This window comes from Dromiciops gliroides, chromosome 2, assembly GCF_019393635.1.
Source record: "Dromiciops gliroides isolate mDroGli1 chromosome 2, mDroGli1.pri, whole genome shotgun sequence".
Classification (NCBI taxonomy): Eukaryota; Metazoa; Chordata; class Mammalia; order Microbiotheria; family Microbiotheriidae; genus Dromiciops; species Dromiciops gliroides.
Window position 1 is genome coordinate 375,949,933 of NC_057862.1, and position 72,089 is coordinate 376,022,021.

General features: G+C 38.8%; 1 protein-coding gene across 2 annotated transcripts; it reads right to left on the reverse strand.

Moving 5' to 3' along the window:
- Positions 1–4,756: 4,756 nt before the first annotated feature.
- On the reverse strand, positions 4,757–45,392 carry TNFSF8 (TNF superfamily member 8). 2 transcript variants are annotated; one of them, XM_043987160.1, is made up of 4 exons: positions 44,902–45,392; positions 31,965–32,007; positions 11,187–11,258; positions 4,757–6,764 (listed from the first exon to the last, which is right to left on the reverse strand). In XM_043987160.1, the coding sequence occupies exons 1-4, from the start codon at positions 45,097–45,099 to the stop codon at positions 6,367–6,369; spliced, it is 711 nt and encodes a 236-aa protein (XP_043843095.1). In that variant the 5' UTR covers positions 45,100–45,392; the 3' UTR covers positions 4,757–6,366. The 2 variants fall into 2 exon arrangements, with proteins under 2 accessions (XP_043843095.1, XP_043843096.1); XM_043987161.1 differs by lacking the exon at positions 44,902–45,392 and adding an exon at positions 44,512–44,634.
- Between the last annotated feature and the right edge of the window lie 26,697 nt (positions 45,393–72,089).

Genomic DNA, 72,089 nt, shown 5'->3' on the forward strand with positions numbered 1-72,089 from the left:
ATAGCATGTTATAGTTCCTTATCCTCCTCAAATTCCACAGAATCCTCTGTCTCCTCAAATGTTGGATCATTTTTCTTTATTTTGCAGTATTTATTCTTAAATGCCTGATCTTGTTTATTAGATCTGGAGGCCATATTTACTTCTGTTGTTATTGTTTTTCCTGTTGACTCATCTGTTTATGCTCAAGGTCTTTGAAATGTTTTCTTTCTGAAATATTTGGTCTTTCTTCTCCTTTATTTTCCTTATCACTCACTTTCTGACTCCCTCCCCTCTAATTGTGGTTTCCATTGGGGGCTGGATCTCAATGCGTCTCAGCCTTCTCCTCACACTGGACAATTCATGGTTCACCAGCCTATATATCTGCCCCCAGTGACTTTTGGTTGGTCAGAACTGGCCCCAGTTGAATGCTATGCTCTTTCCTCAGGCCTTGTGGAAAAAGGACTCGCCCAAAGTCTCAAAGTTAATGACAGATCCAGGATTAATCCCAGATCTCCTAAATCTAAGCCTAGACTGTTTTCCACTGTACCATGCTACCAGGTATAATAATAGTTTCTCCTTTTGATCCTTGGGTTCCTAATTTGTAAAATGAGACATTGGCCTAGACATTTAATTCAGGCCAATTAAAACTGAGGAGGAGTGCTACATAAAGAGATAGCTAGAATGACAGCTAGATTGATGAATATCCATGAAAGCAGCCTCTGACTAAAAAAAGATTTTATACCAACCCTAGTATTTAGTCTCATTTGAACTGCTAATAGAAGCATTAGAAGGTACTTTGGGTTCACTTAGACTGAAGCGTCTAGCTCCCTTGGTCTAACTCGGTATGAAATTTTGTGCCCCCCCCCAATACTTATAGGCCATCCAGAACTTATTTTAAAGCTGTTTATTCCATTATATTCTTTTCTCACAAGATACATGTACTTAGTGACTGACTGGACATGACACAAATGGCTTGCTTATCTGAGGACCGAGGGACCAGCATACTCATATCTTCCCTTATCCCTAACCCTTTCCCCTGTTCCCTTCCTCCTCTGCATTGGGAGATCCAGAAGAATAGGCCAATGATTGGGAGGTAGGCTACCTCTCTTTTGTTTAAACTGACCAAGGAGGACTCTTTACCTTGTGGCCATTAAGGTGAAGGCTGCTTATATCCTCTGGATGTCTTAGAATTCTGAAATTTTCTATCTCTTCTATCGACTAGCTCTGAGCAGAAGCCTTCCTAGACCTTGCTCCCTCAGTGGTGTCCTCCGTAACAGAAACCTTAGAGTATCCCAGGGTCTCTTTCTTGCCATTACTGTGCTTTCTATCACTAGGCAATCTTTCCCCAAGGTCTTTCCCTAGAGTTCCCTCTTGCCATCTTTGCTTTAGTGCCAGAATTGCTAGGAATAAATATGCATATGTGTAGCTTCCCTTCCCCTTATCAGACCAAAGCAAGGACTCTGGATGGTGTTAGAGTGTCTGGAAGAACATGTCTTAAACCTTTCTCCTGTGTATGAATATGTCCCTGTGCTTTGCATATCCTTCAGGAAAAAACAACCCTGCTGTAGTTAAATTAAGATGGGATGGCTTCATCTCTGTTCTTTGAAATCTGGCTAATGTAGCCCTCTCTTAAATCCCTTTCAGTTCAGATGTTCTATTTGTTACACATTCTGTATTCTAAGGACATGATCAGGTTTCACATTCCATGTTCTCACATTCTTTGGTCCTTCCTGAATAGTTTCTATGTTCCAAGGTTTCTTCCACCTCTGATAGTCTACAGTCTGAGGTTCTTTCCAGCTGTAACATTCCATTTCCTCACATTCTCTGTGTGTTCTCACATTCTTTATTTTAGGATCCTTTCCAGCTCTGACATTCTCTTTGAAGGTTTCTTCAAGCTTTGATGTTCTGTATTCTCCCAGGCTTAACTATTTAAGTTCCTTCTTGCTCTAATGCTCTAAAAAAGTTTAGAGAGATGTAGCAATGTGGAATGTGTACAAGAGCCTAAAAATTCTAGTAGATTGCTGATACTTTATTTCCAGGCCATTGATATTTTAGAAACATGTACAAGGCAGGGCAAATATAATTTTCCTTAAAGAACAAAAACATTTTCCTTTTTCTTCTGAAGGAAAAAAAAAGCAATCTGTTCTCATTTTCTATTTCTTGTGTATCCAGGAGACATGCTTATAAATAGGATGCAAAAGGAACTCGAAACTTCTCTGGACTTTAGCTATTCAGAATGTGCTCTTGGTATATGTTAATCAGGAAACGGGACATTCTGAATGCAATATGGAAATAAATGAAGGGCTATGAAAGACTCCTTAAAATTTAGTGAACTAAAAGTACCTAGGGAAAACATTGTGATCCAGGGTGTTATGGGGAAGGAGGTATGAGGTTATTTTTCTTAGCCATGGGACCTTACCTAAGGTAGAAGGACTGGAGTTTTACCTGAAGACACTGAAATTTAAAGGAAACTGTTAACTCTTGTACTTCTTCAGTCCCTGAGCTCATCACCTAGTTAGCAAGAATTGCTAGTTAAAATAAAATAGCTTTTCTCTGACCCATCCTACTCCCCACTTCCCTAACTCTGGGCTTGCTCTATCCTCTGGTGTTGCAAGGTCTCTACTTTCTATCCACAGAACAGTATCCAGGTTCTTCCTACTCCTCCTCCCTTCCCCAGATGAACTTATCTTTAAAAGTTGATGGGGGGCAGCTAGATGGCACAGTGGATAGAGCACCGGCCCTGGAATCAGGAGTACCTGAGTTCAAATCCGGCCTCAGACACTTAACACTTAACTAGCTGTGTGACCCTGGGCAAGTCACTTAACCCCAATTGCCTCACTAAAAAAAAAAAAAAAAAAGTTGATGGAAGATTGTTTTATGTCACTTTTACTGTGGACCAAAATTGCCAGTTATGACTTTGCTTATTCAGGATGACCACTGTATGCAGTGGACCCCTGCCAATGACTGCTGGCCACTCATGATTATCTTATGATTATATAGAGTTGACTATATCATAGGTATCTGTGTATGTGTGAGGGATGAGAGGATTGGCTTTGGCTGACTGAGTCCTAGGTCCAATCTTCTGGTCATCCATGGGTCAAACTGTGTGTCCTGTATAAGGTTTTTTGTTTGTTTGTTTGTTTTTTGGTGAGGCAATTGGAGTTAAGTGACTTGTCCAGGGTCACACAGCTAGTAAGTGTTAAGTGTCTGAGGCCACATTTGAACTCAGGTCCTCCTGACTCCAGGGCCAGTGTTCTATCCACTGTGCCACCTAGCTGTCCTTCCTGTATAAGTTCTACACTTCAAAAATCTCATATAGTGATCCTACTTTCGAATGAGCATTCCTCTGTTGAGCCAGCAGCAGGGTCACAATGGGGTAGACATTGATGGCACATATAGTGAACTTTTAATTGTTCAGGCAGGTCAGGGTCAAGAATCATACTAGCAGGTAGGATGCACAGAGAAGCCTTAAATCTCATTTTAATCACTTTGTTCCATTGGCTGTCAATCTTACATCAAAGTAGTTAAAAACAAGGCACATTTTGCCCTCTCTCTTGGCTCATGGTCCAATACAAATACCAACAAATGGTGAAATGAATGAGATGATGGCAAGGACATTTGTGCATGGCCCTGAAGGCCATCACAAGGTTTACTGTTAATAGACAATATTATAATAGTGAATATAAACTATTAATTTAAATAGCAGGTGTGAACTGGGCACATATCAACCACATGAAGTTGTGACATTACAGCCTTATACTTTCTTCATACCAGGTCTCAGATTTTTATATATCTGGATATCTGAAGTTTGAGTTCCAGTATGTTATTCTTAGAGAAGAAATATATGTATTTGGACCACATTGGTTTCTGGCAACAATGGCTCCAGACTGCACTCTGGAGTACCTTCTTCCTCCCAGTCTCTCTTCTGTCTCTTTTGGTATGTTGTCTACTTCTCTTAGAACATAAGCTCATTGAAGGTAGGAACTGTCTTTCTAGTTGTATTTGCATTTCCACAACATAGCACAGTGCTTGGCACATGTTTGTTGTTCAGTCGATTCAGTTGTGTCCAAATCTTCATAATCCCATTTGGAGTTTTCTTGACACACTGAAGTAGTTTGCCATTGCCTTCTCCAGCTCATTTTGCAGATAAAGAAGTGGAGCAACAGAGTTAAGTGGCTTTCCCAGGCTCACACAGCTAATAAGTGTCTGAGGCCTGATTTGAACTCAGGGCTTCCTGACTCTAGGCTCAATGCTTTATGCACTGTACCACCTAACTTCCACCTAGCACATAGTAAGTACTTAATACATGTTTATTCATTGGTTGGTTCTGCCCTCTTGGCCAAATAGAACAAATATAATCCTTCTTGCACTGGACAACCCTTCAAATATTTGAAAAACAGTTATTGTAGCCTTATCTCCAAGTTAAACATACCAAGTTCTTTCAAACGATTCTCATATGGCATAAACTCAAGGTACTTAGTTATTCTGGCTGCCCTCCTTTGGACAACTTTACTCTTATCCATGTCCTTACTAAATGATGGTACTCCAAATTGAACACAAGTCTTTAGATGTGGTCTGACAATGACGGTGTACAACAAACCTCTCTCCTCCTTTTCCCTAGTAGCTATGCTTCCTAATGCAGCCCTATATCACCTAGTTTCTTTGCCTGCCCAAACACACTATTGACTCAAAATGAGTGTACAGAAATCCACTTAAACCTTTATTAGACAAACTTCCTGTAATCATGCCTCCTTCATATAATCCTTTTGAGGTTGATTTTTTGAAATCTCAAAGTATTTACTTGGTATTGACCATTCAGACAAGCATTCATCAATTCTATTAGTAAAAATTATTTACATTTATCCCAAGATTCCTGACAATCTTGGGAGTTTGAATCAGGTGACCCAAGTTTTCCTCCTGACTTTTATACTTAGTAGCCATGTGACTGTAGGCAAATTAATTTTACTTCTCTGGACCTTGGCTTTCCCTTCTGTTGTAAGGATCAAATGACATGAATGTGAAAGTGCTTGATAAGCATAAAGTAAGCTGAGGACAATGATTATGAAATAATGATTTTCCCAAATACATTTAAATGTTTACAGATTGTTGCTTAATAGAGAAGCTGGATTGGGGGTGAGGGAGAGGGTGGCAGAGATCAGGGGTGATGGGATGGGGAACACTGAAACTAAAAGCCCCAGGGAAGTAATGAGAGTCTCTGAAGTTCTGATGAAAAGCAACAGAAGAGAGATTTTGATTTACCCAACTTTAATTTGTGTACAAGACAGGAATACACCTACTGCATGAAGCCACTTCCCCTTGGGTTATCTATCCAAGCATATACTTTTGCCCAGATATCTGGGTGGCTACACATAGAGTTGTTGCACTGAGGCTTCTGTTTATGTCATCCTTTCTTGTCCTAAACCCTAACTAATGAAGTTCATTATAGTCATTTAGGATTTTCTTCTATTATCTCCAAGATCACAATGATGGACCATTAGTCTTGCTAAGAATTAAAGTTCCCCCTCTGCCCTTTCTATCATAGTTACATAGCCCTAAATCTAATTATTATCCTGGGAAGCACTTGCAGGAATTGGAATCAGTACAGATACTAAGGGAGTTGAATGTCCAAGCCATATACAGCTATTTTTCTTCCATTTAAAAGAGAAAGACTCCAGGCATCTGTAACAGCAGCCATTTGCTGCCTCTGTGAGTGTCATACGATATAGTCATTGTCACCAGCTAATGTTCATTGAACGTATGCCACTGCATGTTTTGAGGCAGCAGTAGGCAAATGCTTGCATGCGCTTGATATAGGTTGCTCTTAATTGGAATAAATATAGGTCTTAGTCAGTAGTTTGCTAAGCATCCCATCCAATTAGTCTTGCTTTGAATCATCTCTTGTTTTTAATTACATTTTCCCCCTAGTCCTATCTTAGAATTGGAGTGGCCTGCTGCAGGGAAGTCTCCATAATGTGTGTTTCAGACCTTGTGATTCCATGCCCAGTCCAGCTATTTACTGTAATATTCTGGGCATTATCATTGAGTCAGACTGTAAGTGGAGGAAGTCCAGTCTTTCTCGCTTGATCAATTTTTCACTGATTTGGAATTTTAGATGTGGGTGCTTGGAGAGTGTGGTTCTTTGTGACTAGAATTCCTTTCTGTCTCCCTTCTGAAACACAGTTCCACCAAGAATCTATTTTATCATCACAGAATGAGTGATGAATGAAAGTGGGATAGACATATGTTTCACACTGTTTGGGGTTTTAATCTAATGATAAAGGTCTCCAGTGAAAGGCTTCTTTTTTCCCCTTTAGTCAGTCTGTGGAAAGCTATAAATGATGTGTGGTATTGGTGATGGGTTTCTCTCCAAGGGCCAAAGGAGGTTGTTCAGTTAGAATTGCTATACTTGAAGGCTGCCAACACACTCTCAAGAGGAAAGGTATTTATATCCACATATTGGAATTTTTCAGCCTTGATGGACACAGTATTGTTGACCTCTAGATACTGCAGAATGAACTGGGAGAGGTTCCTGTAGATTTTCTTTGCTACTGTTTTTGATTCACACACAGTAACGATAGTTTGCTTCTTGATTATGTTATCAATGAGAAGTTCCAACTTCAGGTCAATAGTATTGTCTGGGCAATTAGGCACAGCAAATTGCAATTGACAATAGATGATGTACCAGCCTGGAGATTGGATGATCAGATTTCCATCATGATATCCAATGCCATTGAGGATGCCATTTTTGTTCCAGGTCAGTTTGGAACTGTTTATTGATTTTGAGACTGGAAAGAGAAGCATAAAAGAACAGAATTATTGTGTGCATTTGGGAAAATAGTTTAGAATGATCTGATAAGAGCATTTATTTAATTAGAATAGTCAAGGCATTGAGCATCTTTGAAAACACAGTGGGTACAGGATCTCTGTCAGTGACAGCTAGTTGGCACAGTGTATAGAACACTGGTATTAGGGCCAAGAAGACCTGAATTCAAATCCCAAGATACTTATTTGCTGTGTGACCCTGGGCAAGGTACATTCTGCTTCAATCTCCTCATTTGTGAAATGGGGATAAATAATTGCACCTGCCCCTTAGGGTTGTAGTGAGGATTAAATGAGATAATATATGTAAAGCACTTTATAAGCCTTAAATCACCATATCATATGCTAGCAGTTAATATTATTACTATTACTATCATGATGATTTTTTTTGTGGCGAGTCAGTTGGGGTTAAGTGACTTGCCCAGGGTCACACAGCTGGTGTCAAGTGTTTGAGGCTGGATTAGAACTCATGTCCTTCTGAATCCAGGGTCAGTGCTCTATCCACTGTGCCACCTAGCTGCCCCTATCATGGTGATTATTAATAAGATATTTCAGAGACTCACTGAACCATGAAATCTGAGTTGGAAGGTATCTCAATGGCCATCTTAAAAATGACTCACTTAAAAAGCAAACCCTCTATAATACATCTGTCAAGTGGCCATCTAGCCTTTGCTTGAAGCCCTACCTCCCTTTCCTATGAGGGAGAACCCACTTCCTTCTGAAGCAGTCTATTCCACATTTGGATAGTTCTAATTATTAGCTTCCTCCCCCCCTGATTTCAAGCCTACATTTACCTCCTTGCATCTTGCACTCATAGCTCTTTATTTTACCCTCTGGGATCCAACAGAACAAGGAAATAGTCCCTCGACTACCTTCTTCCCCTTCCCCAAGGCTTCTCTTCTTTAAGCTAAATACCCACAATTCTTTTGACTGATGCTCATGGGTCATGATGCTGAGGACCTTCACCATCCTGCTTGTCCTCCTTAAGACTGTCACATGTACAGTTCATTCTGTGTGTCCCCGAAGCAAGAACTCGTAATGATGAGTGGGCATTTCATCTAATGAATTACAATTCATTAATTCATTAATGAAACTACAGTTTCATTGGATCATAGATTTAGAACTGGAAGGTAGCTTAGAGTCCATCAAGTCCACTGCCTCCATTTTATAAATGAGGAAACAGATCTAAAGAAGCAACTTGCCCAATGTTTCACAGGTAGCAAGTAGCACACAGAGATTTCTTCTATATAATAAAGAATAAAGGAAAAAATAATAGTTTGGCAAAATAAAATATAAAAATGATCTGACATTCTATGCAGTGTTCTGTGATCCCCACCCCTGTGAAGAAGTGGGAGAGGTTCCTTCTCATAGCTCTTCTAAATTTAAAATTTTTTTTTAAGTGAGGCAATTGGGGTTAAGTGACTTTCACAGGGTCACACAGCTAGTAAGTGTTAAGTGTCTGAGGCTGGATTTGAACTCAGGTACTCCTGACTCCAGGGCTGGTGCTCTATCCACTGCGCCACCTAGCTGCCCCCCATAGCTCTTCTTTGGGGCCAAGTTTGGTTATTTTAATTTTACAACATTCAGTTATGTGTTTTATTATTGCTATTTCCATTTATGTTGCTGTATTCATTGCATCTATTATTTTCTTGTTTCTATTAACTATGCATCATTTCATGCTATCTTATATTTACTATAAAATAGAAATGTCCTGTGACATTAATATATCACAATTTGTTTAGCCATTCGCCAATTGATGAGCCACTATTGGTTTCAAGTTCTTTGCAGTGATACATACACATATGTATGTGTATGTATATATATATATATATATATATATATATGTATATATATATATATATATATGTATGCTTATACAGAGCCATTCTTTTTATCATTGCTGTATTCCTAGATGTGGAATTTCTGGATTAAAGGGCATGGCATTTTTTGTTATTTATACAAATTGTTTTCTGAGAATGCTTAGACCCATTGAAAACATGACTAAGAATGTGTTAATTTGTCTGTCTATCCATAACCTCTCATATTGACTCTTCTTATATTTCATCATCTTTACCGATTTGCTGGATATAAAGTGAAACCTAAGAGTTGTTTTGCTTTTTATATTATTAATGACTTAGAACATTCTTTCTTATGGTCAATAGTTTGCTATTCTTTTGAAAGCTTTCCCCCCATACTTTGATCACTTATCTTTTGGGAAATGACTTTTGGCTATATATTTTTTAGATATATGGCACAGTGGATAGAGTACCAGGTCTGGAGTTAGGAAAACCTGAGTTCAAATATGGCCTGAGACACTTTACTAGCTCTGTGACCTTGGTCAAGTAACTTAATCCTGTTTACTTCAGTTTCCTCATCTTTAAAATGAGCTGGAAAAGGAAATGGCAAGCCACTCCAGTATCTTTGCCAAGAAAACCCCAAATGGGGTAGCAAAAAGTTGGACATGACTGAAAAACTCCTGAACAACAATATCTTGGCTATCTGACCCTTATCAGAAATATTTGATACAAAGATTTTTTTCTCAGTTGATCACTTCAATTCTTGTCCTAGTTACATTGTGTTCATGCAGAAACTTTTCAATTTCATATAATCAAAGTTATCTATTTTAATATTATTATTATTTGCCATGGAGAGATTTCAGGTACTGATTGGACTAGATGATCCTTGGTGTCTCTTTCTACTGTGAGATTTTACAGCTCTGTGTTGCTGAGATTGACCTTGTAAAAACTAGCCTTCACTAATAAAGTGACATCTAGATGATGCAGTGGATAGATCACTGGTCCTGAAAGCAGGAAGACTTGAATTCAAATCCGGCCTGAGACAATTCCTAGCTATGTGACCCTGAGCAAGTCACTTAACCTCTTTGTCTTGGTTTCCTCAACTGTAAAATGGGATAACAATAATACCTACCTCTCAGAATTGTTGTGAGGATCAAATGAGATAATATTTGTAAAACAAATAAACAAACCAATTAACACAGTACCTGGCATGTAGTAGGGAGTATATTAATACTAGTTGTTATTATTATTATTAATTTTTCAAAACAGATGCTACAGGTAGTAGTTTTAATTGCTGTTGTTGCTATACTACTTCCATTTTGTAATTTTTGTAATGGAAGGTAAAAAACATTTTCTCTCTGATGTTTGATGCAAGTAATTTGCCATGGGTAAGATTTAATTTGCTGGCAGAAACAAATTAAAAAAGGAAAATAAGATGACTGTGCAGAGACTCATGGCTAATGTTAGCTTTCTCTTCCACTCAGGCTTTGGAATAGCAGGACATTTTAGTGTTTCTTCCAAACATCTGTTTCTTGACAGAAGCATCTAGCAATATGCAAAAAGGTTTGGGGTTGTTCATTAAGATGTCAGCCAGGGAGACAAAACAGTTTGCAGAGTATTTAACATGTCTCATTGGTGCAAATAAAGGCCTAGAGCCAGTCCTTCTAATAGAATATATGAGGGAGATGGTCAAAAGTAACATAAACTTGGCAAAATTCAAAGATTCTTTGACTTACATCTAGAACTCCAACCCTGATCCTCCTGCTCCTTCATATCTTGCCAGATCCAATCATACTTCACTTCATATCCTGGCCATCATCTCGTCTGCTGCCCTACCACCACTATATACTTTTCTACTTCTACCCCCTCCCTCTACTTTCTAGCTCTGGAGCCATAATCAAATCAATACTACCATTACTGCTGGAAAGGATGTGCCAGTTACTTCCTAGGCTCCACTTAACCATCCCTGTGACTTTGCAAACCAAATCACAACTCCCTGGCTACCATTTCTTTTTATAGTATATGTTATCTCCCCTTAATAGAATGAAAGTTTCTTGATGTCAGGAACTATTTTGTTTTTGTATCCCCAGGCTTAGGATGGAATTGACATATAATAAATTCTTAATAAATGCATCTTCCTTCCTTCCTTCCTTCCTTCCTTCCTTCCTTCCTTCCTTCCTTCCTTCCTTCCTTCCTTCCTTCCTTCCTTCCTTCCTTCCTTCCTTCCTTCCTTCCTTCCTTCCTTCCTTCCTTCCTCAGTAACTAAACAGGGAAATGACCTTTAAAAGCTAGGCAAACATCTGGGTGGCTCATTGTATAGAGTGTCAGGCCTGGAGTCTGGAAGACCTGGGTTCAAATCTGGCCTCAGACACTTAGTTGACCCTGGGCAAGTCACTTAACCCTGTTTGTCTCAGTTCCTTATCTGTAAAATGAGCTGGAGAAGGAAATGACAAACCACTCCAATATGTTTGCCAAGAAAATCCCAAATAGGGTCACAAAGAGTTGGACACAACTGAAATTATTGAATAACAACTAGCAGATTCAAGATTTTAGGGACTTGGAGGGTTGGATGATTGTAACTCAATTACTGACCTTGTAGATATGCTGATGACTCATTCCCTAGAGGTTTCTTCAGAACACTTAAGATGTCCAATGAGCAATTTCCTAAAAGCAAAAGTCAGAGAAATGTGAAAGTTTTATCTCCACTTTTGGAAACAGCTGATATATTCCTGATAACCCTTCATGGCCCTTGATTTAGAATAAGGACAATTTCTTTTCCACTCTCAGGGGAGTAGCTTTCTCCTCGTTCAACCATTAACTATTTTCCAATGATATCCATGGTGAAGAATACGTAATTATGGCTATATAAGATAAGAGACAAAGAAAAGATATTGACACATTACTTACAATGCAGTGGGAAAGGAGGCTTCTCTTGCAAAGGGAAAGGACAAGGACAGCTATCATGATCAAGTACAGTAATATCACCAAAGAAATATAAACCATTTAACATTTTATGAGGATAGGAAATGAATTCACCCTCATATCTCCTACTCCCTACCTCAAATCTCTTTCCATCTTTAATTGGCCTTTCATCCTGTACTCCAGTTTCTGAAGAAGAGGTAGGTGGCTCATTTCTTTGCTGAGGCTAATCTCTTTTGATGGCATTCTTTTGTATTTCCTCTGGAAGTTCCCTCTCTATCTCTGTCTATGTCACTGCCTCTGTCTCTCTATTCTTCTCTCTCTCTGTCTCTGTCTCTCTGTCTCCCTCCCCCCTCCCTCTCTGTCTCTGTCTCTGTCTCTGTCTCTCTGTCTGTCTGTCTCTGTCTGTCTCTGTCCCTCTCCCTCCCTCCCTCTCTGTCTGTCTCTGTCTCTTTCTCTCTCTCCACCTGTCTGTCTTTTAATACCCTTCCCCTCCCCTCTCCTCTCCATGTCCCTGTACCGCTTTCCTTTTTCTTCTCTCCCTACCTGCCTGCCCACCGACATGCTCAGGTCTTTCTTATCCCTGGAAAACAGACAAACACCAACTGTCTTTAACCCTGCAATCATTTAAAACAATTATCTTATGTAATTTTTTTCTTGTATTGCCAAGTTCCTATAAATTATTCTTTATACTTATTGCCTACACTTTCTCATCATCCAAGGGATTCAGACCGCATCACCCTACTGAAATTGCTTTCTCAAAGACTATCAGTGGTTTTAAAAAATTGCTTTTTACTATAGAGTCATTTTTCAATATGCATTCCCAGATAGCACCCACCCTTGTAATAGAGAAAAATAAGTAAGGAGTAACAATTCACACAGCAGTCATGTCTGATTTGGCACCTATATCCCTGACCTCTCTACACAGAGGTAAGTTTCCTCAACTCTTATTCCTGAGATTTCACTTAATTGGAGTTTAGCTGTATTTTGTTGATGTTTTGATTTGCACCATCATACTCACTGTGTTTATTGTCTTCCACTCTTGTACTATTTTATGTACTACTTCAGATGTTTCTGTTTTCCTCATATTCATAATTTCTTATAGCATCATATTATTCCATTGTATTAACATACCTACTTTGTTTCATTCTTTCCCAAATGATGAACTCCCACTTTGTTTCCTGTTTTTACTATCCCAGAAGAGCATGGGGTGTGCTGAAGTCAATTTGTGAGACCTGATTATTAAATTTTCAGTGTAAACATTTATACCTCACAAATTGACTAAAATTTGGGGCTTGAGTTATTGTTTTGTTCATTTTCTAGACTTAAGAAAGTGATGATGGGGCAGCTAGGTGGAACAGTGGATAAAGCACTAGCCCTAGATTCAGGAGGACCTGAGTTCAAATCTGACCTAAAACACTTGACACTTACTAGCTGTGTGACCCTGGGCAAGTCACTTAACCCTCATTGCTCCCACCCCCCCCCCAAAAAAAGAAAGAAAGTGATATAAAAGCTGTTAATAATGCAGATTAAACTTAAAAGTATATCATGGGCTAGCTAGGTGACACAGTGGATAGAGCACTGGCCCTGGGTTCAGAAGAACCTGAATTCAGATCTGACTTCAGACACTCTTACTATCTGTGTGACCCTGGGTAAGTCACTTAAGCCCAATTGCCCCTCCAAAAAAAAGTGTATCATGAATATATTTCCCCCCAAGAAAGTCAGTTCTTAAATATTTACCAGTATGCCCCTGAGTGATGCTATGAATATTTGGTACACAAGTGATAGATCTGTCTTTGATGTCCTTGGGGTATGTGTCCAGTTCTGGGATTACTGGATCAAAGGGTCAGAAAAATATAGTGATTTTTTTCATATGAAACTGAAATGTCTTCTAGAACAGGACCCAAATTATAGCTCCTCTAACATTATATTAGTGTACCTTTTTCTAGCAACACTCTAGTGTTGATTATTTCCATATTTTAAAATCTTTGTCATTTTGACACGAGTGAAAACTCAGAGAATTGTTTTAATGAATATTTATCTTACTATTAGTAATGATTCTCCTTACTATTAGTAATTAGTAATCATTCTTAGTAATTAGGAACATTTTTATATCATTTATAGTTCACATTTATTCTTTTGAAAATTGTGCTGTCATATTTTGACCACTTATCTATAGGGGAATGGCTCTTTGTCTTATTGCATAAATAGCATATATCTTAGATATAAGATTTTATGAAAGATAATTTGATGTACATATGTCATTAACTGAACCCTGATAATACTCCATCAAACTCATTGATGTGCAACTTTGATTATTTGAAACCAATATTCTTTGGTGGTATTTATCAGTAACTACTTTTCTTTTAAGCTGCTCAGTATGTTCATTCCAGTTAGAATTGGCATTATTGTCTTTCTGGTATTTTGCAAAGGAAGCCTTATCTTTCCTATCAGTGCACAAAAGGCTCCCATCCCAGATATTTTGTGTTTATCTTTGTGTTCCCTGTTTTACTGCATAGAAGAGTAGATATTTAAGATCATTCTCTTCTTTTGAAGTCATTTAAGGCTCTCAGATAATATAGGATGTTATTAGCAGAAAAATGGTGGGGGTAGAGGTGATGGCATACTATCAGCAGAACAGGAGGACAATTATTTCTATAACACATACAAAAAAAGTTTAATTAGGATCAGTCATCCTTGGAATTGTCCTTAAGCTCATTGGAGTTAGTTAATTCAGTAGTGCTTCTCAGTAAATGCCATCTTGCAATTAAAGTGTTGATGACCATTAGCTTCAATATCTGGGCTTCTCCAGCTTCTAACTATTAGCAGCCTTTACTTAAATTGCTAATTTCTCTCCCTTCCAATCTTACCTCTTTTTATTACTCCCTTTCTTCATCCAGATAAGATTGTGATTCCAAATCCTCCTCCATCATTCTTCATCAACCTCTTAACTTAAATAATACTCTTTTGTGGCACTCTTTTCTGAGAAATGTTCATTTACTCTGTTCCTTATTTCTATCCTTATTTGATTATTCTGAATTTTGTTTGCTCATCAATGGCCATACACTTATGTGTTGATTCTTGACATGTCCCTCATGAAAGGTAGGTCTTCTGAAAAACAAGAGTTGGATTTGCTCTTCTATTCCATTCCTGTGTTTTGAGATACTACCTTTATTTTTCTTTCACTATTATTATTTTTGTGGTACCTTCTTTTGCATTTTGCTCCTTGAAATATTAACTCAAGAAAGAGGTAATGTGGTATTAGAGAAGTCAATCTGTACTTTGAGTCAGGAGGTCTGACCCTATCCCCTATCTTTATCATGAACACTCTCTGCTCCCAATGTTCATTCTCCTCCACCCCACCATGTTCTCTCTGTCATCCCCAGAGGAAAGCACATGTATATTTTCTCTCTTGAGGTGAGGTGCCATATTGGGAAACATAATCTTTGTTCAGAGTGAATTGTCCTGTAAGGACTCCCAATGTGCCCATTTACCCCAGTGCAACCTATTATGAGGCACTTGTTTTTCTTCTACCTCCTTCTACCATGGAAATATATTTCAGTGACACCATTTCCTTTCCATTTCTAAGGTATGATCAGTCTTCAGTTTCCTGCCTCTTATCCCTTTTTCTCCCTTATTCTTACCTGACTCTCTAACAACCTCTTATATACTTTGAGAGTCTGAAAAATTATTATCCATTTTTTAACTCATCCATTTGGGATGGATGCAATTTCATTTCTAGGACTCTTCCCCCCCATCTTTTGATTTTTCTCTTCCCATTTGAGTATCTTACCACACTGAAATGATTTTTTTGAGCATGGTTTATAGTTCATCAACTATTAAGTCAATTCTTCCTCCTTTCTTTCTCCTGACTCTTTCAGTTCCCTTAAATCTTTAGCCCCATTTTATTTTTTATTCCTTAATAATTCCTCTTTTTCTTTCAACCCTCAATTAGATTAAAAAATAGTAGCCTTGTATTGACCTGGAAAATTGGAGAACTGAATTCTTTGCTTAGTCTTTTCTTGATAATTGTACTTATGGCCTTTAGGTTATTTCTTTTCTTTGTAGTATTTGAAAAGTAAATACTCTACTCCTCATTTTTTGGTAAAGACATAACTCAAATGCTCTTTTGTTGAAAGTTCATATTCAGATATTTTCATTGATAAATAGGATTATTATTGAAATATTTTGGAGGGGCATCTTGAGATTCTTTACTTTTTTTTAGCTATTCTGTATCTCTGATTTATTGTTGATTTGAAGTAATCCTGAATGCTTACTACTGACTTTCCTTCAGAATTGAAGGCCTTTTTTTCTTAGTCATTTGCAAAATTTGTTATTTAGTGCTGAAAATGTAAAACTTATTGACAACATGCCTTGAAATTTTAAACTTGGAGTTTTTCTCTTTTGATAAACTACTAGTTATATCAATTAGTATTTTGGTCTCTGTTTTCAACACTTTTGGGCAGTTTTCTTGAATTATTTCCTGAGTATAGTACGCAGGTTTTTATATATGTCATTCATATTACTTTTTGGAACCACTGTTTAGCAAGAACATTGATAAGCTAGAACATATCTGGAGGGAAGACACTCAGGATGGTGAAGGGTCTTGAGTTCATGGGGATATAATAACTGTCTTCAAATAATTAAAATTCTCAAGTTGAATTAGGCATTAGATTGGTTATTCTTGGCTCTAGAGGGCAGAATTGGGATGAGGTTGTCAAGGGGGAACTTTAAGCTTGATATAAGGAAAAGCTTGACAATTAGAGCCCTTCTGAAGAAGAATGGGATGCCTCAGGAGTTTTAGTGTATTTTTCTCACTGGAAAGTGGATGACCACTTGAATATAAGATTCAGATTCTTATTCAGTCAGCATTGCATGAGATGACATTCAACGTGTCTTCCAGTTGTGAGTTTCTGTGAATGCTGTGAGTAGTAAGATAATGGCTTTGGGGAATGGTAGGGTCAAGTCAAGATTCTTGTTTGTGTTCTTGTTCTTGAAGTTTGCTTGCTTTGACTTTTATAACATTCGCATGTGTTTTTTTCCCAGAATCATTGTCTTTGGCTTTTCTTCCACTCATTATTTTTCTCTTATTGTTTTTCTTTCCCTTTTTATTGAATTCCAGATTTGTCATACTGTTTTTCAGAGCTATTACTTTGCTGAGATTTTCCTTTGTATGTCTTAAACTGCATATTTTGTTAATCTCCCTCCTACCTCTGCCTTTTAGAATCCCTGGTTTCCATCAAGACTCAGCTTTTGTTCCATCTTCTGCAGCAGTCTTTGCTCAGTTCTTCCAGAGGCCAATGACTTTATCTCTAAGCTTATCTTGTATTTACTTTGTATGTATATTGTGTGTATCTATAGTTGTATACATGCTATAACTCCCATTAGAATGTAAACTCTTTGATGGAAAAAATTATTATTGTTTTTCTTTCCCCCCTACTTTCCACACTTATTGTAAATGTTTAATAAATGCTTGATTGATAAGTTGAGAACTCCAATTTCTGTCCTAATTTCTATCCTAACATGTTCTTTAAAAGCTTTGTTTTTTCTTTTGTACTCTCTTGGAGTTTCTTACTATTTCCCCATGAACTCTATGGAATCTTCCATTTTTTTGTCTTGCTTTCTTTTGTCTTTTTTAGGGGCAGGGGGACTCACTTTCCTCTTTTAAAGCACAATATGTATTCACTCTTTTGTGACATTTTTGGTGATATTCTTATTAATTTTTACTTCTCTTTTTATAAGTTTCACTGTTGGTTTACCTTTTGGGGGAGGGGCTGGATTTTTATCCACTCTTTTAACTTCTCAGACTTGATAGTACAGTAAATGCTAGTTGAATGTATTTGAATTGAATTCCTAGTAGTTTTTATTAAGTTTATCTCCTCAATGTTTGGTTGCTTCACTTTCCTCTGCTGTGGCCACTATCACTGTTTCCCCACACAAAATAACAAGTTTTGTGGCTCAGCCTCTTTTGATGGGCAGGTTTGGGGGTCTGGCTTTGTCCCTACCATATATAAATTCTAGCAGGAGATGACTGGACACAGCTAGGTTTCTAGGTCCTTTCCCCTGAGATACAGAAACCATTTCCCCTGTAGCCAGCTTTGCAATACTATTCTCCTTTCTCTTTTTCCTGATTTTCTGCAACTCCTTTCTGTTGCAAGACTGGGCAAGATCACTGATTTTCACCTCTTGGTTGAGAGATCACTGCTAGAAGGGGCAGGAATAGGGTTGGAGGAAAGGAGTAGTTTATGTAAGTGAGACCTTTCGGTAGTTCAGGTTCTCGCTGCTAATTTGGAAGGCAGCACATTGCATGGAAGTATTTTGTCTCCTGTTACTGATGATGTTTCTTTGATTAGTATTGTTATTCAGTCATTTCAGTCATGTCCAATTCTTTGTTGATCCCATTGAGAATTTCTTGACAAAGCTACTGGAGCGGTTTACCATTTCCTTCTCCATCTCATTTGAGAAATGAGGAAACTGAGGCAAACAGGGTACAGTGACTTGCTCAGGGTCACACAGCTAGTAAGTATCTTAGGCCAGATTTGAACTCAGGAAGATGAGTCTTCCTGACTCAAGGCTCAGCATTTTAACTACTGCATCATCTAGCTGCTCCTTAATTACTACAAACCTGGCAATTTTATTCCCTTTTGAAATGATTGGAGGCAGAGGTGCAATGCCAAAATGAGTATCACCATCTTGCCAAGCATATCAGTAATGGATTTTTTTACTGTTACATTTTTTGGCTTTTTCTCAATTTTTATCCTCCTTGATCTCTCTGTAGCTTCTGAAGTTTTTGACTGTCATCTTTTTAGAAGCCCTATTCTTCCTTGATTTCCACGATACTTCTCTTTCCTGTTTCTCCTTTTGTATCCCTGATTATTCTTTCTCAGTCTCCTTTGCTGAATCATCATCCATTTCCTCCCTTCCCCCACTTACATGCTGGTGTACTTCTAGATTCTGGCATGGAGCCTCTTCTTATCTCTCTACACATTCTCTCTTGGTGATCTCTTCTTCCATGAGTTCAATTTATTTTTATCACCTGCCAAATGTCCACTTGGAATTCTCATTAGCAAGTGAAACTCCATATACCCAAAGCCAAACCCTTCATCTTTATCCCTCTTCCACAGCTCCCTATTTCTGGTGAAGGTACCCCTATCAGAGTCATCTCAAACTTTTCTATCTCCCATACTTCCCATATCCAATTGGTCTCTAAGACCTGTTGATTCTAACTTGACAACATCTCTCACATATGTCCCCTCCTCTCCACTTTAGGATTTCTTCAAATGTACTTGTATCTATTTATTTCTGTATATCCATTCTGCTAGTAGAGCTCTCTGAGGACAGTGAAACTTTTTTCTTTGTATTCCAGTACTTTATACCTTGTCTTGAAAATGCCAGATGCTTCATATGTTTGTGGAATTGGATAGCTATTCTGCAATAACAACAACAACAATGAAAAAAGCATGGCTACCTTTTTCTTAATAGATTTTACTACTATTCATGAACTCATCTGAACCTAGGATATACTGTTGGCACTAAAAGAATTATGTTTCATTATTATATTTAATTTAATGAAACTTGAAGAAATCCCTTCCTTGGGCCTCAGATTCCTTTCATTTCTAATATTTGCTGATTAAGACATCTGTGTTTTAATGGTTCTATGAGTCTATGTCTGGTGACATCCTTTGAAAATGTCTGTGACCTTTAGCTCATCAGTTTTTTGTTCCTTTCTTTTCCCCCCACCCCCATAACTCTCTGCCCTGAAACTGATGGATCAGCTCAAGCAGTTACTTAGAAGTTCAAGTGGGCTGAAAGGGATTAGAGCATGCTGTTAATATAGTTCTGCCAGACTCTTGGCCTTGACCCTGACTCTTTCTCTGCATCTTTAGACCCAGGACTTAGGCCTTGAAGTTATGTACTTTTTGGTTAGGAGAAAAACTTTGGCTATTTGACTGTCTTAAAAGCCTGGTTCCTGTTATATCTGTGTTCAACTCAAATCGGTTAAACCATTTTGGTAGAAATGATTAGTCAGTCAAATAGTGACCATTTGACTGATCCATTCTGGCAATCCTTCCAAAGTGCTTAGTGTTTATAAACACTGACTCATTGTGAAGTTGACTAAGCTCAGAAGCTACATTCTGTGCAAAGGTAGTATTGGTGGAACTCTAGATTAGACCTGAGGTACCATCTCTTCTTATAATTTACTATGCGATTTTGTTAAAGTTACTTTTTCATTCTGGGTCTCAGTTTCTTCTTGGACTAGATCATCTCTAAGGTCCTTTCCAGTTCTAAAATTTTATGTTCTGTGAGCTATAAGTTCAAGTGTTTTATTCATTCATTCAATATCTACTAAGTATTCACTGTATGCAATACACTATGCTGAGGGATACAAAGAGATATGACATGGGTCCTGCTCTCAGTCTAAAGGAGAGAGGAGGAATGAAGAAGACACAGATAGCTATGATACTCCAAGAGAAAGTTGTTGTTTGTCCTTCATTCTCTTTTTTCAAATGTATTTTTTGTCCTTCATTCTCAAAGAGCACCATGACATCAGGACACCTCTTGATGTCATGACTTGCAATGAATTGAATTTAGGTGAGGGAAGACTGTGTAAGGTCACCAACCTGACTTTCTCCTCCAGAACTATCTGGGTCCAGTGGCAGGATATATATCAGGATGACAGGAGATGGCCCCAGTTGTTTAAGGCAATTGGGTTAAGTGATTTGCCTAGGCTCACACAGCTAGTAAGCATCTGAGGTGAGATTTGAATTAATGTCCTCCCAACTTCAGGGCCATTGCTCTATCCCACCCTTCCCAGAGAAAGTGAGATAAGTACAAAGGAAAGGTCCAGGAAAAGGACTGAGAGAAGATAGAAGTTCTTAGCACAGTGCTTTGCTTAGTAGGTGCTGTTGATTGATTGACCCCTTTCTCCTGGGAAGGGATTGAGTCAGAGAACAGGTCAAATTGGAATCAAGCCTTGAAGGAGAGAGAAGACTTCAGTAGATGGAGGTTGGGTTTTGGGAAGATGAGGGGAAGTCCATTTTAGTTGCGGTGGACAGGGACCCACTTTTGAACAGGGGAGTGACATGACAAGACTTATACCTTAGGAACAGCATTTTCACAGATATATGGAGAACAGGTTGAAAAGAGACTGAAAACAGGGAAACTAGTTGGGAAGCTATTACAATAGACCAGATTAGAGGTGATGAGCCTCTGGACTGCTTTCCATCTCTGGAGCTGTGATCCTATGAGGACAGTATGTGAATGAGAAAAGCCAGTGGTCCAGTTAGACTGGGACATAGGCAAATGTGAAAGTGAGTAATAAAACCAGGTTGGAGTCAGAAGGTAGAGGTCTTGAATGTCAGTATCAAAAATTTAAGCTTCCCCCCCCAATATTCACTGGACAGCCATGGGAGCTTTTGTGGAAGTTATTTAAAAAACCATTCTGGCACGGACAAAAGAAAGTCAGCTGAACACATGTTAAAGAGGAAGAGAATCTTCAAGCATGTCTGGCCCATTTCCCTCCCCTCTCCTCCCTGCCAGAATTTCTGCTAACATAGCTAGAAGTTGTCACTTCACTTAGCACTGAGGAAGTCAAACTGTGTTTTCACTGCTACTCCCATGATTTTAGTATGTAGCAGAACAGTTAGAAGAGACCTGAGCTTCTTGCACCACCAAAAGTTAAGTGAATAGTTCTCTCTATGGTCTGCAGGAAGGCACTGTAGGGGTGGGGGAATCCCTACAGAGGAAAAGCAGCCTACACTTGGAGCATTAATAACCAAAGGAACTCTGGGTATTCTCTTCTCCTTTTTGATAAATTTTTGCTTAATTCAACAAATTTAATTAAGTGCTGGTCATCAGGCACTCTTCTAAGGGGACACCCTTGTGAATCTTACATTCTGGGAAGGCTTATAGCCAAGCACTGTCCTTGGTGTTGAATGCTAGACAGGGCTAGATCTCATATCTATCTCAGAACAATCGTCCTCTGCTTTTTCAGACTTTATGGTAGAGTGGAAAGAGTCCTAGATTTGGGATTAATGATAAGACCTTGGTTCAAGTTCAAACTCTGTTCCTTCCTACTTTCCTGAAACTCGGTGAAGTACCTATCCTTTCTGGGCCCTAGTCTCTTCATCTGTAAAATGGTGAAAGAAGAATGAATGAGATGGCCTACATGCTGTCTAACATCATTTCTACCTGCAAACCCTGTGCTCCTTCCTTACTATTAATTTGGCACTTCAGCAAATTGTTGTCATTGTTGTTGACCAGTTGTTTCAGTCGTTTCTGACTCTTTATGGCCCCATTTAGGGTTTTCTTGATAAACATCCTGGAGTGGTTTGGCATTTTCTTTTCTAGCTCATTTGGCAGGTGAGGAAACTGAGGCAAACAGAGTTAAGTGACTTTCCCAGGATCACACAGCTAGTAAGTGTCTGAGGCCTGATTTGAACTCAGGTCTTCCTTACTAGACCTGGCATTCTACCCACTATGCCACCTAGCTATCCCTATTAAATACAAAATATAATTATTTTAAATGATTTCATGAAAAGAATGTGGGAGCTGCAGTCAGGAGGATTGAATTAAAATCTCTGCTCCAGCACTTACTAGCTCTATGACTGTGGACAATTTATTTAATTCATTTGAGTATTAGTTCATCTGTAAAAAAGAAGAAAATGATGCATTCACCACCAAACTTAGAGATTATCTGTTAGGAAAGCATGAAATATGATGCAAATGTGAATCGTTATTGTTGTCACCTTAATTCCCCGTGCAAATAGCTGATATTCTTTGCAAAGCATTTTAACATCCATGATCACATTTGGACCTGTGAGGTAGCTGCCACAGATATTATTATCTCCATTTAAAAGATAAGGAGAGAGAAGTTAAGTGACTTGTCTGTGGTCCCATTGCTATTAAATATCAGAGGCAGGATTAGAAGCCAGTACTTTCTTACTCAAGGTCCAGCACTCTATTCACAGTGACTTTTGTACAGATTGTAAGATCCTGGGGGACAAGAAAAACATCTTCCATTTCTTTTGTAACCTCACTAGTATCTAGGACAGTACTATGAACCTATCATCGTAGAGCTGGAAAAGATTTTGAAGATCACGTTGTCTAGGCCCCTAATTTTATATGAGAAAGCAAAGGCACAGATAAAGGGAGTGACCTGCATATAGTCACATATCTGATAGTTGGTGCCCAATAAATACTTCTTGATTGAATGGTTGGGTTGATTGAATAAACCTACTCCAAGATCCCCCCCCCACCGAGTTCCAACTTGCTGTGATTCTATGAGTTGGTCATTCTCTTAGGATCTAGAAGGGATCTTAGAACATAGAGCTAGAAGGGATCTTAGAAACCAGAGACCAACCCTCATACCATCATTCCCAGGCACACCCTGAAGATTGAGTTAGATGGGAAGATAAGATATGTGATTCTGGCCTAAAAGAGCATATCACACCCAGACTCAGCAACTCCCTCATCTGATGAAAGCATTCTCATCCCACTTAGGCTGAGGTGGTACCAGTTATAGCAGGTGAGAGTTTATGGATATATATCAGAAGTTTGGAATGTTTGGACTTGTCTTTCTTAAATATTAACTCCTGCTTTCCTTCCTTCCTTCCTTCCTTCCTTCCTTCCTTCCTTCCTTCCTTCCTTCCTTCCTTCCTTCCTTCCTTCCTCCTCCCTCCCTCCCTCCCTCCCTCCCTCCCTCCCTCCCTCCCTTCCCTTCCCTTCCCTTCCCTTCCCTTCCCTTCCCTTCCCTTCCCTTCCCTTCCCTTCCCTTCCCTTCCCTTCCCTTCCCTTCCCTTCCCTTCCCTTCCCTTCCCTTCCCTTCCCTTCCCTTCCCTTCCCTTCCCTTCCCTTCCCTTCCCTTCCCTTCCCTTCCCTTCCCTTCCCTTCCCTTCCCTTCCCTTCCCTTCCCTTCCCTTTCCTTTTCTTTTCTTTCCTCTCTCTCTCATTTCTTTCTTTCTTTCTTTCTTTCTTTCTTTCTTTCTTTCTTTCTTTCTTTCTTTCTTTCTTTCTTTCTTTCTTTCTTTCTTTCTTTCTTTCTTTCTTTCTTTCTTTCTTTCCTTCCTTCTTTCTTTCTTTCTTCTTTCTTTCTTTCTCTCTTTCTTTCTCTCTTTCTTTCTCTCTTTCTTTCTCTCTTTCTTTCTCTCTTTCTCTCTCTCTCCCCCCACCTCTCTCTCTCCCTCTCCCTTTCCTTCTCCCTCTCCTTCTCCCTCCCTCATTTCTTTCTTTAAAAATACGATTTGGTGAAATCAGTTATGTTTCTGAGAAAGCCAAAGTTGGGGAGAAGAGAATCTTTAAAGATTCATACTTCCTGAAAAATGGCAGCATCTATTTTTTTCTTTTTCTTTTTTTCTCTCTTTTCTTTTCTTTTTTGTAGGGCAATTGGGCAAAGTGACTTGCCCAGGGACACACATCTAGTAAGTGTCAAGTGTCTGAGGCCGGATTTGAACTCAGGTCCTCCTGACTCCAGGGCCAGTGCTCTATCCACTGTGCCACCTAGCTGCCCTAGCAGCATCTATTTTTAATCTCTTTTAAAGTATTTCTGTTCTGATAGTTTTTTCCATTAGTTTAAGGTGTAAAAATACAAACTCCCTGACCACCCTTGTTTTAAGCTTCTTCTTTGGAGGAGATACTTGCCAATGTAATGTTAAAGATAAACTTGGTTGTCTGGAACTCATGGGCTCCCTGTAAATGAGGATGCACAAAAACCGACAGCCATAGAGTAGAGCATAGAGAGGAAGCCAAAACTGTAGACTTGACCATGAAGAGGTCATGCACATCCCTGTTAAGTCCCAGATCCAGGCCTGTTGTATATTGACAGCCCAGGCTGACTAATTCTGGGGTTATTGGGTTTTGTGCCCAAGCTGGTATATGTCCAAGCAGCCAAATACAATTTCATTCCTTCTGCCTCATAGCTCAGGCTGAGTATTGGGTCTATTAGATGAATATGATAAATATCCCTGAGTAACTTTGTTGTTACTGAAGGATATAGACATCCACAGGGGTCTTAGCCAGATGGTTGGGAAATGAGACTTATTTGATTGGCTCTGGTGCCACTTACTCTGTTGGATGAAACACCTGCTTCCAAGAGACTATAACCCTATAAGGAAAACTCTGGCAAGACAGCATTTCCACTTAGATGTTGACAAAGGAGGTCAGTCAACAGATCCTTTTTGAGCACTTAATGTGCTCTCTCCTAGGAGCTATGTGATTATAGGGATGGATATGCAAGGAGGAAATAAGGCTTCTGACCTTTTGGGAATATGTGTATACAGAGAGAGAGAGAGAGAGAGAGAGAGAGAGAGAGAGAGAGAGAGAGAGAGAGAAATTAGAATTAGAGAAAATGAGGGCTGGAAAGGACCTTAGGGATCATATCCTCCAGTGCTCTCATTTCATAGACCATAGAAGGGAGGAAAGAAGGTCAACTTTTTTCGAATATCTCGTGGTCTTAGGAGCAGCGAATGAAAAATTATAGGGAGACAAACTTTCACTCAAAGATTTCCTAATAATTAGATATGTCTAGATATGGACCAGTCTACCTCAAGAAGCAATTAACTTCCTGTTGCAAAATGTGTTCAGAAAGGAGCCCTCCCCTATTCTTCCCCACCTCTCACTCCTATCATTTGATTTTTTTTTTGTTGTTGTTTTTAGTGAGGCAATTGGGGTAAAGTGACTTGCCCAGGGTCACACAGCTAGTAAGTATTAAGTGTCTGAGGCCGGATTTGAACTCAGGTACTCCTGACTCCAGGGCCGGCGCTCTATCCACTGCGCCACCTAGCTGCCCCTCACTCCTATAATTTGAGATGTATTAGAGAGATGGGAGATGGGGCTATTATTCTTTTTGACAAAGTTTTAGTCCAACTCTGAGAATCCATAATTACAAAGCAATACAATGGATGAATTATATGGTTTAGACTTTGAATGCTAGAGAAATTTAAAGAAGATAGGGATCAGGGGCAGCTAGGTGGTGCAGTGGATAAAGCACCAGCCTTGGATTCAGGAGGACCTGAGTTCAAATCTGTCCTCAGTCACTTGACACTTATGAGCTGTGTGACCCTGGGCAAGTCACTTAACCCTCATTGCCCTGTCCCCCCCCCCCCCTGCAAAAGAAGGTAGGGATAGATGGACTGTGATGGTTCAGGAAGGCTTAATCAAAGAGGTACATCTTGAATTGAGACTTGAAATAGAGGTGAAGAGGAGTGAGAGCATTTCATGTCAGGGTGGAAAGCATGAGCAAATATAATAGGGGAGAAATGACCTATTCATTTGGCATATATAGGGCATCCTAAAATCTCAGTACAGCTTCACTGCACTGAGATTTTTGGGACACCTCATATTCTGTACTTGGTCATTTTCAAAATACTCTTATGTAGACATGCTGTTCCTTCCTTTCCCTCTCTCCAAGAATAATGGGCAGAGACTGTGTCATTTATGTCTTTATAATCCCACATTCTAGTGTAGCATTTGTTACACAGTGGACATGGACTGAACCTATGATCTCATTGGCATAGGGAGCTGTTGGGTGAGGGAACTTCCTGTATCAATGCAGAGGAGCAGCTTCTTTGTAACATACAATCTTAGGGAATTGCTTAGAACCCTGAGAGATTAAATGATTTTTCTATGGTCACAGAACTAATATGTATTTCAGGTGGGCCTTGGACCCAGGTTTTCTTGGCTTTGAGACAGCTCTCAATCCACTGTGCCACACAAGGACCACGTAATAGGCACTTACTTAATATTCACTAATTGAGGTGGAGCCTGGCATATTGGAGCAGAAGGTACCCGCTGGGGAGGAGGGGAAACTTGAATTGTTTAGAATATGCTTTACAGTAAATAACCAAGGTACAGAATCACTTCCATCGTCAGCCTCTCTTTTCATAGGCAATGCAATGAGTGAAGTGAACAACGATCAGGACCAGAGCAGCTCAAACCAGCTTTGTAAGACCCTATGGTAAAATTTTCAGTGTGAGTGTTTCCACCTTGCAATTCAGAAAATACTGCAAATCAGGGCTTGGTATATTATTCTGTTGATTGTCTAGACTTGGGAAAATTATAGAGATGATGTTAGTAATTTAAACATTAAAGTAGGTCATATATATATGTGTGTGTATATGTATATACATGGACATATATCCATATCCATATATATATATACACACATATACATATATATTTTCCCCTGGGAGGGCCAGTTATTAAACATTTGCTGCATACTACTAAGAAGGATCATTTTTTGCTATTCACATTTCTGTAGAGCTCAGAGAGTCCTTGGAACTTGACCTTCTCAGAGCAAAAACTGGGAACATTTTAGCCACCTAGAGTCTTTTAATGGAAAATCTCATATTCTAGATCCTGAGATTCAAGCAAATCTATTAGAAGAAGCCTTCCTATTAGAAAAATATTTGATGAAGGAAATAGTGTTCTCTTGTCCCTCATTGTGACTATGCTGTTAGACTGAATACTGAACAGAAAGTTAAAGCAGTCTGGGAAATAAGCCCTTAATTAACCTTCAAAAGCTCATTCTTTCTAGACTGCCAACATGATTTCAGGCCCATCCACCACATATCCTGCCAAGGCACAAGTTCAGAATAATTGGCTTCTATAATGATATATCAGCACTAGATCTGGCAGACAGTTAATATGCTCTCCAGGTGTCAGGGCCTAGTAGGCTCTAAGGTGCTGCTTTAAAGTAATCTCATGTTTTCCCTAGGCAGGGCAGGTGCTGTTAGACTTGTACTGAGAATGGTGGGAAAGGACACTTTCTGGTCCCTATTAAGATGGAAGGTAATGACTAGAGAGATGGATCTGTTTTCCATGAACAGATTCTTTATCCCTGTGCTATTTAAAGATTCCCCATTGCCTTGGGCACCACCAGGTAATGTTTTTAATTCACTTAGAGAATGAACTTAAAGGGCATAGCACTGTGGTTTCAGAGGTGTTAGAATAACCCATCTTTCCTTGGAAAGCTTGAGGGGTCTTCAAGAGGAAGGTAAAATAAGGGATCCAAACATCTTTCCTATAAATATTGTGTGGCCTTGGACTATATACTGTATTAGGGCTTGACTCTGTGATTTAGGACTCACTTAGAGAAGGAAGTGTTCTGTGGTAGAAAGAGTGCTAATTTAAGAGTCAGAGAAATCTGCATTCTCCTTGCTACTTGTGTGCCCTTGGACTGGTTGATTAACCTATCTGGGCTTTATTCTCCTCATCTGTAAAATGAGGAGATGTTCTGGATCAGAGATTCTTAATCTTTCTTTCTGTGTCATGTACTCCTTTTTGCAATCTGATGAAGCTTATGGACATTTCTCATATTAATGTTTTTAAATGAATAAAATAAAATACATAGGATTACAAGGGAAATTGATTCTGTTGGAATAGTTATCAAAATGGTTTTTTTAATCTTAGACTTCAATTCAAGTTAATACAATAGTCAATAAGAAACCCTAGGCTGCCTCTGGGGCAGCTAGGTGGCACAGTGGGTAGAGCACTGGACTTGGAATCAGGAAGACTCATTTATCTTGAGTTCAAATCTGGCCTCAGACACTTACTAGCTGTGTGACCCTGGGCAAGTCACTTAATCCTGTTTACCTGTTTCCTTCATCTGTAAAATGAACTGGAGAAGGAAATGGAAAATCATTCCAGTATCTACCAAGAATATGTCAAATGGGGTCATGAAGAGTCAGATACAAGTGAAACGACTCAACAACAACAATAACAAAGGCCCCTGTGGCCTAGATCTCTCACATTCCTTCCAACTCTAAACTCTGTGCTATGTAAAGGTTACTACCCCATAATTTCCATTCCTTTTTTTAAAAAAAGTAATTGACTATTTCTTAAGCTTACTTCCCATGTCTGGCAACAATGGAAAGAGCATTGAATCTGGGGTCAGAGGGACTCAGAATCCTGACTCTGACCATGAGATCTTGGCCAAGTCACTGGGTATGAGTCCCTCCTTTGGAAAATAAGCCAGTTGGCTGAGCTGGAATCTGAAGTCCCTTACAGTTTTAGATCAGTGATCCCCCTCTGTAAGGCAAAGGGGTTGGACTAGATGGTTTCTAAGGATCCCTTCTAGTCCTAACATTTTATGTTTTTAGTCCCTTTTAGGAATTTTTTTAAGCTCTCATAAGCATACTTCCAGGTCAACATTCAGTGTTCTAAGGTTTCTTCTAGCTTTGACTTTTATATGTTCCTTTGGGCTACAGCAACAATAATAATTATCGACCTTTATATATTGGCAAAGTACTTTATGTAAATGATCTCCTTTGTTCCTCATAATAATTCCATTAAGCAGATGCTGTAGTAATTATTGTCCTTGTGTTCAGAGGAGGAAGTTGAGGCTCACATGGGGTAAGGGTCACGTAGTTAGCAACAAATATCCCTCATTACTTTAAATACCCTCCTCCCCCCTCACTACAGATGCTTTAAGATTCCTTCCAGCTCTGACATTCTGTGTTCTGAGACATTTTCTGGATGCTCTAAGAGGCAGCATGACGTGGGTGGAGTCCTAGAGATTTGGTTTCAAACCCTTCCTCAGACACTTATTAGCTGTGTTATGCTAGGCAAGGCACTTGACTTTTTTTTTTTTTTTTTGCGGGGCAATGGGGGTTAAGTGACTTGCCCAGGGTCACACAGCTAGTAAGTGTCAAGTGTCTGAGGCCAGATTTGAACTCAGGTACTCCTGAATCCAGGGCCGGTGTTTTATCTACTTCGCCACCTAGCCGCCCCAGCACTTGACTTTTATGGTCTTCACTCTACACATCTGTCCAATTAGAGGGTTGGATTCAATAACCTCTAAGGTCCCTTCCAGTTCTAGATTTATGATCCTATGATGCCTTTGGGCTCTAATATTATATACTTTAAGACCCTTTCCATAGCTTTCTATAATCTGTGTTCTAACATTTATATTCCTTTTTTTTTTTTTGGGCAATGAGGGTTAAGTGACTTGCCCAAGGTCACACAGCTAATAAGTGTCAAGTGTCTGAGGCTGGATTTGAACTTAGGTACTCCTGAATCCAGGGCCAGTGCTCTATCCACTGTGCTACCTAGCTGCCTCTAACATTTATATTTTAAGGTCCTTTCCAGATCTTAGATATGATGTTCTGGGATTACTTTGGGCTCTAATAGTCTGATACCTATCAACTCTCATGGTCTATTGTCTAATGTTCTGTGCTTTAGGACATTGGTGTGAAACATGAGGCTGCCCACAATACTTCCAAGGGTATTCCAAGCCAGATTAAAATGTAATTATTTTAATTATGTTAATTACATATTTACTTTATCTTAATTAAATTAATTACAACACAAAATTAATTTTATTTTAATTAGTTTAATTACAAAATAAACAAAACATCGAATAGAACATAGATAATGTTAATATGTGGTTTTCCAAGTTAGTATGCCACCTTCAGGGATCCTTATGTATAGTTTAGTGGATCTATTTCTTTTTTGAGTTTAACACCAAGATTTAAGGTTTCATTGACCTCTAGTATTCTTTGCTTCTACCAGCCCAGTATTCCTTAGCCTTGGTGCAGGGAAAGTAGAGGATTCTGCTGGGACACAGAAATCCTTTCACTGCATATTTGGCTTCTGCTTTTTGTGGTTTTCCTGTAATGATGGTTCATCACATTTCATCATCTTTTTTTTCTTTCTTTCTTTTTTTTTTTTTTTTGGTTTTGTATGAAAAAAACCCTCCTATCTCAGTGGAGGTATTCAATATTTGCTATTTCTGAGGATTGTGTGGGCAGAAAATTTACATCAATATGAAGGTTGAGGGTTCCCTAGAGGGTTTTAGGTCTGTTCCCTGGCATTCCTAATAATGCTTTTCTGCTTTGAAAAGAGGCCTGGTAAGATTCAATAATGAGCTCATCATAGTGGGTTCCGTTGAGTGGTAAAGCCCCTCTTCTGAGGCTTTGCAAATAGGAAAGTTCATTGCATATGCTTTTCTTGGATAAAACTATAGTACATGAAGGATGTGCTTTTGCTTTGCCCTGGATTGTTCTGTGGTTTTTTTCCTCCCTTAGTACACAGAGAAAGCTTCCTTAGGGATTAATGTTTAAATGGGATACCTGCTTGTATATGTATCGGTGGGGTTTCTTGGGCCACAAACTGATTGTAACTGCATCAAAAACACAGAAAGCCATGGGGGCAAAAAAAAGGAATTTAAATTACCTGGCAGAAACACAGAGTTGGCAGAATGAGATGAGGACTGGTCCAGGAATAAGGAGAACTAGGTGTGAATCTCCAGCACTATTGTGAATGTATTTGATTAAGTCATCTAACCTTTGTTAGTCTTGGTTTTCCAAGGTGTAAAATGGGGTTAACAGTACTTCACTACCTATCTCAAAGGGCTGTCATGAGCAAAAACTGAAGTGATAGATATACTAAATTAATGTAACTGTTACTATTTTTCTCTTTCTTTTACAGAGGAAAGACAGGTTTGCTCTTGTGTTGTTGAATTTGCATTCTGGAAGAATTGCTGTATTAGACATGATAAATTTACATTGACTATTCCAAGGAGCTTCTGGACATTGGTAGAGAAATAGCTTCCTTAATCTGAAAGAGTGTCTGGACTAAGGGCAGCATTATTCAAGTCACCCTCTGGCTAGTGGGCCCTATAGTAGTAATGCCTTTGGCAGAACAGTGAAGCTAGCGAGATTTAATGTTGGCCCTTTCCTATACCTCCCACCCCTGGTTCTTGACCCCCCTATTCAGGGTGCCCCCTCCCACAATACTGCACCAAGACCTGATCTCCTGATCCTCATATTCTCCCATCCCACTCCCCAAATTTTAGTTGGTGTCTGTCTCCATCTTGCATAATTGTAGTTATTTATGTATTGTCTAATCCTTTAGAATTCAAGTTTCTTGCAGGAAGGAACCATGTTCTTGCACTTTCTTATATCCTTAGCACTTGGCACATAGAGCTTAATAAATAAGAGCTTTAGTAACTAACTGTCACTTCCTTAGGACCTTGGTCTTGCTTTGAAAAGCTAACAACTTGCTGTTGGATAAATATCCATTCTAAGGAGCTAGCAACAAGTAGTATTTGTGTTTTAACAGTTGCTAGATGGAGACAGTATCATAAGACAGAATATCAGAGGTGGAAGGGATGATCTACTTTCTCGTTTTATAGCAGAGGAAACTGAAGCCCAGAGAGATTAAGTGACTTGCATAAGGCTACGTAGTTAGTAAGTGGCAAAATCAGGACTCAAACCTCTATTTTCTGATCCTACATCCAGTCTTCAGTAGAAATGGCTGTCCAATAGTGTGAGCCATGACTACTCTTTTGTCCCTCATGTCCCACCCCAAACATAGAAATCCAGTCCTCTGACCAACCCATATCAGGAGCTGGGTTTATTGAAACTTTCACTTTTTCTCTTCTGACAGTCAAGTAGCAAAGTTTTATAACAAGTCAAGCAACTGAAGCATTTATTATGAATTTCAAAGTCTTACCTCCTACAAGGGGGGACTTGTCAGGTGACTGAGGAACGGGTTCCTGAAAGAAGAAAAGAAGCCGGCAATGAAGGATGCCATTCAAACTTAATATTACATGTTTCTTTTAAAGTACTGTATCTTGCTATGAATGTGTTTTCTCCTCTTGATATGCATCCTTTAATAGGAATATACTCATGCTTTTGGACAACCAGGAGATTTCAGACTGATCCAGTCCTTTTCTGTCAGGCTGTCCCACTTAGCCTCCACTAATGTCCTTCACTGCTGCCTTGTTGTGCTTCAGGGGTGATGGTGAGGTCAAAGGTTTTAAGTTAATGGGACACAAGCCCTTATATGTTGGCAAGTATCTGAATGTAGGCAGAGTTGTAATGAGCAATTTTGGTACCTAGGCTAAGTAGTGCAAAATACACCACCCTCCACCCCCGGGCCTGCAATGCCCTCAAAACTAGTTGTAATTTGTAATGTAAAGACATTACAAGAAATAGTTAAGACAAATTCTGTTGAACAAGAAGGGTGACCACCCTCCAACACTGGTCCTATAAAAGACACCCTATGATACCAAGCCATAGAGAGGAAATTTAGTTCTTCATAATGGGAGATGACCTCCAGCATTGATCCTTTGTGGCAGTCCTGGGGACATTAAACCTTCCACCTCTGGGGAAGATAAGGCCGAGTTTGATAGAGACAGAGCTCACCTGTGATGTGTCTACTGAGAGGGTATATGTGTGTAGAGGGTAAGTGAACTATCTGGTAGCTTCCAATTTTACATGCTTAGTTTAGTTAACTAGATAATAAACTCAGATTATTTTTTCTATGTAGTTGAATTAGTATAAGTGCAATCAAAATGAAAACATAAAACATTTAAAACTGGTACAATGTTTTAAAATCATTATTTTAAATTTTGTACTCTCTAATAAAATTTTGGTGAAAGCAAGCCCCAGTCACCAGAGTGTATAGGGCCAGGGATAGGCTGTGCATCTTTTCTGAGGATCAGCACAGCTAGGCTCAAGGGAGTCTTGTCTCACTAGATAGGGAGCCATTTAGCTTATGGATTTTTTTAACCTTGTAAACTCTTAAGAAATTCACAGAAGCACAAAAACCTCAGAGTTGGAAGGAATCTCAGAGGCTAGATAGTTTAACCACCATCTGAATGGGAATCCCTTCTTTAAAATCCCCAAGGGGGCATCTAGTCTTTGTAAGAAGACCTCTGATTTGGAGGAACTCACTACAGTTCATTCCACTTTTGGATAGCAAGCACCCAGATTCTCACTTTGGTACCTTGAAAGATGCAATTTTTTTTTTGTTGTTTTTTTTTTTTTGGTGAGGCAATTGGGGTTAAGTGACTTGCCCAGGGTCACACAGCTAGTAAGTGATAAGTGTCAGAGGCCAGATTTGAACTCAGGTCCTCCTGAATCCAGGGCCGGTGCTCTATCCACTGTGCCACCTAGCTGCCCCCTAAAGATGCAGTTTTGATGAATGTGGGGACTCCAACTAACAATGAAGACTGTGCCTTAGTGAGAACATTGACAAACTGGAGAATGACTAGAGGAGATTCCCCCCGCCCCCCCACTTACTTCAAGACTAAACCAGCCTCTGTACCTATTAAATCATTAAGTCCTGGTTCAGTATTTAGTTCTGCCATCTGGAATCAGGCAGAATTAGTTGAATCTCTCTTCATCTTGATAGCTCTTCAAATATTGAAAGACAAGTACCACATACTGGTCCTCTACCTAGCCTTACCATTCTTTTCATTTCTTCTGATACCTACTACCTCTATATTTGTATATTTGGGCAAATCATTTTGCCTCCCTCAGTCTCAGTTTCCTCATGCAAAATAAAGAGGTTGTACTGACGGTCTCTGAGGTTCTTTCCAGCCCTAGATTTATGACCCTATTGACACAAAACATCCCCACCAGTCCCCACGTAGCATGACCTTCAGTTATATAGGATCATAGATGTAGAGCTAGAAAGGATTGTAGTGGGTTTCCTCATCATCCTAGTCACTTTCCTCTGGTCATGCTTCAATTTGTTACTATCTTTACTATGTCATAGTCCTCATTGATGAAGGATATGGGGCGAAACCTGAATCTTGCAACATATTAAACTGACAATCCTATCAGGTGCTTCCTGTATGAGATTCATTAATTAGAGATATAAAAACCAATTTTGTGTTTGAATTAAGCCAGCTTGCTAGCAGACAAGAAGGGAGATAATACTTGATAAGGAAAAAATTGGGATTTAGAATCTGCGGTTGTCAAACATTCCTAGTTCTTGAAAGGAAATGAGGCAAAGAGACACCATGTTGTATCTCCTAGAAGGGAGAGTCATTTAGGAAAAGAAGATCAGCATAGAATTTGACATAGCTCTCTTGCTTTCCCTGACTGTGCTATTTAACCACTCCCTGACAGTGATGGTGTCTAAACACAGTTCAAGAATGGCTAGAAAAGACTGAAGTAAACCATTGTCATAAAATATTTGAAGGGTGATCCTATGGAAGAAGGTGCAGACTTGTGCCATATAGCTCCAGTAGGTAGAACTAGTAGCAGTGGGCAGCAAGTCATAGGTCCAACATATAAAAGGATGGTCTTTCTAAAAAAAATAAAAGATTTCCTGTAATGCCTTGGACTGCCTCGTGAGGTAGCAAGCTTCCTGTCCTAATGCTGTGGAAATGAAAAACTTTGAAAGGCTTAAGAATTCTTATCAATGCAATGACCAACCATGATTCCAGAGGACTAATACTGAAGAATGCCACCCATCTTCTGATAGAGAGTGATGGTCTAAATACCCAGCATGACACACTTTTAGTAGGATTTATTTAATAGGATTTATTTTGCTTGACTGCATATTTGTTACAAGTGTTTTGTTTTATTTTATTTTTTAATGAGGGGAATTGGGAGGAAGAGAAAACTGCTTGTTAATTTAAAAAATACAAGAAAGTCTTGTAGCAGATATTAGATGACCTGAGTACGAAGGTAGATTTACAGGACAGTCTCTTTTAACTCTGAGGCTATGATTCTATAAGTCTGCCTTTCTGTACCTTAGTTTCCTCATCCATAAAATAAAGGCAGGGGAGGGGGCAGCTAGGTAGCACAGTGGATAAAGCACTGGCCTTGAATTCAGGAGGACCTAAGTTCAAATCTGGCCTCAGACACTTGACACTTACTAGTTGTGTGACCCTAGGCCGCTAACTTAACCCTCATTGTCCCACCAAAAAAAAAAAAAAAGGATTAAATGAGATAACATGCACAACATTTGGGTCAGCTAGGTGGCACAGTGGATAAAGCATCGACCCTGGATTCAGGAGGACCTGAGTTCAAATCCAGCTTTAGACACTTGATACTAGCTATGTGACTCTGGACAAATCACTTAACCCTCATTGCCCCACAAAAAAAAAGAGTGTTAAAATAAAGGCAGGGGAGAAAAACGTTGACTAGATGATCATTGAGATCCCTTAGAAAGTCTACGATTCTATGAACTGACTTCACCAACTGATAGATTTCTTTTTGGAAGTTGCTGAAAGCAACAAGTGGGTGACGTTATTATACAACTGACACTTCCTTTTTACCGGTGCATTTGACTGGGTAAGCAATGAATGAAATTCTTGCTAGCTTCTGGACACTTAGTAAGTTAACTTATTTAGCTCTTCTATGTCCTATTATTCCCTCAGGACCATGTTCTTTGATTTCAAAGATGGTAGTTTGTTCTCTGATAAATTATTCGTTTTTAAAATGCTAATGATTGAGAAAGTGGGTTCAATCCATTTCAGAAAGGCCTATTGTATACCTACTATGTACAGGATGCTGTGTTCAGAACTTGGGGCTAATCTGTTATTTTAGTCTGGGCTGTTTGCTTTGGAATGAGGAAGGGCCTTTCAGAGGCAGAGCCTTAGACAGCTGTGGTGTGGTTTTGTGGAGAGTTCCTAGAAAGGATCACAGGACTCATGGCTCTGCCACTGATTCACTTTGTGTGTGACTTTGAGCCAGTTGATGTCACCTCAAATCCTTCCCAGGTTTAGATCATAAGGTTCTGTGACTTTCCAGCATCTCTCTGTTCAGACCAATAAAAATAAAGCATCTTGACTAGGTCATCTCCAGAGATTCTTCCAGTTCTAACAAATCCATGTTCTGTGTGCTAAAATTCTGTAGTCTAAGGTTGGATCCAACTCTAACATTTTATGATTTGACTTGTTTTCATTGAAATAAAGTAAAAGGCAGGACCTTTGGGGATCTCTTCAGTCTCTCATTGATGTGCATTCATTGGTGCAGGTGCATGACCTAATTCTATAGAATTCTCTTTCATATAGTGTTGTAAAGAAGGAAACAATCACAAATCCAAAGACCTGAATTCAAATTATAATTGTTGTTCAGTTTTTTTCTCTTTTGTCTGAGTCTTTGTGACTCCCCATTTGGGGTTTTCTTTGCAAGATACTACCATTTCCTTCTCCAACTCATTTTACAGATGAGGAAAATGAGGCAAACAGGGTTGAATAACTTGCCCAGGGTCACACAGCTAGTTAAGTGTATAAGGCTGGGTTTGAACTTAGGTCTTCCTGACTCCAGGCCAGTCACTCTATCTACCATACCTAGCTCACATTTTTATTCCACTTAGAGGTTTACAAAGCACTTTCTCAGGTTAACACTATGAGGTAGGCAGTGTGCAGTGTGAGTATTGTCCTTCCTATTTTGTAAATAAAGACACTAAGGCTCACAGATGTTTGAACGGTTTGCTCAGGGTCACACAGTATTTTCAGATCCAGGCCTTCTGACTCCCAACTCCACTCTTTTTTTTCTGCTAACTTAGTAAGATGTCTCTTCTCTGGGCCCATTTCCTCCTCTGAGAAATGAAGGGATGGGCTAAAAGATCTCTAAGGACAATGCCAAAGTGTTCAAACTATGCTTTTTTCTACCATCTTTATGAAAAAAAGCAAATAGACTGTTTTAGAATTTCATGCTGTTAGCTAATTTTATAAGAACATGGTTGTGATTTATAACTGAGCCAATTTCTTTAACTGCATCCCATCCCCTTACCTTTGGGAGACTTTTAGGGGGTGAGTTATGGTAGAATATCATGTACTCAAGTCCCTGAGGGTCAAGGGAACCTGGAGAATAATGCATGTTGCCCAGGTTCTGACCTAAAGAAGTTTCTAACTGATAAAAAATGAAAAAGTCAAAGGCCATCCCATCCAATCTCCTGCTCTGTTCAGGATCATCTGGACTGATGGCCATCTGTTTTCTTCCTGAAAATAGTAACAACTCACTCTAACATAGTCCTTTAAGGTTGATACAAAAGCTTTACTTATAACACATCTGTGAGGTTGGAAGGGCCAGTATTTCCCCCCTGAGTTTTACAGATGAGCAAGTGAAGCCTTAGGGAGATGAAGTGATTTCCCATGATCACATTGTTAGTCTTTGAGTTAAGATCTCCAGGGAAGGAGGGAAGGAAACAAGCGCTGGTTAAGTGCCTTTTATGTGCCAGGCACTGCGCCTTGTGGTTTATCAATATTACCTCATTTGATCCTCCCAACAACCCTGTGATATAGGAGATATTATTATCCCCATTTTACAAATGAGGAAACTGAGGCAGGTAGAGGTTAAATGATTTGCCCAGAATCACACAGCTATTAAGTATATGAGGCTGGATTGGAACTCAGGACTTTCTGACCCCAGGATCAGCAGTTTATCCACTGATCCACCTAGCTGCTTCTAGGATATTGTTGTTTGTCCTTTGTTCTTGAAGAGGACCATGGAATCAAGGTGATATCATGATTTGCCGTGAATTGGATTTAAGTGATGGAGGACTGTGCAAGGTCACCAACCTCTTTCCTCTAGAGCCATCTGGGTCCAGTGGCAAGATCTCTCTCTCCCTCCCTCCCTCCCACTCTCCCTCTCTCTCTCATACACACACACACACACACACACACACACACACACACACACACACACACACACACACACACACAAATAAATATATCAGGATGACTGGAGATGGCCCCGGATGTTTAAGGCAATTGGGATTAAGTGACTTGCCCAGGGTTACACAGCTAGTAAGTGTTTGAAGTGAGATTTGAACTCAGATCCTCCCAACTTCAGGGCCAATGCTCTATCCACTGTACCACCACAATACCCTTTCTAAGATAAATGAATGGATGAATTAAGACTTTATTTTGGTGTTTGGTACCCATGTTTTATCACAATGGTGAAGAATACTAGAATCATAAATGTCTAGAGATCAAAGGGACCTTAGAACCCAACATATAGAATATCAGACCTACTAAAATGAAATAAAACAAAATCTTTGTGATTATCATTTAACCCCCCTCATTTTTCAGATGAAGAACCAAGATCCAGAGAAAGGAAATAATTTATCCAGAGCTCCAGAACATACTAGAAGAAGAGCTGTCACTAACATAGGTCACCTTTGTCTTTGTAATGTATTTAATTTACTCCTTTGGACTATACATGATGATGCTCACAACCTATTATATCAGGGTTCTTTTCAAGTCTTATTCTGAAATGTCATGCAGTACAATAGCACTGTAACTACTGGAAGGCAAATGGAGCTTTCTCCAGGGCCTAATGTTTAGTGTTTGGTGGCAGAGCAAGGGGAAACACTTCTTCCTCCAGTGCCACCATAGTCCCTGACCCTTGACTGATAGATAGAACTCTAGCACCAGGTGCTGTGATTACTTCTACTGCCTTCTCCAGTGCTGTAGCTGGGGTGTTCTATTCCTGAAATAACCTTAAACCCCAACCACTACTTGGTCAGGCTGTATTATCTGGGAGGCAGCCACTCTTGAAGCAGGTCTGTCCCCTGCCTGCCTTTCTCCCTCCTCCCTCCAAACTAAATTTATCCCCACTACCATTCTGGCTAGTTATAGCTCTGCAGAATCAGAACCATTTAGAATCAGAACACCTGGGTTCACATTCTGGATCTACTACTCACTGCCTATATTACCTTGATCAAGTCACTTAACTTCATTGGGTCTCAGTTTCCTTAATTGAAAAAGTGAGAGAGTTGAATTAGATGAAGGTCCATTCCAACTCTATTTCTATGACCCTAGTCACTTAAAGGACTTTAAAGTTCCTTTTTGTTGGTAAGTCTCTCTTGTTTTTAGGGCACAGCAGAGATACTGTAACAGCTTGGCTCAATATCTCCAATTGCAGAAAGAAGCAATTAGATGCAAATGCCTCCTTTTTTTTGATGAGAGTTGAATTAGACAATTAAATATAACCTCTGATTATAGGAGATGTCATGGGAAAAACTGGCCCAACCTCCTTCCTCTCCATCCTTAGCTAATAATGATAATGATAATAACAATAACATTTATGTAGTCCTTTCAGGTTTACAAAGTATTTTCCATACATTATCTCACTTGATCCTCACAACTCCATGAGTTAAGTGCAATTATTAGCCTCATCTTACAGAAGAGGTGCTATCAAATTCAAGGCTTTACTTTGATATAGAAATATGACTTTTTAGGGCCTAGGCTCTTCCAAAATGAAAAAATCTGTGTTTGGAACCCATATTCTAATAGTTGATGCTTATTCCAAGTGGGGTATAGCTGGTGCCACTGAAAAATGTTGTGAAGGTGTGATGCAAAGGGAATAGCACTGAGACGGGAGCAGTGCAATAATTATTGTTATTATTAGACAGTTTGGTATCTCTGTGATGAATGGATTCAGCTCTCTGTGACCAGAATGACTTGAATTAGTTTAGTTAGAAAAAGCGCTAACTGGATTATACAAAAAAAAAAAAAGTTTTTTAAAATCAGCATTTAAAATCCATTACAAGTGGAAATAAGAAAATCAATATTCCTTTGCTTGCTTGCCCCTCCCCTTTCCCCCTAATAATAATCCTTCCTTCTTCGGGCCCAAAGGACAGGCCATGGAGCAAGTATAGGAAGAGCCCAATTGCAGTTCTTTAGTGTATCATGACACCCTAGAAACTTTGTAGTAATGGCCTTCCCTTGCTACAGCCATGACCCTAGTATGTACTATTGATCCATGGTAGAACCTGTGTTCCCCCTACCAGCAGCTAATTACTATTGTCCATTTCTCATTCCATTCAAGGAATGTCCTGGATGGTGGAAAGGAGCACAGTGTGATGACATTGGCTGTATCCTTAGAGATCTTCTAGCCCATCCCTTCATTTTACAGGGAAGGAAACTGAGGCCCAGAGAAAGGAAGAGATGGCCTATTCACTAAGTTAGGAGAAAAGAAGAGCAGGGTTGGGAGTCAGGAGGTCTAGGTCTGAAAATACTTTGTGACCCCGAGAAAACCACTCAAACCGCTTTGAACCTCAATTTCTTCACATACAAAACTCACACTACACACATCCTACCTCATGGTGTTGTCCTGAGGAAAGTGCTTTGTAAACCTTTAAATGCTATAAAAATGTGAACTATTATCATTTCAATTTAGAACTGTGATTGTTTCCTTCCTTACAACACTCTCTTTTATCCCTACTCTGTCTCCCTCATCAGGAAATTGGTTTCTTTCTCAGTTTTTGCTGTTAATTGTTCTGTCTTTTTGTAACTGCCTGCCTTTCTGTCAATATTTCGTTTTTTTCCTCCAAGTCAAACTTCCTGTTTATAGCAATCTCTTCTCTGGGTCAATATCTGTCTTTCTCATCCTTTCCCCATTCGCCCAGTTCCTTCCCTCCCTCCTTCCCTCTCTCTCTCTCTCTCTCTCTCTCTCTCTCTCTCTCTCTCTCTCTCTCTCTCTCTGTCTCTCTCTCTCTCTCTCTCATATCTCCTCTCTTTCTCCTATCTCTCTCTTTTCTCTTTATCTCTTTATCCTCCATCCTCCCCCTTTTTGCAAATAGTCATACTTTTTGAAAATGAGTAGTATTTTCCCATCAGATTTCCTCCTCCCCAGCTCAGGACACACTAAGTAGCTTTGGGGTCCTAATTCACTAAGACCATTCCTCATCCATGTCATATGGTTTAATAAAAGGAATAAATTCAGATTGAGGATGGGTTGGGTTGAAGTTACTATCTACATAGCAGAGGTTAACTCTGCTCTTAAGGTAAATCCATTGCTGGGTTCATTGAAGGGATTATATTACTTCCATCAGACCCTATAGGAAAAGTAAAATATCTACCTGTATAGTCTTCTCTTTATCCAAGCCTCTTCCCCAAAGGGGAGAATTTAGTACAATAGACTTTAATACTATAGGTCCAGTTATTTTCAGAAAATATTTTCTATACATTTCTTTTATAGGTGTTTCCTCCATTGTCTTCAATATATACCTTAATACATTATTAATGAATATACCATTGGTCAGTTATGCATGACTACATTTAAGTTTATTAAAATACTACTATGTCAAGTTTTAATTCCTCTACATAGTTTTTCCTGACCTCTCTAGCTCATATTGCCGATCCCTTCCTCCTCTAAGCCCCTCAAGAAATTAGTGTTGTGAATTTGACTCCCTGCATACATTACTGAGAGTATTGTCATATACGTGACCCGTATTATTAGGCACATACATGACCTATTTTTTAAAGGTAGTCTGTAAGGACCTGAAAGAGCCTTTCAAGTCTGGCATGGCTTTATTGCATTGTCCCTCTCAGAGGCCTTCAGGTTAAGCAGGTGTCTTCTCTGGGAAGGAAATAAAAATGTGCCTGGTCATTTCCAAGTAGGAAAATCAGCTTAAGGAAGACAGGACCCAAGGTTTGATTTGAAGATATTTCTACTGCTTTGCTTGCTGAGAAATATGACAACCATATTTTGTAAATGACCCAAACATCTCTATATTCAAGCAAATAGAAGAATGAAAGTTTACAAGGGGTTCAAATGAGAATTCATAATGGGGTAGAAAGAGTAACACAATAGATTAGGTCACCTGGGGTGTAGTCCTGGCTCTACCACTAAATGTTTTATTGACTCCTGAGCCCCAGTTTCTATATCTATAACATTATCAAGTTGGATTTCTAAGTTTGCTTCCTACCCTAACATTTCATGTTCTAAAGTCCCTTCCTTCTCTAACATTCTATATTATAAGGTTCCTTCTGGCTTGAAAATTAGATTCTAAATTCCCCTCCAGATCTAAAGTTCTCTATTCTAAAGTTCCTTCCAGTTCCAACATTCTGTATTCTTTTTAAAAAAATTTTATTTTAATTTAATTTTTATTTTTTGGTGGGACAATGAGGGTTAAGTGACTTGCTGAGGGTCACACAGCTAGAAAGAGTCAAGGGTCTGAGGCCGGATTTGAACTCAGGTCCTCCTGAATCCAGGGCTGGTGCTTTATCCACTGTGTCATCTAGCTGCCTGTATTCTTAAACTGTACATTTTAATGTCTCTTTTAGCTCTTTATCAACCTCCCAACTCAAGCTCTATGCCAAGAATATTTTCCAGAATTATTTGTGGCTATATATTTCATGATTTCTTTCCACCTTCCTCTCTGCTTTTATTAGTTGGGCTTCATGTATTATATGTTATATATGTAGATATATACACATATGTATATATACATTTGTGTATACACACACATCCATAGGAATGAAGCCACAATAGGCTATTTGAGGGCATTGTCCCACTTGCATACATAGATCTCCAGCTAGAAGTTCTCTCTCAACAACTGCCTGGTTATTTAACATTGTTATATGATGTAATATCTTGGTTCCATTAGTAAAATATTACTGCCTATGATATTGCATGTAACCTATGGAAAAATGATTACTTAAGGATTGTTTCAATTTTCTTGTTGTGGCCATTGGTGTATGAGGTTAGACATTAATTAATTATTCCACCATTGATCAATAACCTATATAATTAGAGTATTTTGAAAGCCTCGATACAAAGAAAGCTGCTTTAAAAGTAAAAATAATGTGTCATTTGATCACAGATTGAAATCTGACCTTTATTTGAGATTGATTACCACCTTTGGCTAAGCCAAATACATGAAAATCAATTATTAAAACAAATTTTTGCATCCAGCTTGGGCTCATAACTCTAGAAAACTGACAATGAGATTTGGCCACAGGCGGTTGATTTTAAAGAAACTTTCAGCCCTTTGTCCTGAATGGCCACGCAATGTTTGGCCAGTTGTGTATCATGTGTTGGCCAGTAAAACTAGGGTATTTCATACATCTCTGAGCTATGAAGCAAGTTATGATGACCATCCCCGTGGTTTGCTTTGATTTTAGGTTGATCAATACTAATGAAATGTACTCTGGAAGATTCCTTTACAAGAATCATGCTTTGGACTAAGAGTTTGTAACTTTTTTCTTCTGGCTTTTCCTCTGTTGTTAATAACACTTGGCCCCCACCATAGTGGTTAGTACCCCTCCCCCATCACTTTTTTTTTGTAGATAGCTATATACATACATGTTATCTTTCTGAACTAGAATATAAACTGCTACTGAGCTTGAACTGTTTGACTTTTGCCTGTTATTTTACTTACTAGCACAGTGTGTTCTGACACATAGTAGGAGCTTATTAAGGGCTTGTGGGTTTTATGATTCCATAATAATAGTAGTAGTTATGGTGGCAGTAGAAGACTACAATTATGTAGTATCCTAGGGTTTAAAAAGCCCTTTCCTCAAAGCCCTGTGAGGTTGGTAAGCAAATATTTCTTCTCCCTAGAAGGCATTTCTTTTCAGGAGTGGGACTTGATGACCCCTAAGGTCCCTTCCCATTTTGAAATCCTATGATTCCTATTTTATAGATAAGAAGGTTCCAAGAGACAATCATTTGTCTGTGCTTTCCTAGATGCTAAGTGTAAGAGCCTCGGTGCCTTTGGTTGAAATGGAGTAAGAGTTCTGCACTTGGAGTCAGGAGATCCTGGTTATAATCCCGGCTTTCACATAAATAAGTGATGTGACCTTGGGCATGTTGCTTTTAGTCTCTAATCTTCAGTTTCCTAATTGATCAAATGAGGAGATTGAACTAGGAAATTTATAAAGTCCTTTCCAGCTTGAATACTTTGAGGTTCTATCATTCCATATTTCAAGAATTTTTCTGGCTTTAACATGCTCTGTTCTCAGTATAGGGAGACTGAGGCCATTATGGCAAGGTCATTTGAGCCATCAGAGCACAGTTCTAGTACTAGTACATAGTATACTTTCTACTACTGCCATTGGTCATTGTAATATTTTGAGGAAGTCCTGAAGGAACATTCCTCCTACTTTGTTGTTGAGAAGCACATTTTAGGGGGAGGCGGATTGGGTGTGGTGGGGAAGGTGCTGGAGCTTTCAAAGATGGGCCTAAAAGCAAGCCTTCCAGATAGCCTTTGACCCTCTAGAACAGCCCAACTTTGGAGCATTCATGGAAAGCCTTTTGTCCACCTCAACTCTCAGTGGAATCTTTGCCTGTCTTTATTAGTGTGACCATGGACATCTTACTTCTCTGTCTTGCAGGTTCCTATCTATAAAGCAGAGAAAAAAAAATACCTGCATTGCCTCCCTCACGGAGTGATAGTGAAGAGAATGCCTTATTGTGACAAAAGAATTAATATTTTTGCTCCGACAATTCATTCTTGGCTTACCTCTTAGAGAGGAACGAGCTTTTGGATTTAGCATTTAGAACATTTAAATGGGACTTACTTTGAATTTGAGGGCCAGGTCTTTGGAACAAAAGGCAAGTGGATGATTTTGATATGATGGTGACTGCACTCTGCTTCCTGCCATGAAATGAATTCTATGTCTGGACTGTTTTTCAAAAGCTGACTTACGACCTCACTTCCACAATGAACTTCTTGTTGTCTCTGGGCTCCTCTCCCTTAACTCTGAAACATGAGGAACTTCCTGAAAAAAGTGTGCTCCTGCCAAACAAACAATTTAGCCAGAGTCTGGTTCCTCTTTTCTCTCTAAGTTGTTACCGTTTATCTCAAATAATTTATTGGGGTTTTCAAAGAATACCTCCAGGAAGAACAAAATACAACAAAACAAAACAAAAGTTAAGACAGGAAGGAGGAGAGGATGTCATTGACTTACCTTCTTCTGAACTACTAAAACCATTATAGTCGCCAGAGTAAAGATGAGACCCAGAGCCAGGGTGGCTGTGGTGAAATAAAAATAAGTCCGGCTAGTGGCCCTTAGCTGGCTTGTGACTGTGCCTTCAGACACATTCATGGCTGCCTCAAGGGAAGCATCCAGTTGGTGGAGGTACGTTTGCCGTGGTACAGAGGACATTCTTTATATACACCCCCCCCTCCACCTCACACCTTATCTCCCTTGATCTGTCGAGACTCACAGGTCATCTCTGTTCCAAGCAGGATTTTCCCCCTTCATCCTGGATCATGTGACCTGGAAAAAAATCTTCACTGTTTGTCGGATGAAGAAAGACTTCTCTGGGGGCGTGAAGTGAAAGGCAGCAGGCGATGGGAGAAAGAGATTCATTTTCTTGCCAAGGATTTTGTTGCTGGTTGTCCTGTGAGCTACATCGAAGGGGTCTGATGTCAGAAGGCGAGTGGGAAGCAAGCTCACCCCCGGCTCTCTTTGTCTGTGAAGCTGTGTGATGTGACTTATGTTTCACTTACAGTCACCGGTGGTGGCAGCTTAGTGCTTCAGCTAATACTTTCTTCTTCCAGAGAGTCATTTCTCTACGGTGTTCTCCACTTAAAAGAGTTACCTACCCAGAGAGCTTACATCTGTGTGGGGGTCAGGAAGACTGGATTTCACAGTGGAGAGGCTCTTGGGCAAGTTGTTTCCCGTCACTGGGCCTCAGTTTCCTTATCTGTAAAAAGATGGGGTAGGATCAGATGATCTCTAAAGTTCCTTTGAGATATAAATTTTGTTATCCTATAGCTTAAATGAATTAGTTTTTACTAATATTAATGTCTGTGGTTTAAAATGGGCATCTCTCTCTTTCTTTTTCCCTCCCTATACCATTTCTATGTATATAGCTATAAGTATATATATATATATATATATATATATATATATATATATATATATATATATATGCGTGTGTGTACGTGTATATATTTATATAGCTATTTATCTCTATGCATGTAGTTATATGTATATACATATATGTATATAGATATATAGCTATCTATCTGACCCCATATTTGTAGAGTTTCTCTCTTGAAAAGCAACTTGGTATAACGGAAAGAGTCTTGAATCTGTATTGAGAGGACTTTGGTTTTGTTTGTTTTGTTCTGATTTTTTTTTTTTTTGCGAGGCAATGAGGGTTAAGTGACTTGCCCAAGGTCACACAGCTAGTAAGTGTCAAGTGTCTGAGGCTGGATTTGAACTCAGGTCCTCCTGAATCCAGGACTGGTGCTTTATCCACTGTGTCACCTAGCTGCCCCCAGAGGACCTTGGTTTTAATCCCACTTCTTTTATTTGGTATCTGTCTGATCTTGTGTAAATCACTGAACCTCTCTGAGCCTCAGTATCCTCAGCTGAAAAATGAGAGGGGTTGACTAAATATTTTCTAAGGTTCCTTTCAATTTCAAATCTATAAAAGGAATAGACAAAATCCTTCTGAGATTTTTGGAAGGGTGGGAAGGGCCATCCTGTGTAAGTTACTGGACTGGGTCAGAAGATATGAGTTCCAGGTCTGGTTCAGTCACTAATTAACTATGAATTAATCCCTTCCCTTTTCTGGGACTTAATTTCCCCATTTATAAAATGAAGGGATTGGATATCCAGGATCCATTCTAGTGGTGAAATTCTATGAAAGAGTTCTAAAAAATTTCTCTCCTCTCTCTCTCTCTGTGATTAAGTTAAATACACTGTTCTAGAATAACAGCTCAACAAATACTCTTGACCAATAGGCTAGCTGACTGAAAAATCACCTGAACAATTTATTTGGAGGTATTGGATTTCCAGAGGGAGTCTGCTATCAACCAGATTATGCAGCAATACCATTACATTTTCCATACTAACAAGGCATATAGATACCATTTGGTGCTTGCCACACTGGCATGTCAAAGGGGCAACATGACTGAATAAGGCCACGTATTATCTAATCACCTATTTTACTCATATAGAAAACATCTATGTCTCAGATTTTTAACAATTAAAGTGTTTTCGCCACATAATACAGAAAGAGCCCAAATAGTCCACTGGGCAATGACTCAGTTAAAAGGCAGGGTTATTATTTTTTGTGTCAGGGACCTCCCTTTTGGCAGTCTCATTAAGCCACTGGAGCCCTTCTTAGGATGTTTTTTTTAAATGCATTAAAAAATTACAAAAGAAACCAATTATATTGAAATACAATTATTAAACAATTTTAAAAGAAAATCAACCTAAGTTCATGGACCTCAGATTAAGAACACCTAATACATGGAGTTGATACATGATTGTTGAATGCCTCATGGAGAATATACCTCTGCCTGCCTCAGACTGTTCTAGAAGCTTATTGCTTGTATTCCTTCCTTCCCTATGTGGGCAAAAGGGATTATTTGACACATCCATTATACTAGGATACCCAAATACTTGGAAAATAAACTGCAATAGTTAAAGTAGCATTTTTTCAGCTTTGGGATCACATTTTCCTACATTGCATTGCCAACATTCAAATGTAAATGGGGGTAATTTTAACTCAAGTAGACTTCAGACCAACAAGGGTAGATTTGGACAGTTGGTTTTAGATTTTCTCTGAATCATTCAATTATCTGAGTTTCTCTATTCCCAGAATTGCATTTAGAATCAGAATTCGTGTCTGTTTGTTTATATTAAATATGGTTTAGTGGTATTTTGTCTCTTTATTGTCCCTTTCCCATTCCACTTCCGGGCGATTTTGGCTGGATAATGCCTGAGGGTGCCAAGGATTTCCCAGGATCTACTCAGAGGCTGAAGCCCAACTTAGATAATAATTCACATTAAAAAAAAAATTTGGACTGGACCAGAAATTCCCTTGGTATAACGGGCTTCAGTGAGGAACTCACTCTTCTCAGGCAGACCCTTCTCTACAATTTAAGTCTTAGATATCTAGGGGCAATGAGAGGTTAAGTGATTTACTCAGGTTCATAGGGTCAAGGGTCAGAGGCTGGACTTGAATCTGGGGCTTTTTGATGCAGTGGCACTCCATGAAAGCCTGTTGCCTTTAACATTTCTATAGTGTGTGTATATATATATATATATATATATATACACACACACACACACACACACATATATATATATATATATATATATATATATACACACACACACACATATATGTGTGTATATGTATATATGTGGATATATGTACATATAAATATATAGATATAGATGATATAGATAGATATAGTATTGGGGCAGCTGGGTTGCACAGTGGATAGAGTACTGGCCCTGAAATCAGAAGGACCTGAATTCAAATTTGGCCTCAGACACTTACTAGCTGTGTGATCCTGGGTAAGTTGCTTCACCTCAGTTACCTACAAATTTATAGATAGATAGAGATATATATTTATATTATATATAAATTTGGAGGCAATTGGAGTTAAGCATATATATATGTGTGTATGTGTTAAGTATGCATATATGTGTTAAGCAAAAATATATGTGTGTGTGTGTATATATATATATAAAGACAGACAGACACATACACACACACAGAATCTTTTTTATGATAGCCCTGTGAAGTCCAGAGAGCAAATATTCTGATGTCTCATTGAAAGATGGAGAAATAAGAGCCCAGAATCATACACAGGCTTTACGATGCCTAATAAGAATAACAGCACACTCTTATATAGTGCTTGAAGTTTGGAAAAACACTTCAAAATAGCCCTTCAAGGTAAATATTAGAAATATTATTCCCATTTTTCAGATGAAGACACTGAGGCTCAGTCTAAGTGGCATGTTCAAGCTTTCACAGTTAGTAAGTGTTAGATCCAGGGTTTGAACCCAGACCTCTCCTGACTCTAGGTCTAGCCCTCTTTCCAGGATATCATGGTACCTCAGCTAGCTGGTATCTTACCTGGGACTTGAGCCCAGGGATTCTGACTGTAAGGTGATTGTTCTTTCCAGTATACTGCCATGCCTCTCTTTGGAAAGAAAGACATTAACTCAGCCTCTCAGGACTGAGTTTTTCTGTGTCCTTAATTTTTTTATTCCCCACACAAATCCTTCATTCTGGAGCTCTATGACTTAGCTTGCGTTGTTCTCTGTGTTAGGAATATCCTTCCTTTTCCTCTTCATATGGTGAATGTGTTCAAATCTAGCTTCATACACTTACTAGCTGGGTGACACTAAGCAAGTCAATTCACTCTGTTTGCCTCAGTTCCCTTATCTGTAAAATGATCTGGAGAAAGAAATGGCAAACCACTGCAGTATCTCTGCCAAGAAAACTCCAAATAGGGTCATGAAGAGTTGGACATGAATGAAATGACTGAACAAAAAGTAAAAAGAGGCTAAGTGCAATGCTACATCCTTCATGAAGATTATTTTGATTCTGTTCCTCTGTCATGACCAAATCCCACATAGCACCTTCTACCTCTCCTGGGCATTCCCTCCAATTGTTTTGTCTGTTGCTGCCTATGTGTGCCTCTTATCTCCTTACTATGCTATAGAGTCCATGAAGTCAGAATAATGAGCAGATTTTACTTAAACTTTCTATCTCTGCCTATGCTAATCACATAGTACAGTGTGCTGTACATAAGGGGTACTTAATGAATGCTTATTCAATGAATAATTTGACAATAACAAGTATTATTAGCATCATTAGTAATAATGAATGATTATTGTCCAGTCAACAAGCATTTATTAAGCACTTACTATGTGTCAGTCACTGTGCTAAGTCCTGGTGATATAAAAAAGGCAAAACCCAGTCCCAGTTCTCAAAGTGTCCATAGTCTAATGGGACATAGTCAACATGCAAAAAAACCCCACCATGTACAAATGAGATATATACAAAATAAACTGGAGATAATATCAGGGAAGGCAGAAAAATTAACAAGGACTGAGAAAAACTTCTTGCAGAAGTGGGACTTTAGCTGAGATTTGAAGGATACTGGGGAGACGAGGAGGTGGAGATAAGAAGAGAGTTCCAGCCACTGGAGTTTGTTGAATTGGAGGAGGGGTAGGTGACACTGTCAGACTTGAGCTTTAGGAAGATCAGTTGTTACATGAGTAGAGAATTGCCTGGAATGGGAGAGTCAGAGGCAGGAAGACCAATAAGAATGTTACCGAGATAGTCTGGATATAATGTGATGAGGGCTGTTTTGTTTGTTGTTTGTCCTTTGTTCTCAAAAGAGGACCATCATATCAGGGTGATGTCATGACTTGCAGTGAATTGTATTTAAGTGAAGGAGGACTATGCAAAGTCACCAACTTCACTCTCTCCTCCAAAGCCATCTGGGTCCAATGGCAAGACAGAAATCAGCAAAACTGGAGATGGCCCTAGATGTTTAAGGCAATTAGGTTTAAGTGACATGTGGGGGGGAAGGGCCACACAGCTAGTAAGTGTCTGAGGTGAGATTTGTTTTCCTTTCCTTTCCTTTCCTTTCCTTTCCTTTCCTTTCCTTTCCTTTCCTTTCCTTTCCTTTCCTTTCCTTTCCTTTCCTTTCCTTTCCTTTCCTTTCCTTTCCTTTCCTTTCCTTTCCTTTCCTTTCCTTTCCTCTCCTCTCCTCTCCTCTCCTCTCCTCTCCTCTCCTCTCCTCTCCTCTCCTCTCCTCTCCTCTCCTCTCCTCTCCTCTCCTCTCCTCTCCTCTCCTCTCCTCTCCTCTCCTCTCCTCTCCTCTCCTCTCCTCTCCTCTCCTCTCCTCTCCTTTCTTTCCTTCTTTCTGTTTCTTTTTTTGTGGGACAATGAGGGTTAAGTGACTTGCCCAGGGTCACATAGCTAGTAAGTGTCAAGTGTCTGAGGCTGGATTTGAAATCAGGTCTTCCTGAATTCAGGGCTGGTGCTTTACCCACTGTGCCACTTAGACGCCCCTGAGGTGACATTTAAATTCAGGTCCTCCCAACTTCAGGGCCAGTGCTCTATCCACTGTGCCATCTTGCTGCTCCTGTGATGAGGAATGTGGCAATGTCAGAGGAGAGAGAGGGTATATAAGAAAGATGTTGCATGGGTGGAAACAAATGGATATGGCAAATGATTGGATATGAGTTAAGAGAGAGGTATTGAGGATGACACAGGTTGTTAGCCTGGTTGACTGGGAGGATAGTGGTGCCCTCAAAAGTAATAAAGAAATTGGGGAGAGGGGAGGATTTTTAGGGAAAAGAGAAATATTTCTGTTTTGATCATGTTGAGTTTAAGATGGGACATTCAGTTTGAGATGTCTAATAGGCAGCTGAAGATGTGAAATTTAAGGTCAGAAGAAAGGTTAGTACTAGATTAATAGATTTGACAAGTAATTGTTTAGAAATGATAATAGAATCCATGGGAGCTGATGAGATCAAGTGAAATAACATAGAGGGAGAATAGAAGGGACCTTAAAACAGAGCCCTGTGAGACTCCCATGCTAAACAGGTATAATCTAAATGAAGATCCAGCAGACCAAAGAAGTAGTCAAAGAGGTAGGAAGAGAAATGGAAGAAAGTATTATCCTAGAGAGGAGAGCATACCAAAGAGAGAAGGGTAATGGTGTCAAATGCTACAGGGAAGTTGGGAAGGACAAAGACTGAGAAAAGATATAGGAACTAATAGATACCTCCTTCTAATTGGTCTCAATGCTTCAAGTATCTCCTCACTTCACTGTATCTTTCACTCAACTGGCAAAAATAATCTTTCCAGAGGTCTGACCATGTTACTCTCAGATTCAATAAACCCTAGTGGTACCCTATAACATCCAGTATCAAATAGAAAATTCTTTGGCATTTCAAGTTCTCCATAACCTGGTACGTTTCTAACTTTCTAGTTTTTCCACAGTTTCCTCCCCTCCATGAACTCTGTGATCCAGCTACACTGACCTTGCTAATCTACAAACTTGTCACTCCATCCATTGTCCATCTCCATACTCTCCTCTATGCCTAGAATACATTCTCTCCTCTCTACTTTCCTTGGTTTTCTTAAACATTCACATCAAGTTCTTCCTTCTGCAGGAGGTCTTTCTAGATTTTCTTAGTTTCTAGTGACTTCCCTTCTGAGATTACCTTCCAGCCACTCTGCATATATCTTGCATATAACTAATTATTTACATTTTGTCTCCCCCATTAGAATGTGAACTTCTTGAGGGGATCATTTTGTTTTATTTTATTTCATAGGTACCAGCCCTATAATAATGGTTTAATATATGCATATTGACTGACCAACATTTATACAATGCTTTTGAGATTTGCAAAATGATGACATATATTATTCCACTTTGGTTCTCACAACAACCCTGTAAAACAGGTTTGCTTATCTCTATTTTACAGATGAGGAAGCTAGAGTCAGAGCTTATGTGACTGTCACAAAGCTAGTTTTTAAAATGGCATCCATGCCTCCTTGTGTTTGCCTTGTATTAGTTCTGAATCCCACAAGATAGCTAAAGACTTAGTTTAGCCTCTTGGGTTCTGGGCCCTCCAAGGGAAACTACTCCTCCCCTCCTCCAAGAACTGAATTCATCATAAGCTCACAAAGAATAAAATTGGAACTGCCCTCAACAGACCAAATAGCCCAGCCTCCTCCATCCTTGAAGCAGTTAAATTGCTGCTATCCTCATTTTAAAGATGAGGCAACAGAGAACCACTGTCTTCTTGTCTGTTCATTTATTCCCCCCACTTGAAGGCCCTGTTGGGTTCTGCTAGATATTCGGAGAAGTAGGGATATCAACTGGTTGCTTTGGTAGTTATATTGGTTAGAGGGCAGGCTGTAGGGGAATACTCTGGGGATTGGTATGGGAGCTGGTTTTTGGAGAAGGCTGTATTCTGGAGAGAACTGCTGAGAACACTACCTCAGCCTCATTGTTGAAAATGGAAAACTTCTGATAGTTGAAATGGAAGATGTGGGTGTTTGAGAAATAAAAAGACTTTGTTAAAAGAGCAGATCTTCCTAACTCCCCCCCTTGGGGCCAGCAATGGAAAAAAAAATTATTTTAGTTACTGTTACAGGTTTTGCATACAGCATATAGTTGCAAGAGGGTGATTACAGGGCATATAGGAAAACAGAACTTTGTTCTTACTGAAAAATCTTCAGAGCCACTGAAATGTTCAGGATGGCCTCGTTCTTTACCACTCATTAGGCCAGGTGGCACAGTTTTTATCATGCTACTCCCTTCTTCGAGAATATTCATTGGTTCCCTATTTTCCACATATCATATCTGAACTTTTCCTTCCTTTTGAGGCCTTCCCACAATCTGGCTGTGCTTTAGCAAACAATAATATCTTGTATTATTCTGAGGGAAGTGGGGAGAAGCAACTTTTGTTCAAATTGGTCATTCATTCATAGGTTACATGGAAGAAAGAGATCCTAGACCTCATTTTACAAATGAGGAAATAGAGATCCAGAGATGGGGTTTTCCCAATCAGTGAAAAATAGTAATTATTGCTAGAACTAGGATTGTAATCCAAGGCTCATCTTGTTATTATCTTATTAACATGGGGAAGTTAGGTGGTGTAGTCAATGGAGCTCTAGGTCTGGAGTCAGGAAGACTCCTCTTCCTGAGTTCAAATCCAGTCTCAGATACTTACTAGCAGTGCGACTCTGGGCAAATCACTTAATCCTATTTGCCTCAGTTTCCTCATCTATCAAATGAGCTGGAGAAGGAAATGACAGACCACTCCCGTATCTTTGCCAAGAAAACCCCAAATGGAGTCATGAAAGTCGGACTCTACTGAAAAAAATGACTGAACAACAAAACACAATGTACTCATGTTTCTCTCTGTCATTTCCCTAGCTCCATTACCATCATTTAATTTATAACCATCCTTTAAAAGAGTCCAAATTCCATATCACCTCCATGGAGCTTTTCTTGTTTACTTTTGTATCTCCTACTCTAGAGTACAATGCTTATGCATCTTTGCATACAATTTAACAATTAGTTACATTTCCACTTTTTATGCTATTCATTCCTTGTACTTAAGCCTGGTCTTCCTAACTAGCTTGTGAACTCCTTAAGGTCCTAATCATTTCTTTTATATCCCCCACAGTGCTTATGATATTAAAGATATTCAATTAATGTTTAACAATTTAAAACTCTTTTCTGAGAAGTTCTAGTCCTATGGATATTCTCTTTCAGAAAACAGGAGACACGAGTAGTTCTGCACTTCTCTACCTCCTTCTCCCAATTTGTCTTCCCTAAATTTCCTTATGTGCTGACTTTTACATTAGCCCTTCCCCCCCCCCATTTTCCAAGGATGTGACCTGTATGTAAGTATGGCTATAGGTCCTGGATGAGGAGCAGAGATTAGAATCTAATTGCCAGCTCCTAAAAGAGAAAATACTTTTCTGAAACAACAGAAAAGAAGCAACTCTGTGTAATGATCACTTGCTTTGGTTCTACTCCATATTTCTTTGAGAGACTCCACAAGTTGGTTAGGTGGCAGATCCCTCTCAATAGAGGAGCAGGAATTCTTCCTTCCCTGGACTAGTGAGATACCTGATATAAACACCACAGATTTACAGATCATAGAGCTGGGAGGGACACCAAACATGTATTGGTTCCATTCCCCCCTATCATTAGGCAATATAGGTAGGTATTATTTCCCTCATTTTCTAGATGAAGCACCTGAACTCAGGTAGAAAGTTAAATGACCTATTCAAAGCACAAGCCAGATCCCTCTCCTCTTAGTGTAGTTCTTTTCCTGCTAAATCACTCAAATACTCTTACCCTGTGTGCAACAGTGCACCCCAAAGCTGATCCCTTCCTGCTCTTCTACATGACTCTTGCCCATATTCTCTCATAAGGCCCCTATAAGAGATTTATCCAGTGTGCTGGGGCATTTCTTCCCTTTGTCTTGACATCATGAAGATTCTAGGGGAACACCTGAGTTACTATCACTTTTCCTTCACTCTCACCATGTGACTTGCCCACCTCCTTTTTCAAACAAGTATTTCTGCAAAGGATGATGGCATCCTTTACTCTGGTACACTGTTACATTCCTTGTCTATATGCCTCATTGTTTCTGAAGTCCTGGACTGGGAATCAAGAGCTCTGAGTTCAAGTACCACGTCTGCATTGCCCATGTGTGTGACCTTAAGACATGTTACTTTTCTTCTCTAGATTTCTAAGTGATATCTTAGCTCCTTTGCACATGTAACATTATTTAAATATATATGCCTTTAGGAAGACCTATAGTGAGGGAACCAGCTGGACTCTACTAGTGGTACAACTTATTAAGAAGAATTCTAATTTCTATGTTGGGTTTATAGATGCTGGGTATCAAGAAAGGGTTCTTTTTTCTCTACTACATTAATGAGATAGGAATTTTACAAATCTCCAGACAGACAAACATCACAGACCCTAGCAAGTTACTTATAATCTCGGAGCATCAATTTCCTGTGTATCTACAACTTTGGAGATTATGAGCCCTGTCCTTCCTATGTGGCAGGGTCATCATAAGGAACAAATGAGGTAACAGATATGGAAGGACTCTGAAAAAAATCTCAAAATATTATGCAAATGTAATGGTTATTATTAATGTAAGATGTTAATTTTGGATAGAGAAGTGAAAACCAGTTTGAAGCAGAGATGTCTGAATTATTAAATGTTTTACAGTAAATACAGTTTTGTGAGATTTGGTGAATCAATAAGCATTATTCATGTGCCCAGTCCAGTGTGAGGTTCTAGGTAAGAGAAAGGAGAAATACATCTGTTTCCCTTTTTCCATTGAGTTTAGAAGACTACATTAGGACACACATAGAATAATGAGAAGTCAAATTAGAGCCAAACTAAATGTTGAATTGAATTTAGCTTTGTTTTACTGACTTCATAATTTGTTTATTCATTTATTCATTCATCCATTCAGTAAAGATTCATTCATCACCTACTATGTGCAGAGAGTGCTTTGTTTAGTATGTGGAATTATAAAGTTTAGATAGGACTATAAGCTCAAAAAGAGTTCAGAAAAGGAAAATATCAGTGTATACTTTTTTTTTTTTGGCGAAGCAATGAGGGTTAAGTGAACTTGCCCAGGGTCACATAGCTAGTAAGTGTCAAGTGTCTGAGGCTGGATTTGAACTCAGGTCCTCCTGAATCCAGGGCCTGTGCTTTATCCACTGTGCCACATAGCTGCCCCCAGTGTATACTTTTAATAAAATGACTAATGTTGCCCAGTAGTTCAATGACTTACCTTCATAAATGAACAGATGAGAATAATTTGCATTGTTAGGCTACAGTGGATAGAGTGGTGGGCCTGACTCAGGGAGACCAGTCTCAGGTACTTATTAGCTATGTGACAAAAGAGAAGTCTCTTAATCTCTGTCTCCCTCAGTTTTCTCAAGTATAAAATGGCAACAGTAATAATAGCACCTACCTCCTAAATTTGTGAAGATCAAATGAGATACTGTTCACAAAGTGCTTATTACAGTTCCTGGCACCTAATAGGCACTTAATAAATATTTATTGTCTTTCTTCACAATTAGCATATCATTCTCTAATATGAAATGAATACTTCTAATGCCCCTGAAAGCCTTTTGCCTTCTTCAGGTCCTTTACCTCTTCCTTCTACCACTTTTTTGATTTCTGTTGGTTTTACTCCTAACCCTCTACCTTTACCAACTTAGGAACTGTCATAGGCTCATTACTTTGAGATGAAAAGTAAAGAGATCGGTCTCACTGATATGTCCTTAGAACATGACATTTCTAATGAAATCTGAGGAGAAGAGATCAGAGAGGGCACCATTCAAGTAGAGATTTAATGCTTAGTAGATCAAAGAGATCCAGATTCTAGAAGGTCATTAACCTGCCACTTGGTTGCTGTGTGGTCATGGGCTCATCTATAAAAAAAGGGGGTTGGATAAAATTGTCTTTAAGATCCTTAACATTCTGTGTTGTATATATGTTCTAACATTTTATGCTATAAGGTTTCTTTTAATTTTGTTAGTCATCTTAAGGTATTCAACATTTTATAGTCTACCATTTTGTGTTCTAAGATCTAGTCCAGCTCTTGTGTTCTCTTTGTCTAAGAGTCTGTTCTATTAGGCATATAAAATGGAGTAAAGGAAGCTATTTTATCAAGAATGCTTGATTTTAATGGGGAGGGGGTGGGGATAAAGGCTGCCCAATGGAGGGATAGAGTAGAGTGTCTGAGAGGGACCTGCTAAATCTTCCCATATGCGGATCCAAAGGATTAGGAGAGCAGATGTCCCCTAAGATTTATGAACCTCCCTGATCACATTAGTCTGGGAGTTGAGTGAGGAATTTCCTGGGGCGACCTTTACATTTCCTGACGTTAACAAAATCAGGAAGTGAACTTTTCTTTTTAAATGGGCTGAAGTTATTTTCTAATTTCTATGAAACTGGAGGCTGGATCATTTCTTGGTTTTTCAGCAAAAATGTGTCTCTGGACTTGGGTAGCAAGGACCTGTTTGAGTCAAACCCTTCAGCCCTTCAGACTGGAAACAGCACATTTTGTTATTGCTACAGTGGCTACCTGCATCAAAGTGTGTTTCACTGTTTTGTTGTCAGTTGTCAGAGGGCAAGGAGGGAAAACAGATGAACCACAACTGTAGCTGTACTGATTGCTTCTGTGTACTGATGATTCTTACTGGGAAAGGGAGGAAAAATCCCCAGCTCACCAGATTGCACCTCCCCCAAGGCAGAAATAGTGGGCATAGTCAAAATCTGCTCATATTATGGATGTCTGAAGTTAATGTGGCTGGGTAGCCAATGAAGAAAAGAAATTAAGTATAGACATGAATAAAGGACAATAAACTTTTTGCAAATAAAGACTTTATATGCTTTTTGTTTTTTATTATGAACTTCATCATCAACCAGTATAAACATTTCAATTTACAAAGAACACAAAAGAGGATTACGTGTAAAACTATGAGCTTCTGTTAGGTAGTTTTTAAAAGTGTGTTAACTTGAACAAATTAGTATCAAAATTGCTCTATTTGCGTCCTCTTCTGAATTTAATTTTGTACCTTTCTATGTAATTAAGAGCTTACATAATATTGGAAGAAAACATATGTATACATACAATACATAGATCCTGATCTATACTGGACAAATATAAGATATTATCATATGGGTAGAATGAAACCCTAGCAGCTAAGGAAAGCAGAAGGGTCTTCATGAACTAGGTATCTTTTGAAGAGAGCTAAGAAGGAAGGTAGGAATTCTAAGGGGACAGAAGTAAAAATATTTTATTTTAATTCAAACACAACCCATAGCCTTGAACACAGGGGATTCTAAATAAAGGTTTATTGAATTAGTGAATGAATATTAAGTCAATACTGGAAAAGTTCTTAGCACTTAGAATGTTAAAGTATAAACTATGCTATAGCTGAAAGAAACCTTGGAACATAGAATGTAAGAGTTGGAAGATTCCTTCTATTATAGAATGTTAAAATTATAGATTTATAGATGGTTTGAGTGGAAAAGTCTTTGAAGATCATCTGGTGCCCCTCACTTTACAGATAAGGAAGCTGAAGCTGAAAGAAATGTGATGGCTTTTCCAAGGTCATATTACTGGCTAAGTGGTTAAATTCTAAAATGGAAACTTCTGGACTCTCTATTGTACTGGGTCATAACTAAATCTGGGGCAAAGATATGAGTGGATGATTAAAAGGGAAATTTGATTTATGGCTCTGAATAGTTGCTCATGGTTACTTAAGACACAATACATTAACCTAGTTGAACATTCCATTGTACTACATTGTTTTTCCCCCCAATATTTTTTTCATTTAGTTCATAAACTATTTCTCCATTACATGTAAAAAAAATCAACTTAAAAAAATTGAGTTTCTTCCTTCCCTCTACTCTTCCCTGTACTACACTCATAAAAGGAAAAAAAAAAGATTTTGGTTCTTTGAACAAAGGCTCTAAGCCTTATACTCCTGCATATCAAGGTCATTCTCTGAGTATCACTGTGTTTTAAAATGAACTCTATTTAAACAATGGTTAAATAATCAATGTACATTTTAGCGCTATCCTCAAACATGTTCTCTGCTATGTAGTCAGTCAGGAAACATTTATTAAATACCTATAACATACTGTGCTAAGTATACAAGAAAATAAAACAATAACATCCCAAAACAAAACAAAACCACAACAACCAAAAACCCCAACACTTCCTGCTCTCTAGGAGCTCACAGTCTAATGAGAGGGGGCAACATGCACACAGATTTTTATAAATGAGCTATATAGAGGATAAATTGGGAATAATCAATGGAGAGAAAGCACCAAAATTAAGAGGGACTGGGAAAGGCTTTCTGTAGATAATGGCATTTTACTTGGCATTTGAAGGAAGACAGAGAAGCAGTAGGCAGAGATGAAAGAGACTATTCCAGGCATGGGGAACAGCCAGTAAAAATGACTGGCGGTGGGACATAGAGGGTCCTGGGAGAGGAACAGCAAGGCTGTCAGAATTACTGGATCACAGAGTTCATGGCAGGGTTGGGTATAACAGCAACAACAGCTATAATAATAGCTAACATTTGCGTATTGTTTACTGTGTGCTGGGCACTGTGCTAAGCACTTTAAAGTTATATCATTTGAGCCTCACAACAATCCTACAAAGTAGGTGATATTATCCACAACCATTTTATAGATGAGACAACTGAGGAAAACAGAGTTTAAGTGGCTTGATGAAGATAATATAGCTAGGAAGTGTTTGAGACTGGCTTTGAATTCAGGTCTCCCTGACTCCAATCCAGAGCTCTGTCACTGTACCAAGGTGCAGATGCAAGATTAGAAAAGTAGAGAGGAGAAGCAGGTCATAAAGGACTTTGAATTTGAAGACTCGAAATTCTAAAGATTTCCCCACATTCTTCTAATAATTTGTAATAGAATTTTACTAATTTGTAATATCTTGAGGAAGCTATATTTCTCTCTTCACCCCACCATGTCAAAGGGAAGGGATAGAAAGAAGCAATTTAAGTGGGAAGAAATGAAGAGTATGAGACTAATAAGAATGAGAGCATGATTAAGAATGAGACAGACAGAGACACAGAGAAAGACAGAGAAGTTGATAGGGAAGGAGGGAGGAAGGGAGATAAGGAGGGAGGGAGGGAAAGAGAGAGAGAAACTGTAGAAAATGGACTTGAGTGCCTAATATAGCGTCTGGAACATATTAGGCACTTAACGTATGTTTCTTGAACTATGTTCAATTGAAAACCAAAGAATTTAGAACAAGATCGAAGTTTCTTCCCATTCTACAGGTTAGACAACTGAAGCCCAAGCAAGTCCTGTTTTCCCTAGGCCACATTATTTCCTATTGATTCTTCAAGGAAATATCCATTTTTGTTGTTGTTTGTTTCATTTTTGCTCAGAAAATATTTTGCCACATGAATACTAGTTATGCGCATTTTGTAATGATGTCAAAGTAACCTGTTTGATTCCATGATTTAGGAGACTTGTTAGTTTTTCTTTTCTTTTTTTTTTTTCCTATGGCTAGTGATTCCTCATTCCTGCTACCCATCTCCAAAAAAGATGTGTTGTTAATCATAAGGTCCTGTGTAATTAAATAGAATGAATTATAGAAAATTATTCTATGCAACTGGGAAAACAAGGAAAGGTCAGTTGTATTGTCTGTCTTTCTGTCTGTCTCCCTATTTCTTTCTCAATAGCATATGCGCCTTCCATCATCTTCGCCTTTCTTTCCTTAAATCAAAGAATTCTAGAATATTGAAGCTAGAAGGAAATCTTTTTTGATCAATGACTTTTTCTGGAAGACACCATAGTACAATGGAAAGAGCCTTGGATTTGGAATCAGAAACTTGGTTTCAAATCATGGCTTTGTTACTTTATTACCTATTGTGACCCTGGGCAAATCAGTTAACTCTTTAAAATAAAGGGATTAGACAAGAGTACCTTGGCATTTCCTCTCAGCTCTAAGTCTGTGATCCTATAATTTATAGAATCATAGAGTCTCTGATTTAGGAGGAATGTCAGGGAGCATCTAGTTCAACCTACTGGTAGTAGGTGAAGAGTAATTCTCTCTACAACATCTCTGACAAGTGTCATTCAGCCTCAACTAGAAGATCTTACCTCTAAGAGGGGACTTACCACTTCGCAAGGAAAAAAACCCCACCTTATCTTGCTTTTTCATAGTGAAGTTTTTCTTTAATTTGAAGCTAAATCTGCCTCTTTATAACTTCCACAGGACTTTCCTACTCCTTACCTCTGGAGCAAAATGAAACACATCTAATCTCTTTTTCACAGGACAGTTTTCTAGGCTGCAATTCTGACTCTCTAGGACTTGCTCTACAAAGCCACATATACCTCTTCATCCTGGAAGTTCACCCTATCATTGGATTTCTCACATTGGAAGTGCCATCCTGTTTTCCCTCTGCCAGCTCCTAGTGTCTCTCTATCTCTTTCTCTGTGGCTCTGTCTCTGTCTCTCTCTGTCTCTTCCTCCATCTCTCTGTGGCTCCCTCTCCTCTCTCCTCTTCTCTCCCCTCCCCTCCTCTCCTCTCCTCTCCCTCTCCTCTCCCTCTCCTCTCTCCTCTCCCCTCCTCTTCTCTCCCCTCCCCTCCTCGTCTCTCCTCTGCTCTCCTCACCTCTCCTCTCCTCTCCTCTCCCTCTCCTCTCTTCCTTTTCTCTCCCCTCCCCTCCTCTCTTCTCCTCTCCCCTCTTCTCTCCTCCCTTTCCCTCTCCTCCCTTCCCCTCTCCTCCCCTCTCCTCCTCTCCCCTCTCCTCCCCCTCATTCTTTCCTTTCCCTCTCCTCTCTCCTCCTCTTCTCTCCCGTCCCCTCCCCTCCTCTCCTCTTCCTCTCCTCATCTCCTCTTCTCCCCTCCTCTCTCCCCCTCCTCTCCTCTCCCCTCCTCTCCCGTCCCTCCCCTCCTTTCCTCTCCTCTCCTTTTCCTTCTCCCTCTTTCTCATCACATAATTTCTCAAACATGGTAAAAATGAAAGCAAGGAAATCCCCATATAGAGCCTCTGCTTGCCTGTTCTTGTTGTTGTTTTTCCCTTCATTCTCAAAAAGGATCATGACAGATATCATGACTTGCAATGAATTGGATTTAAGTGAAGGAGGGCTGTGCAAGGTCACCAAACTCACTCTCTCCTCCAGAGCCATCTGGGTCCAGTGGTATGATATATATCAGGATGACTGGACATGGCCCCAGTTGCTTAAGGCAATTGGGTTAAGTGACTTGCCCCGGGTTACACAGCTAGTAAGTGTATGAGGTGAGATTTGAACTCAAGTCCTTATGGTTTAGTGCTTTATCCACTATACCATCTAGCTGTGCCCTGCCCCAGTCTTACTGCAGGCATCTTCTAAACCTCCTCCTTTTATCCCTTCTAGATCTTTGGGGTAGCAGAGGAATTCCTAAAATACCTACACCTGTAGCTTATATAAAAGGAATAATTAAAATATACTAGCATATCTGGTACCCCATCTCTGGATAAGACACTGTAATGGGAAAGCATGGGAAGAGACACACAAGGAATCTGTCTTTCTAGCTCAACAACCCAATGGAAATCTCAAAGGTTGTCAGAGTTGGCACTTGGGATGCTATCTTTCTGTGGCTCCCATCTCAGTTCCTGCTCCAGCATCAAAATCCCATTGGTGATGGTCTTTTTTTCTTTGCTGGGCAATGAGGGTTAAGTGACTTGCCCAGGGTCACATAGCTAGTAAGTATCAAGTGTCTGAGGCCGGATTTTAACTCAGCTACTCCTGAATCCAGGGCCGGTGCTTTATCCACTGTGCCACCTAGCTGCCCCCCCCCCTCGTGATGGTCTTAATCTTGTTCTCCATTTGTGAGCTATCAGCCACAGTAGCAGTGTCAGCAGTTGTCAACCATGCCCTGTATCTTACATGGAAATCTGGATGTTCAATTCTTAAAGGCTACAGAAGAAAAAAAAAAGCAAAAGACAAACTTGCCTATTGCAAAATGCAAATCGTATCACTTCCTGCCCCAGAACATGCTTGGGGAATGAGAACTTTCCTTTTTTCTTCAGTCCTAAAGAAGGCTGAGGTAGTCTCATTTGTCAGTAATACACAAATTGTATTCTTTCTCTCTTTTTCTCTCAAAACTTCAAGGATCTTGGGTCCTCCCATAGATGAAATACTAATGCAAAATAAAGATGTCTTCCTATCTAGTTATTTCTCTTCTTCAATTATTCTTATTTCCTTTTTATTCTTTTTGTTCTGTTATACTATAATAAGAAATATTAATTTTGGAAACTCAAAATCATGGCATTTTCAGAGGAAAAGCAATAGGAATTATGTACCTGTGGTGGGGAGTCTAACAAACATGCCCTTCTGGATGCAAGTTGGAGTGGGGCCAGGGGAGAGAGAGGTAGCCACTTTTTGTTTTCCCCTGTATTCTCCAATGTAGTTGTCAGGTTAGGCCACATTAGAGAATCACTGAATTGTGCTCTGCTTTATGGCATCAAGATCTTTAATTCTCAAAATGTGGTGTGTGTGTGTGTGTGTGTGTGTGTGTGTGTGTGTGTGTGTGTGTGTGTGTGTGTGTGTAGAATGGAAGAGGAAAAGGAATAGAAGAGCATGAGGGAGAGGAGGGAGAGAGATTCATTATAGATAAGTGAGTAGACTTCAGGGAATGCCTCCAGGGACTATGAAAAGAGAGAACTGTCATCCCCTTCCCTTGCCTAACTCTGATAAGGTTAATAGCAATGCCTAATGGAGTTTGTTTTCCAGTTCTTTTTTTAATTATTTTTAACATTTATTAAACATTTTTTTTAGTTCTTACTTCTCTCCATTCCTTCAGCCCTCCCCCACCAGTGAGAAGCAAGCAACAGAATATCAAGTATACATGTGAAATCATGCAAAACATATTTTTCATATTAGCTCTGTTGCAAAAATGCAAGAAAAAGAAAGTGAAAAATTATATTTCAGACATCATGAGCTCTCTCTCCATGTTTATTTAAAACCATAGACTCATAGGACTTTAGACCTAGAAGGTATCTTAGAGCTCATCTAGTCCATGTTCCCTTTATTTTTTCAGAGGAGGAAACAAAATCCTCCAACTCATCGAGCAGCTGCAGAGTCTATTCACCTGTGCTAACATACCAGTTCTATGGGCTGTGTATCCAACTACATAGCAGAGTTTTGATTGATAAGGCATTTATCACCTAATTGGTGTTTTAAACAATGAATCAATATGGATTTACAAAGTGCCTAATATGTGCTAGGCACTATATTAGGTGCTGGTTATACAAGTACAAAGAATGAATACAGCTCCTGCCTACCTTCAAGGATCGTACGCTATATCAAAGAGAGAGCATGTACGCACTAGTACATAGGAAATAATGCGAGGTGATATTTAGTGGGAAATCAGGATAGGTCTCAGTGGAGAAATTGGCATTTGAGTTGAGATGTGAAAGAAATTCGCAGCAGTTACACCAGGTCTGGACTCAGAAAGACTCATCTTCCTGGGTTTATAATCTGGCCTCACTTACTATTTGTGTAAACCTAGGCAAGTCACCACCCTGTTTGCCTCAGTTTCCTCATCTGTAAAATGAAATCGAGAAGGAAATGGCAAACTACTCAGTATCTTTGCCAGATGACCCCAAATTGGGTCATGAAGAGTCAGATTGGACTGAAATAACTGAACAACAACTGATAGTGAAGGAAATTAGAAATTCAGACACAAGTGAGGAGGGAATGGTGAAAAAACACATAGAGGTTAACTAATAATAATAACTAGCATTTATATAGCACCTACTATGTGCCAAGCATTGTGCTAACTGCTTTCTAGTTATCATCTCATTTGATCCTCACAACAGCTCTGGGAAGTAGGAGCTATTATTATTCCCATTTTATAGAAAAGGAAACTGAGGCAAACAGAGGTCTAGTGACTTCCCTAGAGTCACAGAATCTACTAAATATCTGAGGCCAGATGTGATCTCAGATGTTCTTGACTCCAGGTCCAGTGCTATCCATTCTGCTAGTTAATTACTTGCTCTAAGTCACACAGATAGTAAGAAGCAGTGCTGGGATTCAAATTTATGCCCATCAGACTACATATTCAGTGTTCTTTTCTTATCTTCTGTTTCCTCTTAATTTCATGTTGACAAGCTCTCCCCCATCACAGGGATGTGTATCTGGTTATAATGTTCATAGGAGATAGAGAGAAGGCATACATGTGTATCTAAAAAATGCAACATATGACTTATGTTGTGATTTAATCAGTTGTCTTTGAATCTTCAATGACCCCTTTGGGGTTTTCTTGGCAAAGTTACTGAAGTGGTTGCCATTCCTTCCCATTTAATTGTTATAGATGATGAAACTGAGGCAAACAGGGGTAAGTGACTGGCCTAGATAGTAAGTGTCTGAGGTAAAATTTGAACTTAAGTCCTCCTGACTCCAGTGGCTAGTTCTCTATTTACTGCACTACCCTGGCTGCCTGTATCTGAAACATACTTGAAGGTGAATTTTATTTTTTACTTTTGGGGTCTGGCATTTCTATAATTGAGATGTTTGGGGATGTGTCTGGACATATGATTGTACTAGTTTAGGTTGGTACAGTCCTCTACTAATGAAGATCAGGCAACTCATTTGCAACTAAGGGAGTCTTAGAGTTGACTGGGGCACTGAAGAGATTAAACTATTTTGCTCAGGATCAAATAGAGGCAGGACTTCAATACAGGTTTTCTTGACATCAGAACCACTATCAAAGCCTACTAGTGGGTGCAGTGGGTAGAACCCTGGACCTGGAGTCAGGAAGACTTTATTTCAAAGGCAGCCTCAAATTTTTGCTAGTTGTATGATTGTGGACAAGTCAATTAGCCTATCTTTCCTCAGTTTCCGTAGTTATAAAATGGGAATGAGAATAACACTTAGCAAAGTCAACCCTTGTCTGCCTTAGTTTCCTTAGCTTTAAAATGGCAATGAGAATAGGATCTGGGAGCGTCAATTAAGCCATCTGCCTCAGTTTTTTCAGATGCAAAATGGAGATGAAAAAAGATCAGTCTACGCCAAATGTTACTTTGAGTTCCAAATGAAATAATTATGAAAAACCTTGCAAACCTTAAAGTACCATATAAATAGTAGCTGTTATTATAACTCTACCATGCTGCCTCTCTTCATAATTAATGAAAGAAGTGAATAGCCTGATAAAGTCTAGGCATTTGAAGGCAGGAGTGATTATGTCATTTTAAGAAGGCACTGAGACTGATTTACTTTTTTTTTTTAAAGATATGAAACTATGATCACTATAGTATTAATCATGAAAGAGAAGTACAAATAGAACTAAGTAGCAAAATCTACATTTGGTGACCTTTTGTCAAATGTCTGGATTGAGGATTTTAATCTTTTCATATAATATAAAAATAGTTTTGCTAATATAGTTCAGAAATTTATTATTTTTACAGAGATATTAATAAAGTTGAAGCTCTAGTTTTATCTCTTATCATATAATAATGAATCCATCTGAAGTTTCAAATGGATGCTAGGTTACCTTAGGGGAAATCCTTTTTTTTTTTTTAAATAAAATTGATTTTGAAGTCAAATCTTTTTGTTGGTTGGTTTTTTTTTTTTTTTTAGTGAGGCAATTGGGGTTATGTGACTCGCCCAGGGTCACACAGCTAGTAAGTATCAAGTGTCTGAGGTCAGCTTTGAACTCAGGTCCTCCTGACTCCAGGGCCAGTGCTCTATCCACTGTGCCACCTAGCTTCCCCAAAGTCAAATCTTTTAAAAAATATTTTGGAGAAAATTCTGATTTTAAAAAAATAATCTACATGTGTATATTTTCATATATGTATAGACATGCACCAGAGCTAGAAGTCACCCTACAGGCCATCTACTTTAACCCATACCTGGATCATACATCTCACTACAATATCCCTGAGTAGTGTCAATCATCTAACCCCTGCCCAAATACCTTCATGAAAAGGAAGTCTCATTACTTCCTGAGGAAACCAAATGAAGTATTGGACAATTCTAATTGCTAGGGAGGAGCTCCTTCTTTTGTTGAGCCAATTGCTTTTCTTTATAATTTCCATCCTTTGGTCCTAGTTCTGCCTTAATTGATACATATATATAAACACACGATATATAATATATACATATACATATACACACACACATATATACACATATACACATATATATATACATACACACATATACATATCTATATATATAATAGCCATTTGGATATTTGAAGATGGTGATTATGTTCTCTGCTCTTAAGTTTTGTTTCTTCTAGCCTGAATATATGGGCAAACAGGGTGGTTCAGTGGGTGGAACACTGGTTTTGGAATAAGGAAGATGCATCTTTCTGGTCTCAGACACTAGCTATGTAAAGAGCAAGTCACTTAACCCTATTACCTAGTACTCTTCTGTAAATTGAGCTGGAGAAGAAAATGGCAAACCACTCTACTCGCGTGGGGTTTTTTTTCTTTACCAAGAAAACCCCAAATAGGGTCATGAAGAGTCAGATGTGACTGAAATGACTGAATAACAGCCTAAAATTGCTTAGACTTCTTGACATCCATGTTATCTTGTTGGCTTATACCGAATATTCAGTTCACCAGAATCAAGAGTATTTTCCCATGAAATACTGTCTGGCCACATCTCCCCATCAAAAATTCATACAGTTAATATTTTGACTTCAATGTTGATCCCTATTAATATTTAAATTTTGTTGGATTTAAACTTCTAATTCTAGTCTGTTGATAGAATTTTGAATCTGACTTTATCATCTCAAGTTTTAGTCATCCAGCCTCACGTTGTCCATAGATCTGATAAGGATTCCATATCTGTTTTCATTCTAGTCTTTAATAAGCTATAGAGAAAACTGTGGCATATTGGCAAAACTGTGGATTTGGAGTCAGTGGGCTTATCTACATTTCTAGCTCGTAATCTGCTCTTGAGTGATCATTAGACAAGTCACTTAATCTCTTGAGCATTCAGTTTCACCATATGTCTAGTGGAGGAGGGTGAACTATGCTATTGTTAAGGTTCTTTATAGTGATAAATCTAAATTGAGGAGTAGCTAAAGAGCAGAGGCAAGAGTAGTTGAACTTGGAATAACAAAGATCCCTGAGTTAAAATCTTGCCACAGTCTTTACCCAGGGCAAGTCACTTAACCCTTTATCAGCCTCAGATTCCTTACATTTAAAATTGGGATAATAATAGCATCCACCTCATAGGGTTGTTTTGATGGATCTAAATGAATACATTTCATAGTGCTCTGTAAACCTTAAAGAGCTCTCTATATGCTATTATTAACATGATTTTTATTATTATTAAATCTCATGATCATATGTTAAAAAGGTTGGGTGCAAGAAGCGAGGTAAGGAAAAAAAAAAGAAGAGAGGTAAGAAAAAAAAAAAAGAAGAGAGGTAAGAGACACAGATACCTAGAAGGAGAATTCAATTCAAGTTTAACAAACATCTACTTAAGCATCTACTCTAAGCCAAGCTTAGTGATAAGGATGCAAAGGTGAAAAAATGGTCTATGCTCTTCAGCTTATTATTTTGTAATAGGATTAAGCCTCTAGACAAGTAATTATGATCATAGGAAGGATGTGAGCAAGGAAGGCTTTGATAGTCCAGATGAATTATCAAGAGAATGAACATAATCTTGATCAAGGGTAAACAAAGAGATGGTTCTCTCCCCTCCCCCATTTCCAGGAAGAATAGTCTTAGACTGATCATTAGTTTGAAGTGAGAAGGTAAAGAGAGTTGCAACTTAAACACTGGGAGGCTGAAAATGGGAGACAGTAGAGATAATTTGTCTTTGGAATGGTCAAGAATCAGTGGGGAAAAAACTGATTAGTCAATTTCCATCTGTTTTTCAGTTCTGTGAAATAAAATCCTTTGGAACTTTTTGTTGCTGTTTGTTGGTGATTTTGCTATTCATATTCTTAAATAATTCTTATTCTTAAATCAGTATCATTATTTTAAAATCAACATGGAACTCATTTCTTATGGAAGGAAGAAAATTTATGATACATCAATGTACCTTGAAAAATAGGGAGAGATAAACACATCAGAATGAAAAAGAAGAAAAAACATTAATATAACATAAAAAATATACAAGAGGAAACAAGAATTTCAGAAGGACATACAAACTGGGCAAATTTTATTGCTAGCTTGATGAATTTAATATACATTTCTTTTAGGTTTCCTTTTTATTATTATGGAATTTGACTGACAACCATGAATATTCAAATATACAATGAAGAATAGAAAAGAAGGATTGTATCTGAAACCATGAATCTATTATGGACAGCTTGTTTCTTTAAATGTAATATATATATTATATAAATAGAGCATATAGTTTTAATATTTCTTTACTGATCTGTGTCTCCTCATGAACTTTCCTTTACTCTTTTCTGTTTGTATTTTTTACTTGTTTCCTTCGATTTTCTTTCTTTTTTTTTCTTTTTCTTTTGTGGTGGTGGGGTTAGGGGCATCATTATGTCTGTCTTCCTAAACTTTCCCTTCATTTATTCCCCATTCCACTCCTGCAAATAAAAGTCCTATTTTCCTCCCCCGCCCCACAAATCATTTTTGACAGCTGATTGCTATGAAGTACAATCTCAGAGTTCTTTTAATTTGCATTTCTCTGGGGTTTTTTTTTTTTGTGTGGGTGTGTGTGATTTGGAACATCGTGTATGGTTTTTATAGCTTGCATTTCTTCTTGGGGATTACCTGTTCATATCCTTTCACCATTTATCTGTATTGTTCTTATATATGTGTATCGGTTTTTCTATCTAACTTGAGATATCAAGTATTATCTGCAAAATTTTTCCCATTATCTGTTTCTCTTCTAATTCTAACTGCACTGACTTTTGTGTAATAATTTTTCAATGTTGTGTAACTTTTATATCTTTTTTTATTTCCTGCATTCTATCCCTTATTTGGTCAAGAACCATTCCCTAATTTATAAGGCTATTTGTGCTGACTTGTGAAAGAGCCTTCTGAACTTGTACTGGTCTGATCAGCCCAATGGTCAAGACACACTGTACCTTGATCCCAACATAGTGATGTCATTTTTGTTCCTCTTCAAGAGTGAAGGACAACAACAACAACACAATTCCCTAATTTATAGTGTGAAAGATATTTTCTTTTTATGTAATATAGTTTATTTGTGATAGACCTTTTATATCCTAGTCATATATCAATTTGGAGCTTATTGTGCTATATAGTAATACCTCTGTTCTAAACCTAATTTCTGCCAGACTGAAATTTTAGTATATCATTCTTAAAAAAAAAAAAAGATGTATGATATAAAACCCATATCTGATTGCTGTCTCAGGGAGGTGGGAGGGGAGGAGGGAAGGAGGGATAGAATTGGAACTCAAAACTATAATTAAAAATGTTTATTACTTTAAAAATGAATGAGGAAAGCTGGGAAAACAATCTATACAATGGTAGCAACATGTGAATAAAAACAACTTTAAAAGAAAAAAATAAATGCATAATATAAAATACATAGGATTAAAAAAACAAATTACATTGAAATAAAAAAATGTGTGTAATAGAAGTGGAATGGTTCATATGCAACCTGAGTTGTTGATGATTAATTTCATAATTCAAAAAGGAAAATGTTAAAAGGTTATACCTTATGAGATCTCCCCAGAGATCATTTAATTCAATAAACATTTCCAATAGTGTATAGAGTTTAGTGCTAGACATGGTACTAGGTAAAAGGTGGGAAGGAGACAGATGGAGTTCAGATACCATTGCATTCATGAAGCTGAAACTCTGGTAGGGAATTAATCATCCCTTTCTAGTTATCCAGGTTTACAACCTTGCTGTCAACCTCAATTCTCATTCTCATACATATATTCAACCAATTGCCAAGTTCTCTTTTCTGTCACTACATCTGTCATTCACATAGCCAAAATCCTAGTTTAGTCTCTCATCACCTCTTAGCTAGATTAGTGCAAAAGTCTTTCATTGGTTTCCCTGCCTCAGCTTTCTAGTCCTTTTCTCTCCCTATCCTAAGGAAATCTCTTTTGTTCCCCTATTACTTCTAGGATAAAAATATAAGGTTTGTTTATTTGGCACTGGGCTTTTGTCTATTTTCCATTCTTTTTATAATTACTTCCCTCCATTTACTCTATAGTCTTTCTTCTAACTCTCAGCTGTGGCTCCAAGAAGCTGTAGCATGCCACAGAAGTCACACCCTGGTGAAACTGTCTTTGCAGATCATCTAAACCAGGTGAAGGGTAACCAACAGGCTTCAAAACCTGTCATTGAGTTAGAGTGTGTCTACCCCAAACATGTGAAGACTTCCTCTGCTGAAATGGGGAGATAAGAACAATTTGTTCCAATAGCCAAGAAGGTGGCTGAAGAAAGAAAGCTCTGTGGAGCACTTAGAGCTTGGTCAGCGTTGAAGATGCCAAGGGGATCCACTACAATCCCAGCCATTCACTGGTCCTCTTGACTTTTGTTTTTCCATTGGATTTCAATGACTTTGGAAGACAGAGCAAGGCTGAAAACTCTGATAATTCTGCCTCACAAATCTAATTCATGTACAAATTAAGACATCATCCCATGATTTAATGGTGCTCTTTGAAAATGAAGGATGAGGGGGCAGCTAGGTGGCACAGTGGCTAGAGCACTGGACCTGGATTCAGAAGACCTGAGTTCAAATTTGGCCTCAGGACACTTGATACTTTCTAGTGTGTGACCCTGGGCAAAGTCACTTAAACCCCCACTACACCACAAAAAACAAAAACCAAGAAAACAAAAACAGAAGAAAAAAGGAGGCTTGAAAATGAAGGACGAACAACAATAACACCTTGTCTGGGTGCCTTTTTACTAGCTGGTCTCCCTCTCTCCTCCACTCAGAATCCTTGGTTTCCTTTAAGGTGCAGGTCATGTCAATGTCTATATGAAGTCTTTCTTGGAACTTCCATTAGCTAGTTAGCTCCTTTCTAAGTTACCTGGCTAGATCTACCTATAAAAGTACAATGTTTTCTCCCCCATTAGAATGTAAATTCCTTGTGGATTAAAATTATTTTTGTATCCCTGATACTTAGTACAATGCCTAACAAAAGTTTGTGGATTAACTGCTTGATTGCATTTTGGCAGATATTGGTACACTTCAATTAAATTCTCAATCTCACAAGAGTGATAAGCAAATAGCTTTTTATATTTGGAAGCTAACTTTAATATTTAAGAGATGAAACTTTAATTTTCCAGGTAAGAAGGCATATCTATTCTTTTTTTTGTAAAATAGACAATCAAAATAAGGCTGTGTCCCACATGTATATTAGATTACTAACTAGTT

Bases quoted from the DNA above. Each gene is read 5' to 3' on its own strand.
- TNFSF8 (XM_043987160.1), bottom strand. From the start codon at position 45,099: ATGTCCTCTGTACCACGGCAAACGTACCTCCACCAACTGGATGCTTCC. The intron at 32,008-44,901 runs GTAAGTCAATGA...TTCTTCTTTCAG, and splicing joins TTTTAGTAGTTCAGAAGAAG to GAACCCGTTCCTCAGTCACC. The intron at 11,259-31,964 runs GTAAGACTTTGA...TTTTGCTTTTAG, and splicing joins CAAGTCCCCCCTTGTAGGAG to GAAATTGCTCATTGGACATC.